At 45.5% G+C, this 68,230-nt stretch overlaps 2 protein-coding genes across 3 annotated transcripts; one reads left to right on the top strand and one right to left on the bottom strand.

The window, feature by feature from the left end:
• Nucleotides 1-10,307: 10,307 nt before the first annotated feature.
• Nucleotides 10,308-51,000, bottom strand: abch1 (ATP-binding cassette, sub-family H, member 1). Of its 2 annotated transcripts, none has more exons than XM_046335493.1 (20): nucleotides 50,692-51,000; nucleotides 42,296-42,447; nucleotides 40,769-40,928; nucleotides 40,235-40,389; nucleotides 35,865-35,972; nucleotides 34,264-34,357; nucleotides 31,990-32,064; nucleotides 26,771-26,951; nucleotides 25,448-25,544; nucleotides 25,109-25,277; nucleotides 24,670-24,770; nucleotides 23,480-23,550; nucleotides 22,597-22,646; nucleotides 22,409-22,465; nucleotides 22,035-22,105; nucleotides 21,263-21,351; nucleotides 14,516-14,619; nucleotides 14,015-14,174; nucleotides 13,050-13,154; nucleotides 10,308-11,203 (listed from the first exon to the last, which is right to left on the bottom strand). In XM_046335493.1, the coding sequence occupies exons 2-20, from the start codon at nucleotides 42,430-42,432 to the stop codon at nucleotides 11,097-11,099; spliced, it is 2,091 nt and encodes a 696-aa protein (XP_046191449.1). In that variant the 5' UTR covers nucleotides 42,433-42,447; nucleotides 50,692-51,000; the 3' UTR covers nucleotides 10,308-11,096. The 2 variants fall into 2 exon arrangements, with proteins under 2 accessions (XP_046191449.1, XP_046191450.1); XM_046335494.1 differs by lacking the exon at nucleotides 50,692-51,000 and adding an exon at nucleotides 41,913-42,060 and having other exon boundaries at nucleotides 42,296-42,438.
• Nucleotides 51,001-57,065: 6,065 nt separating this feature from the next.
• On the top strand, nucleotides 57,066-64,551 carry LOC124020088 (galectin-related protein-like). The gene is made up of 5 exons (XM_046335496.1): nucleotides 57,066-57,361; nucleotides 57,966-58,049; nucleotides 58,245-58,333; nucleotides 61,012-61,198; nucleotides 63,240-64,551. Exons 1-5 carry the CDS (start codon nucleotides 57,329-57,331, stop codon nucleotides 63,381-63,383), a joined length of 537 nt encoding a protein of 178 aa, XP_046191452.1. The 5' UTR covers nucleotides 57,066-57,328; the 3' UTR covers nucleotides 63,384-64,551.
• The last annotated feature ends 3,679 nt before the right edge of the window (nucleotides 64,552-68,230 follow it).

The following is a 68,230-nucleotide window of genomic DNA, read 5'->3' as shown; positions in this document are numbered from 1 at the left end:
GTATGATATGACAGATATGACAGTATAGTATGACAGTATAGTATGACAGTATAGTATGAAATGACAGTATAGTATGACAGTATAGTATGATATGACAGTATAGTATGATAGTACAGTATGATAGTATAGTATGAGATGATATGATAGTATAGTATGATAGTATCGTATGATATAATAGTATAGTATGAAAGTATATCATAGTATATCATATTATGATAGTATAGTATGACAGTATAGTATGATACGCCAGTATGATAGTACAGTATGTAATCTGTATAACTCAGTATGGTCTGACTCTTAAGCATAACTCACATAACTGACATAACATGAAAGACCATTACATATTAATAACATGTAAGACCAGTACATATTAATACCATGTAAGTCCATTACATATTAATAACATGTAAGAACATTACATATTAATAACATGTAAGTCCATTGCATATTAATACCATGTAAGTCCATTACTTATTAGCGGTATTAACATGCTCTGTCTTACTGCGGGGTGAAGTGGTGTTTTGACTTATCCTGGACACTCAGGACAACCTTTTCTGATTGAATACCCCACAGGGCAGTACGCACTACTGAGGTCAGTGTCATGGTGTAAGGTTAGCGTTAGGACTGGGTAAGGTTTACTCACATCTGTCCCTGTGGTACGGTCAAGTTGAGGTTACTCAGGACTTTGAGTTCACCGTACGACCGACACACTTCCCGACACCGGATCGCCGAACCCCCCAGCCCCGGGGAGGGGGGAGGAGCTTCCTCGTCTGCCTTCATCCTTCCCTCCGCCAACTGGAAGACGAAAAACAAATGTAAAAAAATCCATCACCCCCCTTCACAGCATTATGGCCCAGTGTTGTGAATAGGGTTTCTTTCCCAAAATTCCCAAGTTTTCCCGAAACCCCAGTTAGAAGATTCATGGAATCAGGAAGGAATAGGTAGGAAATCCCGGAATCCTCCAACCAGGGTTTCAGGAAAACCTGGGAATTTGGGGAAAGTTACCCGAATGTTGCAGCCCAAGTAGCAATTGAGGGAGAACAGCCGGGGCAGGACGTGAACCGGCGACTATGGTTACGGGCAAGTGTACTACCACCTATGGCATTAAGGGTCTCGTTGCAGAAACAGACGCAGTAGTACATACAGGGAAAACACACCAGGCTGCGTTACAAAGGGCACCACCACATTCCAGACGTAGTGCACTATCTTTGGCCAGAGCCCATATAGGACCCTGGTCAAAAGTAGTGCACTATCTTTGGCCAGAGCCCATATAGGACCCTAGTCAAAAGTAGTGCATTATCTTTGGCCAAAGCCCATATAGGACCCTGGTCAAAATATGGAAAATAGGTTGTCATTTGGGATGCAGACCAACTAAGGACTTGCTCATTACGGACAACAGAAAGTGAACTAAATGACATCTTCTCAGCAACTAGCTGCCATGAATCTGTGTCTGTGTCCTGTAGCAGACCTGTGTTGAAATATTATTTGAAAATAATTTCAAATGCTTTCTCTGTGCTTGATTGATCTTGCCTAGTTTAATGGGACCAATAGAATAGTCCCACAACTGTAAACCCTGCCCATCTGGCACTCCAGGCAGGCTAAAGCAAACGATCAAAGTATTTGAGAGAGTTCAAAACAGAATATGAACCCAGGTCTGGTGGTGGCGTGCCTGTAACTTGGCTTGCATTGAATCTAGGTCGTAGAGCAACCCAGACTGGCATCCTATTCCCTACGTAGTGCACAACTTTTCACCAAGGCCCATAGGGATATAGTGGTCTATATAGGGAATAGGGTACCATTTGGGACGCACCCTGGTTCAAAATCATCTTTAATCCCTGCCTCCTTTCCCTGGGTTCCCTTGTTTGTCTCCCTTTAACTGTGTTAGCTTCCCTGTTTGTCTCCCTTTCTCTGTGTTGGCTTCCCTTGTTTGTCTCCCTTTCTCTGTGTTGGCTTCCCCTGTTTGTCTCCCTTTCTCTGTGTTGGCTTCCCTTGTTTGTCTCCCTTTCTCTGTGTTGGCTTCCCTTGTTTGTCTCCCTTTCTCTGTGTTGGCTTCCCCTGTTTGTCTCCCTTTCTCTGTGTTGGCTTCCCTGTTTGTCTCCCTTTCTCTGTATTGGCTTCCCTTGTTTGTCTCCCTTCTCTGTGTTGGCTTCCCTTGTTTGTCTCCCCTTCTCTGTGTTGGCTTCCCTTGTTTGTCTCCCCTTCTCTGTGTTGGCTTCCCCGTTCTCCCTCACATAATCCAGCATCTTTCATTCCACTGTGACGAGATTAGAGGGAAACCACTCCGTAATCTGACTCATTCGATCAAGGTCACCTTCTTTGACACAATTCCACATGGCAGCATATGTACAGACCGGTACTATTGTTATAATAGTAATAGCCAGGACATTGTTGTGCTGTAATAACGTTGTAATATAGGATATTGATAAGTGAGACATTATAAAGCCCATCTACACAGACAGACGTATTCATTCACTGTAAGGGAATTTGTCCATGGTTCTATTCTTTCTGCTCGAAGTTCAACATTTTTATTAATCAAATTGCAGACCGCAAATGATCTGAAATACTTGATATTAACAGATTAAAGAGTCCAGTTCAAGTTTAAAGAAGAAGAAAATTGTAAAAAAGTAATTTGAGCCATCCAACAAGATGTTGAAGTAAACTACTGTGTTCACCAGATTACTTCAAATTAAGAAAATAAATTGGAAGCCAGGTAGGCTACATTTGATGCTAACGACGAGTGTCACACCGATTTGACGTTATTATATCAGATACCCACTGATACTGTACTATACGTTTAACCTACCTAATCTTTGAAAGAGGGACAATCACAAACTATATAAAAACACGAAAACACACGCTGAATGCTTAATTTAGCCAACTAGGAATAACAGCTTGTCCAACATTGTGACAGGGACTCACCTGAAATAGTCCTTCTCCCCAAGGAGACGTTTAGTAGCCTACTGGGGATGAAGAGCAACAATGTAGCCACCTGTACTGTAGTCTGTGTGTGTCTGCCTGGCCAACGGTGTAGGTAGGTTATATTGCAACGTGGTAGAGCAGGTTGGGTTTCGAGAAGGGAGAAGTCTCTCCCTGGAATACATGCACCTGTTATTCTACTACTAAATTACATTAACAAGAGAATTAGCGAGACAAATTATAAACTAGAAAAACAAACCACGACACTCCTACCACGACACCTTCCTATGATTTTCTTCAGTTTAGGTAGCCTATATATGGCCGCGGGACTCCATCGTAATAAACGGAGCAGTCATATATTCTGTTGTAACTGTAACAGCAAATTCATTTATAGGCGCAATAACATTCCAACTGGTGCCGGTTCGCTCTTTCGTGAATCAGCAGTGCATTTATCCAAAGCTAATTTAGCCTGTCTGCTATCATCACAATCCGATACAGAATATAGAACAGGCTTTCGCTCTCCAGTCATCTTGTAGACAAAAACTACCTTACAGAGAGCCGGCCAACTTCCGCTTCACAGCACGTCCAAAACGGAGCATGTCGGACTCTGTCGGTTCGCACAACTAGCGCAGTTATTCTACAATTGACCATGAATTCGGCAGCGAAAGCGTTATGCATGCATGACCTGTGATGCGTGTTGGTGCCTGGCTATTTTTATACATCGGTTGGCTACATGCCGGTATAGACAGCTGCTAGGTTTTCATGTCATTTCAAATCAATGCTTCTTTTACAAACGCCGCAGTGCACTTCCACTCTGCACCAGACATTCCATTTTTATGCCCACAGGAACGGAATTCAAACACGCGTCTCCTTTTATTCCATCACTATCTTTTCCCACATCCTAAGGATGTCCCTGTGTACTGGGCCTATGGTGCTTTTTTCTGAAATGCTAATTGTCTATGGAGTTATTTCAGCATATACATATCAGCGTTAGCCGTATTGCATTGTCAGATCTTCCATAAAACACCTCACTAAATAATGACCCCATGTATCCATCTTTGCCGGCTTACAAACGTCGCATACCTGCTCCTCCATCTCGGTGCATTCGAGCGGTCCTCCTGTCGTTGCAGCATCATCCGCGGCTGCTGCCTCAGAGGCCATGGTCGTCGGTTGGCGGGAGATGCATCCAGCCTCGGCTCCCCAGCAGATGGCCTCACTAAAATCAATAGGATACTATCTCCATCTACTGGCGGTGAAGGAAAGGGAACTAGGAAAGGTGTCTGAAAACAGACCAATACTATTTTTTATTAGCAAGCATCAAATGCAAACAATACAGGCAATCATACAAACATGTATAAACATGTTCAGTAACATCTGACCACACAAACAAGAGCCAATGCATTTACATAATATCAACAGAAAAGTGCCTTAGGCCAAATTAATTAAGATTATGTGTCTGAAAATTTCAGATGAGACAATACTTTTTCCAATGGGAGTAACAAAAAAAAAGTGTGCATCAACTATATCGTTTTTGGTCATGCCTGTCTAAACCGCCCCTCTGTGTGAGCATCAGAACCACTGAACCCAACTCTTACCTGACCCGCACAGCCTGCAGAGATGAGAGAGGCCACACACTCTAGATAGAGATAGAGAGAGAGGACACACACACACACACTTTGAAATTAAAATATGTCACTCTAAATAGCATCTGCTGAATGACAAAAAATGTAATGTGTAAATGTTATTGTGTGTTACTTAGCCTGCCCCTCCAACCTAACCTTCACAGGGCTACCCCTGCCCCTCCAACCTAGCCTTCACAGGGCTACCCCTGCCCCTCCGACCTAGCCTTCACAGCGCTACCCCTGCACCTCCAGCCTAGCCTTCACAGGGCTACAGCTGCCCTTGCAATTAGCCTTCACGTGGCTACCCCTATGCCCTCCAACAAAGCCTTCACAGTGCTACTGCCCCTCTAACCAAGCCTTCACAGGGCCTGTCTGCAGCTGTAAATCCAGGAGTGGCCTCCATTGCCACCAAAAGTCTCACAAGTAAAGGAAAAAAGGCACAATGGATTCCATAAGCAAGTAAATGTGTTTTTTCCATGTTAGATGCTGGATGCAGCTGTAGGGAGGGTTCCAGTCCTGCCTGAAAGTAGCAGGGAGAGCCAGTAGGAGGTGTAGAACAACTGACTGAGGCCCTCACACAACAGTCCACATAACTCCTCTCCAGTGAGAATGCTCCCATTCTGGGCTGCTCTGGTCTGGAGAGGCTGCCGCTCGGCTGCTCTGGTCTGGAGAGGCTCCCGCTCGGCTGCTCTGGTCTGGAGAGGCTCCCGCTCGGCTGCTCTGGTCTGGAGAGGCTCCCGCTCGGCTGCTCTGGTCTGGAGAGACTGCCGCTCGGCTGCTCTGGTCTGGAGAGGCTACCGCTCGGCTGCTCTGGTCTGGAGAGACTGCCGCTCGGCTGCTCTGGTCTGGAGAGGATACCGCCGGCTGCTCTGGTCTGGAGAGGCTCGGCTGCTCTGGTCTGGAGAGGCTCCCGCTCGGCTGCTCTGGTCTGGAGAGGCTTCCGCTCGCTGCTCTGTTCTGGGAGAGGCTCTGGTCTGGAGAGGCTCCCGCTCGGCTGCTCTGGTCTGGAGAGGCTACCGCTCGGCTGCTCTGGTCTGGAGAGGCTCCCGCTCGGCTGCTCTGGACTGGAGAGGCTCCCGCTCGGCTGCTCTGATCTGGGTATGCCCCTGTGTTTGAGGATATACTGCATCTCTGATTCACAACAGGTCCGAATGTAGAACCATATCTGTTCTGTATGTGTGTGTGTGTGTGTGTGTGTATGTCTGTTTACCTTAAGAGCAGCCTGATGAAGGCAGGATCTCTTGAAGCCACAGTGTCTTGTGTATGTTCCGTTGACCTCTCCCCCTTCCCGAACCAGCAACTCCACCATCTCTGTGTGTCCTGCGTCTACAGCTACACAGACCATCCAATAGCATTAGGTGTAAAACTTCTAAGAAGGTTGACGAAGTCCTTCTGTTGTGTGTGTGTTACCTGAGTACAGAGGACAGGACATAGAGATGCCGTCAGCTGGCTTGTTGGGGGTCAGCGTCTGTTTCAAGGAGGAGTTGGACCACATCCAGGTGTCCATTCTGAACAGCCATGTACCGCACCGACTGACCCGCATCTGTCACAGTGTTCACGTAGGCAAGGCAACCAAGGGAAGAGGTTGCTGCACCGAGCCAATGGAAAGAGGATCCTCTTTAGCCTATTGAGGTGCACTTTCAGGTGCCAAGTAGGCTCGGGCAGTGTACCGTATACCGGTGTATTTGGAAAAAGCCACGGGATGTTTAAAAAAAAAAAAAAAAAAATCCATCGTAACTATTTATTTGAAGTTTATTTTAAAACATTTGAATATTTGTATTTACTTTTTTAAGTAAATACCTGCAGTCCACTTGTGCAATACATTAGGAGATGAAGAAGATCAAGTTGTTCACTTCAACTGTCACAATGTTTCATTATGAAGCTTACCGGTCGTCCCCAGTCATATGCTGTTTGTTTACTCACTGTTGTGCAGCAGAGGCCAGCAGCATGTCACCCTGTGACCCTGTTGGACTAATTGTCATATTGATACAGCATGTCACCCTGTAGCTCACTGCTGTTTGCCTCTTAAGCAGGGTCAGTCCCTGGATGGGAGACCAGATGCTGCTGGAAGTGGTGTCGGAGGGCCAGTAGGAGGCACTCTTTCCTCTGGTCTAACAAATTGGTCAATAAAGATTCAATGGCATTAATTGTAAGAGCTCACTGCTGGGTGTTAACCCAGGTGTCCAGCTAAATTCCCCATCTGGCCCTCATACCATCATGGACACCTAATCATCCCCAGCTTCCAATGGGCTCATTCATCTTCCCTGTAACTATTGGGTGGAATGAGGCCAGCAGCATGTCACCCTGTAGCTCACTGCTGTTAGTTTACTCACTGTTGAGGCCAGCAGCATGTCACCCTGTAGCTTCACTGCCAAAAAAACTCACTGTTGTGCAGCTGCATGTCATTTATCCCACTGCTGTTAGTTTACTCACTGTTGTGCAGCAGACAATGTCACCCTTAGCCCACTGCTGTTAGTTTACTCACTGTTGTCCAGGCCAGCAGCATGTCACCCTGGCTCACTGCTGTTAGTTTACTCACTGTGATGGGAAATGTGTTCACTAGCTTTAGAGGCCAGCAGCATGTCACCCTGTAGCTCACTGCTGTTAGTTTACTCACTGTTGTGCTGCAGCATGTCACCCTGTACATGTGCAGCAGAGGCCAGCAGCATGTCACCCTGTAGCTCACTGCTGTTAGTGTGTTGTGCAGCAGAGGCCAGCAGCATGTCACCCTTAGCTCAACTTATCTCACTGCTGTTAGTTTACACTGTTGTGCATAGGCCAGCAGCATGTCACCCTGTAGCTCACTGCTGTTAGTTTACTCACTGTTGTGCAGCAGAGGCCAGCAGCATCCTGTAAAGTTTACTCACTGTTGTGCAGCAGAGGCCAGCAGCATGTCACCCTGTAGCCCACTACTGTTTGTTTACTCAGGTCACCCTGTAGCCCACTGCTGTTAGTTTACTCACTGCATTGTGCAGCAGCATGTCACCCTGTAGCCACTGCATTTGTTTACTCACTGCAGCAGAGGCCAGCAGCATGTCACCAACCTACACTAAACCACATAACATTACTAAGAACATTACTGTTATCTCCATGCTTCTCATATTCATTCATGTCACTTCTTCCCAGTTGCCAGGACAACAAACTGCTTATTTGTTGTCTGATCATGCCTCAGTTGTCATGTTTTAATTTTATTGTTGCAAAAAAATACCCTGTTGGACAATATAGAAAAACAAACAGAGAGACCAGACAACAGAGTAGGAGGCACTCTTTCCTCTGGTCTAAACATTGGTCAAACAGAGTACACAACAGAGTCATCTAAACATAACAAACAGAGTACACAACAGAGTATCTCCAAAAAAAACATGTGCAAACAGAGTCCAAACACAACATTTCTGAGTCCAATACACTAAAACATAACTAAAACATTAGTTATTCTCCAGTGCCAGGACAACAAACTGCTTATTTGTTGTCTGAGTAGTTGTCTTTTTAATTTTATTGTTAAAAAATACCAATATAGAAAAACAAACAGAGTACACAACAGATATCTAAACAAACAAACAGAGTACACAACAGAGTATCTAAACATAACAAACAAACAGAGTATCTAAACACAAACAACAGAGTATCTAAACATGGCAAACAGAGTACACAACAGAGTATCTAAACATGGCAAACAGAGTACACAACAGAGTATCTAAACATAACAAACAGAGTACACAACAGAGTATCTAAACATGTTCTTTATATATTTCAAACAGAGTACACAACAGAGTATCTAAACATGGCAAACAGAGTACACAACAGAGTATCTAAACATGGCAAACAACAGTCAGGGTAATGCAGCCCATACATTATGTCAACACCTTATCACTACATTCAACCTTTTGGTTGTTTTTGTTATCAGAAGAAGACATGTTCTTTATATATTGTTCAATTTCATTCCAAAAATAGTAAAGAGGTTTTTGTCATTACATTTATGAATATGGAATTGAGATAAAATACCAATGAGGTTGATTTAAGAAGAAAGACTTTGCTATACTTTTAAAACCAAATATCACATTTTCAAAGTAGAAGGGAAAATGTTTATGATCGAAAACAATCTCCAGATATCTTGTCACAGCTTCCTGGTAGAACAGCAATACCAAACTAATTGTGAAGCAGTCTCCAGTTGGTCATCATAGAAGGTAATGTTGGCCATTACAGAAGGTAATGTTGGTAATCACAGAAGGTAATGTTGATCATTACAGAAGGTAATGTTGATCATTACAGAAGGTAATGTTGATCATTACAGAAGGTAATGTTGATCATCACAGAATGTAATGTTGGTCATTACAGAAGGTAATGTTGGTAATTACAGAAGGCAATGTTGCTCATTACAGAAGGTAATGTTGGTCATTACAGAAGGTAATGTTGGCCATTACATAAGGTAATGTTTGGTAATGCTGTTCATTAAAGAAGGTAATGTTGGTCATTACAGAATGTGATGTTGGTAATCACAGAAGGTAATGTTGATCATTACAGAATGTAATGTTGGTCATTACAGAAGGTAATGTTGGTAATTACAGAAGGTAATGTTGGCCATTACATAAGGTAATAGAAGGTAATGTTGATCATTACAGAATGTAATGTTGGTCATTGCAGAAGGTAATGTTGGTCATTACAGAAGGTAATGTTGGCCATTACATAAGGTAATGTTTGGTAATGCTGTTCATTAAAGAAGGTAATGTTGGTCATTACAGAATGTGATGTTGGTAATCACATAAGGTAATGTTGATCATTACAGAAGGTAATGTTGATCATTACAGAAGGTAATGTTGGTCATTACAGAAGGTGATGTTGGTCATTACAGAAGGTAATGTTGGTCATTACAGAAGGTGATGTTGGTCATTACAGAAGGTGATGTTGGTCATTACAGAAGGTAATGTTGATCATCACAGAAGGTAATGTTGATCATCACAGAAGGTAATGTTGATCATTACAGAAGGTAATGTCAGTAATGTTGGTCATTACAGAAGGTAATGTCAGTAATGTTGGTAATTACAGAAGGTAATGGTGGTAATTACAGAAGGTAATGTCAGTAATGTTGGTAATTACAGAAGGTACAAGAAACATCAATGTATTTTAAAAAAACGTCAAGATCATGTTTAGTAGGGCAGTACTTGTGGATTAATTTATATGAAACCTCTTTAATATTAGTAGTTAAAAGAAACTTCTGAGAAAGAGACCAAACATTTTCCCAATGAATATTTCTTAAAAGGGCATTCGAGAAAGACATGACATATGGGCCAAAATCCTTTCTCTGGCCAAAAGCTACGCCATGCCCACGGACGCCATGCCCACGGACGCCATGCCCACGGACGCCATGCCCACGGACGCCATGCCCACGGACGCCATGCCCACGGACGCCATGCCCACGGACGCCATGCCCACGGACGCCATGCCCACGCCATGCCCACGGACGCCATGCCCACGGACGCCATGCCCATGCCCACGGACGCCATGCCCACGGACGCCATGCCCACGGACGCCATGCCCACGGACGCCATGCCCACGGACGCCATGCCCACGGACTCCATGCCCACGGACGCCATGCCCACGGACGCCATGCCCACGGACTCCATGCCCACGGACGCCATGCCCACGGGACGCCATGCCCACGGACGCCATGCCCCGGACGCCATGCCCACGGACGCCTCCATGCCCACGCCATGCCCACGGACGCCATGCCCACGGACGCCATGCCCACCACGGGACGCCATGCCCACGGACGCCATGCCCACGGACTCCATGCCCACGGACGCCATGCCCACGGACGCCATGCCCACGGACTCCATGCCCACGGACGCCATGCCCACGGACGCCATGCCCACGGACGTTAGTTCCTTCTCCGCAACGAAGTATGTAGCGAACATCGAGCAGCGGAATGATTCAGTTTGAGTTGCCAGGCAACCTAGTTGTGCGTTTGAAAGTCAGTCTAATGAGGCTTCGCATAACTCTGACCCCAACAGCTGCTTTGACAAAAAAGACCCTTCTTAACTTTTAACAATTCCCGCCTTGTGTTACCAGTACAACAAATCTCCTCCATAAAAACACCTGTGCAACCAATGCAATAATGGCAATTAACTATCAATAATATGCAAAGCTGTATCGGGAAAACACACGAACATTACAGACTTATAACGGCAGGACAGTAGAATCCTGCTGTAAACATATGACACCCATTCATGTTATCGTCCATAATAACAGTCCTCAGACGATGATCACTCTTCTGACGGTGATTATACTCGTAACACCTGAGTGGGCGGGTGCAGTGTCCAGACGCACATTTCAGGCATTTTGATTGGTTTGTGAGTGACACATAGATAGGTTGAGTAGCCAAACTAACGTGACTGAGGGGGAAAGTTACCCTATCTGCACTGACCCTACACACACACTCCCTAGACTATATACACACACCATATACACACTCACTTACACACCCCACGTTGACAGTCCCACACAAAACCCTCACACATTCACATACACTACATAGGCACACATCTTCCCTGGGTTGGAGTTTCACATCCTCAACTTGAGGATGACGATGGCCAGGATGACGAAGAAAGTGTTCCAGCCCAGGGTGACAACAAAGCCTCGCCACACTATCATCCTGGAGAGACCCCAGCCTGAGGGAGAGACAAGGTAAGATGGTGTCTTTCTCTGTGTGTGTGGGAGAGAGAGTTTGTGTGTGTTTGTACTGTGATATGAAGATGAGACAGACAGACAGACAGACAGACAGACAGACAGACAGACAGACAGACAGACAGACAGACAGACAGACAGACAGACAGACAGACAGACAGACAGACAGACAGACAGACAGACAGACAGACAGACAGACAGACAGACAGACAGACAGACAGACAGACAGACAGACAGACAGACAGACAGACAGACAGACAGACAGACAGAGAGAGCAGGATATCTTTCCTCCACTGTGAGCTCGGGACTATGTTGTGCATGTGTGTGTGTGTGTGTGTAAACTCAGCAAAAAAAGAAACGTTTCTTTTTCAGGACCTTGTCTTTCAAAGATAATTCGTAAAAATACAAATAACTTCACCGATTTTCATTGTAAAGGGTTTGAACACTTTCCCATGCTCGTCGGTCGCTAAGACACTAACAGCTTACGGACGGTAGGCAATTAAGGTCACAAAACTTAGGACACTAAAGAGGCCTTTCTACTGACTCTGAAAAACACCAAAGAAAGATGCCCAGGGTCCCTGCTCACCTGCGTGAATGTGCCTTAGGCATGCTGCAAGGAGGCATGAGGACTGCAGATGTGGCCAGGGCAATACATGGCAATGTCCGTACTGTGAGACGCCTAAGACAGCGCTACAGGGAGACAGGACGGACAGCTGATCGTCCTCGCAGTGGCAGCCCATGTGTAACAACACCTGCACAGGATCGGTACATCCGAACATCACCCATGCGGGAGAGGTACAGGATGGCAACAACAACTGCCCGAGTTACACCAGGAACGCACAATCCCTCCATCAGTGCTCAGACTGTCCGCAATGGGCTGAGAGAGGCTGGACTGAGGGCTTGTAGGCCTGTTGTAAGGCAGGTCCTCACCTCTCCTATGGGCACAAACCCACGTCGCTGGACCAGACAGGACTGGCAAAAAGTGTTCTTCACTGACGAGTCACGGTTTTGTCTCACCAGGGGTGATGGTCGGATTCGAGTTTATTATCGTTGAAGGAATGAGCGTTACACCGAGGCCTGCACTCTGGAGCGGGATCGATTTGGAGGTGGAGGATCCATCATGGTCTGGGATGGTGTGTCACAGCATCATCGGACTGAGCTTGTTGTCGTTGCAGGCAATCTCAACACTGTGCGTTACAGGGAAGACATCCTGCTCCCTCATGTGGTTCCCTTCCTGCAGGCTCATCCTGACATGACCCTGCAGCATGACAATGCTACTAGCTATACTGTTCGTTCTGTGTGATTTCCTGCAAGACAGGAATGTCAGTGTTCTGCCATGGCCATCGAAGAGCCCGGATCTGAATCCCATTGAGCACATCTGGGACCTGTTTGATCGGTGGGTGAGGGCTAGGGCCATTCCCCCCAGAAATGTCTGGGAACTTGCAGGTGCATTGGTGGAAGAGTGGGGTAACATCTCACAGCAAGAACTGGCAAATCTGGTGCAGTCTACAAGGAGGAGATGCACTGCAGTACTCAATGCAGCTGGTGGCCACAGCAGATACTGACTGTTACTTTTGATTTTGACCTTTGATCAGGTACACATTATTCAATTTCTGTTAGTCACATGTCTGTGGAACTTGTTCAGTTTATGTCTCAGTTGTTGAATATTGTTATGTTCATACACATATTTAAACATGTTAAATTTGCTGAAAATAAACGCAGTTGACAGTGAGAGGACTTTTTTTGTTGTTGCTGAGTTTAAGTACAGTATTTATATTTGTGTGTGTGTGTCTGTGTGTGTGAGTGTGTGTGTCTGTGTGTGTGTGTTACCTCTGTACATGATGCATCGTAGGGCTTCAGAAGCGTATGTCTGGGGCAGGGCCAGACTGATGTAACGTAGTGGATAGGGGATACATTCCACAGGCCAGATTATACCTGTAGAGAGAGGAGGAAAGAGACTGTCTTAGAGAAAGAGAGAGTGAGATGTGTGTGTGTGTGTGTGCTGTTCTTCTTTGTGAGGTTCAGAAGACAGAGACATGTCCTAAACTGATCTGCTTTGGCAACATGGATTTTCTTCCAAGAAAGTATTAATTTCAGAAAGAGTAATTGAACTGAACTGAATAGGATTTAATTCAACTTTATTGAATTGCCTCAGGACTACCTGACATGATGACTCCTTGCTGTCCCCAGTCCACCTGGCCGTGCTGCTGCTCCAGTTTCAACTGTTCTGCCTGCGGCTATGGAATCCTGACCTGTTCACCGGACGTGCTACCTGTCCCAGACCTATTATTTGACCATGCTGGTCATTTATGAATATTTGAACATCTTGGCCATGTTCTGTTATAATCTCCACCCGGCACAGCCAAAAGAGGACTGGCCACCCATCATAGCCTGGTTCCTCTCCAGGTTTCTTCATAGGTTTTGGGTTTCCTAGGGAGTTTTTCCTAGCCACCGTGCTTCTACACCTGCATTGCTTGCTGTTTGGGGTTTTAGGCTGGGTTTCTGTACAGCACTTTGAGATATCAGCTGATGTACGAAGGGCTATATAAATTGATTTGATTTGATATTGAGAGAACATGGAAGACACTATTGTAGTTTGGCATAGTTATGGAAATCAAACCCCCTAAAACATACTACTGACTATTGAGGTAAAAGACAGTGTGTGTCTCTGTGTGCTAGCGTGTGTATGTGCGTCCGTGTGTGTGTCACGTACCACTAACGATGAGGTTGAGGAAAAAGACAGTGTGTGTGTATGTGCGTCCGTGTGTGTGTGTGTGTGTGTGTGTGTCACCTACCACTAACGATGAGGTTGGGGTAGAAGATACCAAGGGCAGCTTGGGTGGCGTTCTGTTCGTCATCGATGGCGGATGAGATGACCAGACCAAAGGAAGTGCCTGTTATGCCCTGCAGCACGATCAGAGCTATAACCAACACCAGGCTCCCCTCATTAGGGATCTGGAGGGAGGGAGGGAGGCGGAGGAGGGGGAGAAAGAGGAGAAGGAAAGCGAGAGTTGGAGGAGGGGGAGAAGGAGAAGGACGGAGAGAGAGAGGACAGGGATTGGAGGAGGAGACAGTAAAAAGTGAGAAAGACAGAAAAGGAGGGAAGGTAACAAGAGAGAGGAAGGTGAAAGAGCATGTCATGTTATTCAATGATATAGTGTCTGTTACATTGTCACAATACAGAGACCTGTGTGTGTGTGTGTGTGTGTGTGTGTGTGTGTGTGTGTGTGTGTGTGTGTGTGTGTGTGCGTGCGTGCGTGCGTGCGTGCGTGCGTGCATGTGTGTGTGTGTGTTACCTTAAAGACAAGCAGCATTAAGATCAGTAGTAGAATTATCTGGACACTGATGATAATCAGCTGGGAGATGAGATACGCCAGCACGGTCTCCATTGAACTCACACCTTGGGGAGGGAGAGGGAGAGGGAGAGGGAGAGGGAGAGGGAGAGGGAGAGGGAGAGGGAGAGGGAGAGGGAGAGGGAGAGGGAGAGGGAGAGGGAGAGGGAGAGGGGGAGGGAGAGGGAGAGGGAGAGGGAGTACACTGTGGCTAAATATTTGACCATGGTTACTGATCAAAACCTTAGAAAAACCTTGACAAAGTACAGGCTCAGTGAACACAGCCTTGCCATTGAGAAGGGTAGACACAGGAAAACCTGGCTCCCTGTAGAGGACAGGCTGTGCAACCACTGCACCGCAGCAGAACCTGGCTCCCCGTAGAGGAAAGGCTGTGCAACCACTGCACCGCAGCAGAACCTGAGACGGAGCTGCATTTCCTGACAAAATGTCAAAAATATAAACAATTAGAGAGTGTCATTTCCCCAAATTTAAAAACCCTTATTCAAGAAACCGTTCCACTCACAGCAGAGGCTCCCTTGTCTAGAATAAGAGCTCAAAAGCCAATCATCTCCTCTTTAAGTTCTCGGTTTCAAAGACCTCTCTGATGAGACTAGGCTACCCGTCCTGTTGGGGGAGGACGCAGAGAGCTGTGGGTTGGCAGCGCACTACATTGCTGCCTGCCATAAGTTGAGGTACAGTGTCTGACAGACCAATCAACCTGCACATGTCCTCTACTGTATGCTTATTGTTATTGTTCAATGTGTTGGTTATTTTGACACTTGGTTATTGTTGTTACTGTTGTCCCGTTGACAATTTTGATTCTCATTTTAATTTTTTATATTGTAAATATCCAAAATAAGCTTTGGCAAAATGTACATAGTTACGTCATGGCAATAAAGCAAATTGAATTGAATTGAGAGACGGAGAGAGGGAGAATGAGGAAGAGAGAAAGAGGAATAGAGAGAAAGAGAGAGAGTAAGGAGAGAGAGAGAATAAGAAAGAGAGCGATAGAGAGAGAGAGGAGGAATAGAGAAAGAGAGAGGAGTAAGAAGGAGAGAGAAAAGAAGAGGGAGAGGTAGAGAGAGAGAGAGAGAGAGAGAGAGAGAGAGAGAGAGAGAGAGAGAGAGAGAGAGAGAGAGAGAGAGAGAGAGAGAGAGAGAGAGAGAGAATAGGAAGAACATAGAGAAAAAGGGAGAAGCAATGTATTTATTGTTTCATAATGTGGGGCCCATGGTGATTTAGCTAAATAGTCAATTATTGGACACGACCCTATCTGCATTGAGCCTTTCTGCACTGAGCCTTTCTGCACTGACCCTATCTGCACTGAGCCTATCTGCACTGACCCTATCTGCACTGACCCTATCTGCACTGAGCCTATCTGCACTGAGCCTATCTGCACTGAGCCTATCTGCACTGAGCCTATCTGCACTGAGCCTTTCTGCACTGAGCCTTTCTGCACTGAGCCTATCTGCACTGAGCCTTTCTGCACTGACCCTATCTGCACTGACCCTATCTGCACTGAGCCTATCTGCACTGAGCCTATCTGCACTGACCCTATCTGCACTGAGCCTATCAGCACTGAGCCTATCTGCACTGACCCTTTCTGCACTGAGCCTTTCTGCACTGAGCCTTTCTGCACTGAGCCTATCTGCACTGAGCCTTTCTGCACTGAGCCTATTTACACACACATTAGACACAACGCATACCGAAACAACACAAACACACATTCACATATAGTACCAGTCAAAAGTTTGTACACACCTATTCATTCAAGGTTGAAGCTTTAAATTTGTACTATTTTTACTCTATTTTTTTGAAGACATCAAAACTATGAAATAACACATGGAATCATGTAGTAACCAGAAAAGTGTTACACAAATCAAAATATATTTTATATTTGAGATTCTTCAAAGTAGCCCTCCTCTGCCAAATACTCTACAGAAAATGACCATGGTGATGAATCAACTAGTTTTAGGCACTGTTATCATGTAGACACTTGGCTGTTGTCAGAATAATTCATGCTGTCGTCTTCCAAGCATTGTAGTCAACTGTAAACCTCTATAGTGCACTATGGGCTCAGATCATCATCCGTGTACTGACCAGTATTGACCACTAGGGGGAGATGGTGGATCATTCTGATTAAAATCTTTTATTTATTTTTATTTGTCACATGCGCTGGTGTACACTATTGTGAAATGCTAGTTTATGAGCCATTCCCAACAATATATGCAGAGTTAAAAAATAATCATACAAATACAAAATAGAATGAAATATATTGAACAAAAAATATAAACTCAATATGCTAAAAATGTATACGATTTTACTGAGTTACAGTTCATATAAGGAAATCAGTCAATTTAAATAAATTCATTAGGCCCTAATCTATGGATTTCATATCACTGGGCAGAGGCACAGCCATGGGTGGGCCTGGGAAGGCATGGGCCCACCCACTGGGAATCCAGGCCCAGCAAATCGGAATGATTTCTCCCCCACTAAAGAGCTTTATTACAGACAGAAATACCCCTCAATTTCATCAGCAGGTGGCTGGTCTCAGACACAGGTGAAGAAGCAGAATGTGGAGGTTCTGGGTTGGCATGGTTACACGTGGTCTACGGTTGTGAGGCCAGTTAGAGATTAACGTTAAATTCTCTGGCAACAGCTCTGGTGGACATTCCTGCAGAACTTGAGACATCTGTGGCATTGTGATGTGTGACAAAACTGCACATTTGAGTGGCCTTTTATTGTCCCCAGCACAAGGTGCACCTGTGTCATGATCGTGCTGTTTAATCAGCTTCTTGATATGCCACACCTGTCAGGTGGATGAATTATCTTGGCAAAGGAGAAATGCTCACTAACAGGGACGTGAACAAATTTGTGCACAACATTTGAGAGCGATAAACTTTTTGTGCGTATGGAACATTTCTGGGATATTTTATTTCATGAAACATGTTGCTTTTATGTTTTTGTTCAGTATAGTTGTGTGTACGTTTTAAGCTAAGGATCTAATCTCCTGCTTTCAGACATTTCACCACCTAGATTACGAGGGTTAGATTTGCATCCAAAAATGTCATGTCAGCACAAAGCATGTACAACATCTAGTATAATGATTAGCTTCATATACATAGTCTACAGCTGAACAGTATGTCAACAGTGTGTGAGTTAAGCTTCTGCAGCATAATGTCAAGGGCTGCATTGCAAATGCCCATAAGACTAATGCCATCATGCTATTGGCCAGTGGTTCCCAACTCCGGTCCTCGAGTACTCCCTCCCAACAGTACAGTTTTATTGTAACTGTGGACAAACACCTGATTCAACTTGTCAACTAATCATCAGGCCCTCTGAGTTGAATCAGGTTTGTTTGTCCGGGGCTACAACAATGTGTGCTGTTGGGGGAACTGGAGGACTGGATTTGGGCTGTTGTGGGAACTGGAGGGTTGGAGTTGGGGGAACTGGAGGGTTGGAGTTGGGCTGTTGTGGGGAACTGGAGGGTTGGAGTTGGGCTGTTGTGGGGAACTGGAGGGTTGGGCTGTTGTGGGGAACTGGAGGGTTGGAGTTGGGCTGTTGTGGGGAACTGAAGGACTGGAGTTGGGCTGTTGTGGGGAACTGAAGGACTGGAGTTGGGCTGTTGTGGGGAACTGAAGGACTGGAGTTGGGCTGTTGTGGGGAACTGGAGGACTGGAGTTGGGCTGTTGTGGGGAACTGGAGGACTGGAGTTGGGCTGTTGTGGGGAACTGGAGTTGGGCTGTTGTGGGGAACTGGAGGACTGGAGTTGGGCTGTTGTGGGGAACTGGAGGACTGGAGTTGGGCTGTTTTGGGGAACTGGAGGACTGGAGTTGGGCTGTTTTGGGGAACTGGAGGACTGGAGTTGGGCTGTTGTGGGGAACTGGAGGACTGGAGTTGGGCTGTTGTGGGGAACTGGAGGACTGGAGTTGGGCTGTTGTGGGGAACTGGAGGGTTGGAGTTGGGCTGTTGTGGGGAACTGGAGGGTTGGAGTTGGGCTGTTGTGGGGAACTGGAGGGTTGGAGTTGGGCTGTTGTGGGGAACTGGAGGGTTGGAGTTGGGCTGTTTTGGGGAACTGGAGGGTTGGAGTTGGGCTGTTTTGGGGAACTGGAGGGTTGGAGTTGGGCTGTTTTGGGGAACTGGAGGGTTGGAGTTGGGCTGTTTTGGGGAACTGGAGGGTTGGAGTTGGGCTGTTTTGGGGAACTGGAGGGTTGGAGTTGGGCTGTTGTGGGGAACTGGAGGACTGGAGTTGGGCTGTTGTGGGGAACTGGAGGACTGGAGTTGGGCTGTTGGGGGAACTAGAGGACTGGAGTTGGGGGAACTGGAGGGTTGGAGTTGTGCTGTTGTGGGGAACTGGAGGACTGGAGTTGGGGGAACTGGAGGGTTGGAGTTGGGGGAACTGGAGGGTTGGAGTTGGGGGAACTGGAGGGTTGGAGTTGGGGAAATGGAGGGTTGGAGTTGGGCTGTTGTGGGGAACTGAAGGACTGGAGTTGGGCTGTTGTGGGGAACTGAAGGACTGGAGTTGGGCTGTTGTGGGGAACTGAAGGACTGGAGTTGGGCTGTTGTGGGGAACTGAAGGACTGGAGTTGGGCTGTTGTGGGGAACTGGAGTTGGGCTGTTGTGGGGAACTGGAGGACTGGAGTTGGGCTGTTGTGGGGAACTGGAGTTGGGCTGTTGTGGGGAACTGGAGGACTGGAGTTGGGCTGTTGTGGGGAACTGGAGTCGGGCTGTTGTGGGGAACTGGAGGACTGGAGTTGGGCTGTTGTGGGGAACTGGAGTTGGGCTGTTGTGGGGAACTGGAGGACTGGAGTTGGGCTGTTGTGGGGAACTGGAGGACTGGAGTTGGGAACCACTGCTATAGGCCTGTGGCTGCATTGGTGCTGCATGCCATTATCAGCTGCAAAATGGGTTCACATGGCCGATATCCTGAAAAAATAGTGACAATCAAATAAAACTAATTGGAGAGGTAAATGTTCAAATGAGAATAGAACACAGAAACAGACAAATTAGAGACAGATTCCTCTTTATTGCAGGATTGTGATTAATCAACATAACACTAGTTCATCTTGAATAATAGTTACATTAACACTTAACTGCACAAATCAACACTGTCAAAGTGTAAGCTAACTCCTAGGTAAAAGGTTAGACATTTTAGTAACACGTATGTTGTTATTACTAAAACAATTTCAGGTGAACAAAAACATGTCAATACCAGAGGTGTCCAACATCACTGATCTACTGGGGGAACAGACTTCTGTTAGGTTTGACACATTGAATCAGGTGTGTTAGTGCATGGCTGGAGCAGAAGCCTGCACACCCAGTACGGTTGGCCTGCTCCAGTTGTAATGTGTTTATACATAGTGTTACTTTTAAACTGTATTTTTCTTCACAAAAATGTACTAATATATAATCCATGGTATATTCTCTTGGGACATTAATTAGGACCTCTTCATCTGCAGACAGGGTTTCACAGCACTCTGTATCTGAGGACAGACATCGAAAAGAAACAGGCTGCATTATACTCAAGTTAGACAGCCCTGAATATTATGTTACTCTATATCTCTGTCCTCAGTATCTCACTAGGGGACTGGAACTAGAGAATAGTTTCATAATGTCCTCCCACAAAGGTACCTCCCCTATCTAGAGTAGCCTGCTCTCTGTCCTCAGTATCTCACTAGGGACTGGAACTAGAGAATAGTTTCATAATGTCCTCCCACAAAGGTACCTGCCCTCTCTAGAGTAGCCTGCTCTCTGTCCTCAGTATCTCACTAGGGACTGGAACTAGAGAATAGTTTCATAATGTCCTCCCACAAAGGTACCTGCCCTCTCTAGAGTAGCCTGCTCTCTGTCCTCAGTATCTCACTAGGGACTGGAACTAGAGAATAGTTTCATAATGTCCTCCCACAAAGGTACCTGCCCTATCTAGAGTAGCCTGCTCTCTGTCCTCAGTATCTCACTAGGGACTGGAACTAGAGAATAGTTTCATAATGTCCTCCCACAAAGATACCTGCCCTCTCTAGAGTAGCCTGCTCTCTGTCCTCAGTATCTCAATAGGGACTGGAACTAGAGAATAGTTTCATAATGTCCTCCCACAAAGGTACCTCCCCTATCTAGAGTAGCCTGCTCTCTGTTCTCTGACAGCTGGAACTGAAAGCTAATCCTTTCACCCTCTTCCATGGCTGTTAGCTAGCTAACTAGCTACAAAAGCATTTGGAGTTACAACGATAAATACATCAAGATAACTAACTAGCTAATATGAAGCTAGCAAACTGGTGATATTTAATTCACCTAGCTAGATACAGTATACAGTATGTAAAGTTTGTTAACCAGCGAACATTACGTTAGCAGCTAATTTGAGTTAGCCTGCACACTAAGTTTCTGTAGCAAGCAAGCTAATAATACATAGTTTTTTGATATTTACTTACTTGAATAGGTTCTCCCACTGACTCCATTTCCTGGGTCCTTAGAAATAATGGGAAATCTTCCAGAAGTTTCCGATGGTAACAAAACGCAGTCAGCCATATGGAGGATTGGAGGACTTCATCAGACTTGAGTTGGTCTTCCAACATGGGGGTTGCTAGGTGATTTGTGACGTCCTTGCAAGCCCTCTATAGGTGCTGTTTGGGATGCCTAGCCCAGGCCAAAATGTAAGCACTAAATAGGGAATATGGTGCCATTTTGTTACCCACTGTGTGAACTTTGACCTCTTACCTGAGACCCAGCACCTTTCCATTAGCCCTTCCTTCCTCTCTATCACGAAGGAGAGGGCCGTCAAGCCCACTGCGAGATAGAAAGTGATGCTGTGTAGAGAGAGAAGAAGGGGAGGGAGAGAATGAGGGGGAGTGAGAAGGAGGGAGAAGGGAGGGGGAGAGAGAAGGAGGGAGGGGGTAGAATGAGGGAGAAGGGAGGGGGGGGAGAGAGAAGGAGGGAGGGGGTAGAATGAGGGAGAAGTGAAGGAGAGAGGGTAGAGTGAGGGGAGAAGGGAGGGGGAGAGAGAAGGAAGGAGGGGGTAGAATGAGGAAGAAGGGAGGGGAGAGAAGGAGGGAGGGGGTAGAATGAGGGAGAAGGGGGGGGAGAGAGAAGGAGGGAGGGGGTTGAATGAGGGAGAAGGAAGGGGGAGAGAGAAGGAGGGAGGGGGTTGAATGAGGGAGAAGTGAGGGAGAGAGAGAAGGAGAGAGATTAGAATGAGAGAGAAGGGAGGGAGAAAAGGGGCAAAAGAGGATAAATCGAGAGAATAAAAAGAGGAAACATGAGGAAGTTATATGGAGTAGAGAGAGAGAGAGGAGCGAGAGAGACAGGAGAGAGACAGAGAGAGACAGGAGAAACATAGGGAGAGAGAGGGAGATACATGGAGAGAGAGAGAAAGAGAGAGCGACAGGGAGAGATTAAGAGGAGGGAAACCATAAGGCATACAGTATTTTAACAGATTATCATCTTCGTCTCAGTAAAGCTGACTAGGTTCAGACGTGGACTGAATCTCTACCTCAGAACGGCTCCTGGCGTCACAAACGTGGTGAAGTCTGAGTTCATGCTGCCATAGATGGGCTCCTCAAACTGGAAAGAGAAACGGGACAAAGAGAAATAGTCAGTTGAATACACTGAGTACACTGTGTATTCATCAGGAATGGATCAAACATTTGTATACATTCAACAACACGGGTTACATTGTGGTCTTGGGAAGACAACAGCTTGTCTCTATCAGACACTAGCAAGGCTAGTAGATGTGGATGGCAGAATACTATCAACACAGGGCCTGCTTCCCAAATGACACCCTATTCCCTACATAGGACACTACTTTTGACCACGGCCCTATGGACCATTTGTGACTTAACCAGGGTTTTAAGGGGATTTTCATACCTTGACAGGAAGAGAGAGCAGGTAAGACCTGCTACTCATCTTATACTGGATAAAACCCTGAAGAGGGAACAGAGAGGCAGAAGCCATATGAATAATAACACTAACACTCTCAAAAGTCAAAGAACACTTCCAAAACAGAATCATTCGCCACCTAATGACAAGACAAAGAAAAGGGAACTCTGGTGTACCTCAAAGGCATCTTTAATTTTTTTCTGAAGCATTAAGGCGATTTGTCGATCTGGAGAAAATACATTAAAAGGTTAAAACAATGTCACCATAAGTTTGACAAACATCACTTGAAAAATGTTTGATCTATTTCAATGATTTGAACGTTTACAGTATTTTGGAATAAAACTAATCAATCATTTACTTTGAAAAGCATCCAAAATCCATTTCCATTACTTGGGAGATGAGCCATCATTCAGAAGACCCCCACAGTATTGTAAAACAGTTACACTAACACCTAGAGGTCAATTTCACAGCCAAACTATCTATGCTATTCTATTGGCATTCTATTATATTCTAACAGTGTTCTATTCTATTCAGAACTATTCTATTCCAACAGTGTTCTATTCTATTCTATCGACATTCTATTCTAATCTAACAGTGTTCTATTCTATTCAGATCTATTCTATTCTAACAGTGTTATATTCTATTCAGATCTATTCTATTTTATCGGCATTCTATTCTAACAGTGTTCTATTTTATTCAGATCTATTCTATTCTATTCAGATCAACTATATTCTATCAGTATTCTATTCCAACAGTGTTCTATTCTATGCAGATCTATTCTATTGGCATTGTATTATATTCTAACAGTGTTCTATTCTATTCAGATCTATTCTATTGGCATTCTATTCTAACAGTGTTCTATTCAGATCTATTCTATGGCATTCTATTCTAACAGTGTTATATTCTATTCAGATCTATTCTATCGGCATTATATTATATTCTAACAGTGTTCTATTCTATTCAGATCTATTCTATTCTAGCAGTATTGTATTCTACTCTATTTGAAGGTACATTCTGGAACACTGTCACATGCCAACAGACTGCGGAGTGAAAGCTTACTGGTCAGGTCCAACCAGACGTGCACCGACCCTCCATCCACCACCTCCTTAGAGACCTGCCTCTGGATCATCCTGCATAATACAACACAGAACAAACATGATACTGTGTGTGTGCATGATACAGTAAGGATCCTGTATAACACAACACACACCACAGAGACATGATACTGTGTGTGTGCATGCAGTAAGCTACCTGGTTGGCCCAGGTGTGTGTGACCCTGATCGACAGGCAAGACCAGACTTTCCACTTCACGGCTGATCTCACACGCACACGCGCACACACGCACGCACACACACACACACACACACACACACACACACACACACACACACACACACACACACACACACACACACACACACACACACACACACACACACACACACACACACACACACACACACACACACACACACACACACACACACACACACACACACACACACACACACACACACACACGAGGAGGAGTCCATGCAGATACACACTGTCACAGACAGACATACTGGTGACTGGTGTACCCTTCCTCACCACAGAGTCATCATCACGTTAGATGCCTTGTTGACCTCACTGTGTGTGTGTATGTGTGTGTGTCTGTCCGTGTGTATCTGTCTATCTGTCTGTGTGTGGGTGTGTGTAAGACAGTGGAATGCTTTGTCACATTGGCAGCTGGAAGGTGCACAGGTTTCCATTACGCTGTAGGGAAGAATCTTGACACTGGTGGCCTTAAAGTTCAACAGCATTGCAAGTCATGGACAGTGATTTCACTTGCTTTGGCAATGTTAACACATGATTCCCATGCCAATAAAGCCCTTGAATTGAATTGAATTAAGAGAAGAGATAGAAGAGGCAAGAAGAGAGTAGAGTAGAGTAGAGTAGAGTAGAGTAGAGTAGAGTAGAGTAGAGTAGATTAGATTAGAGTAGAGTAGAGTAGAGTAGAGTAGAGTAGATTAGATTAGATTAGAGTAGAGTAGAGTAGAGTAGAGTAGAGTAGATTAGATTAGAGTAGAGTAGAGAGTAGAGTAGAGTAGAGTAGAGTAGAGTAGGTAGGGGAGGGGAGAGGAGGGGAGAGGAGAGGAGAGGAGAGGAAAAGAAGATAACAGAACAGAACAGAAGAGAAGAGAGAAGAACAGAAGAACAAGGGAAGAAGATGAGACTAGACTAGAGACAGGTCCAGAGGTAGGTCTCACCTCTTGGTCAGGTAGCTGGTAAAATTCTTTCCAAACCCGATGACGGCCCAGTACTCTCCGTTATAGGCCCCTGCAAAAGCCTCAGCATGGGACAGGTTCACCTAGGGCAGGGAGGGGCAGGGTACACCATCAGTGACTATAGCTAGGTCTTAAATTACACACTATTCCTCCATCAAGTGGACTAAGTCTGACCAGGAGGACAATGTTACACCCTATTCCTCCATCTAGTGGACTAAGTCTGACCAGGAGGACAGTGTTACACCCTATTCCTCCATCTAGTGGACTAAGTCTGACCAGGAGGACAGTATTACACCCTATTCCTCCATCTAGTGGACTAAGTCCGACCAGCAGGACAGTGTTACACCCTATTCCTCCATCTAGTGGACTAAGTCTGACCAGCAGGACAGTGTGGGAGATAGAAAACCGATTGGTCCAGTACCTGTTGCACGCTGGAGTTGTCCAGGAAGGAGAGCAGGGATTGGCTGAAGGAACTGGAGGAGGTCTCATTGTTGACCACAGCCACCTGTATTCCTTTGGGGTCTCCTCCGATACACAGACACATCAGAGAGATCTGCATGACTGGTAGAAGGAACTGGAAAAACAGGGACCTGGACAGATACAATGCAATCAGACTGGGGTTGCAGAACAACTTTCCCAGAATTCCCAGGTATTCCAGACATTTTGGTTGGAAGATTTAAGGGATCATCATCTTCATCATTATCGTGTCTGCCTTCCTCCAGCTCGTTCTACTCCTTTAATTCATCCTCATCCTCCTCACCCTGGCATTCTCTTCATCCGCACCGTGGTCTTGATAATCAGAGCTGCGATGTTCCTCCACTTTGGCATCACATGCCTGACTCGTACCTTCCAGTCCGCTACACACACACACACACACACACACACACACACACACACACACACACACACACACACACACACACACACACACACACACACACACACACACACACACACACACACACACACACACACACACACACACACACACACGTTTGTTTTACTATCCTTGTGGGGACCAAACAATTGATTTTCCATTCAAAATTGTATTTTTCCTAACCCTAACACTTAACCTAAACCTTACCTTAACCCCTAACCTAACCCTAACTCCTAATCATAACTGCTAACCCTAGTTCTAACCCTAATTGTAAACCTAAACCTAACCCCTAAGCCTAAAATGTCCCCACTTCTCTGAATTTTCCTTGTTTTACTATCCTCGTGAGGACTTCTGGTCCCGACTAGGAGAGTAAAACCCAACCCAACACACACACACACAGTATTAAATATCTTAGGAAATTCAATTCAAGACAATTTTGTAACCCAACATCTGAGTATATACAGTGTAGTGTCCATACAACCCTACATTTACCTGAGTATATACAGTGTAGTGTCCATACAACCCTACATTTACCTGAGTATATACAGTATAGTGTCCATACAACCCTACATTTACCTGAGTATAAACAGTGTAGTGTCCATACAACCCTACATTTACCTGAGTATATACAGTGTAGTGTCCATACAACCCTACATTTACCTGAGTATATACAGTGTAGTGTCCATACAACCCTACATTTACCTGAGTATATACAGTGTAGTGTCCATACAACCCTACATTTACCTGAGTATAAACAGTGTAGTGTCCATACAACCCTACATTTACCTGAGTATAAACAGTATAGTGTCCATACAACCCTACATTTACCTGAGTATATACAGTGTAGTGTCCATACAACCCTACATTTACCTGAGTATATACAGTATAGTGTCCATACAACCCTACATTTACCTGAGTATAAACAGTGTAGTGTCCATACAACCCTACATTTACCTGAGTATATACAGTGTAGTGTCCATACAACCCTACATTTACCTGAGTATATACAGTGTAGTGTCCATACAACCCTACATTTACCTGAGTATATACAGTGTAGTGTCCATACAACCCTACATTTACCTGAGTATATACAGTGTAGTGTCCATACAACCCTACATTTACCTGAGTATATACAGTGTAGTGTCCATACAACCCTACATTTACCTGAGTATATACAGTATAGTGTCCATACAACCCTACATTTACCTGAGTATTTGGGCAGCTCTTCAACTGGTCCCGGCCCGACTCCCAGGATTGGTTGAATCTCTTCCCGGCCGCTTTCGAGTGATTGGCCGCTCTCTAGTACCCCACCCTGAGGGTAGTTGCTGTGTTTGGAGCCCACCTGGTCTGAGGTCTCACACAGCTGCAGGAAGGCTTTCTCCAGGGTCTGCAGTGGGTGGATGGGGCAGTAGAGGAGATAGACAAAACAGTCAATTGAACACACAGATAACACAGTCAAGGGTTTATATGATCAGTGGTCAACACAGAACCAACTAAGCACAGACCGACGCAGGCGTCTTTTGGACTTGTGCTGTCCAGCCCGGGCCTTGATTTCAACGTCCACAGACATTCATTTTTTTCTCAGGTTCAGACCGGACCAAATCTGAGCCAATCATAGACATCTATTTTTAACAAGTTTGGATAGCACAGCACAGCACAGTAGAACACAGCAGAGTACACTACTGTACAGTAGAGCACACTACATTACAGTACAGTAGAGCACAGCATAGTTCATTACAGTACAGTAGAGCACACTACATTACAGTACAGTAGAACACAGCAGAGTACATTACAGTACAGTAGAGCACAGTACAGTACAGTAGAACACAGCATAGTTCATTACAGTACAGTGCTGTTTCGGTTTTTGTTACTTTTATTGTTTTGTAGTGTTTTGTGTTAATTCGTGTTTACGTTTGTTGATTAAACAAACATGGTCTCTCCTATCATTGCTATGCAGACGACACACAATTAATCTTCTCCTTTCCCCCTTCTGATGACCAGGTGGCGAATCGCATCTCTGCATGTCTGGCAGACATATCAGTGTGGATGACGGATCACCACCTCAAGCTGAACCTCGGCAAGACGGAGCTGCTCTTCCTCCCGGGGAAGGACTGCCCGTTCCATGATCTCGCCATCACGGTTGACAACTCCATTGTGTCCTCCTCCCAGAGCGCTAAGAACCTTGGCGTGATCCTGGACAACACCCTGTCGTTCTCAACCAACATCAAGGCGGTGGCCCGTTCCTGTAGGTTCATGCTCTACAACATCCGCAGAGTACGACCCTGCCTCACACAGGAAGCGGCGCAGGTCCTAATCCAGGCACTTGTCATCTCCCGTCTGGATTACTGCAACTCGCTGTTGGCTGGGCTCCCTGCCTGTGCCATTAAACCCCTTCAACTCATCCAGAACGCCGCAGCCCGTCTGGTGTTCAACCTTCCCATGTTCTCTCACGTCACCCCGCTCCTCCGTTCTCTCCACTGGCTTCCAGTTGAAGCTCGCATCCGCTACAAGACCATGGTGCTTGCCTACGGAGCTGTGAGGGGAACGGCACCTCAGTACCTCCAGGCTCTGATCAGGCCCTACACCCAAACAAGGGCACTGCGTTCATCCACCTCTGGCCTGCTCGCCTCCCTACCACTGAGGAAGTACAGCTCCCGCTCAGCCCAGTCAAAACTGTTCGCTGCTCTGGCCCCCCAATGGTGGAACAAACTCCCTCACGACGCCAGGACAGCGGAGTCAATCACCACCTTCCGGAGACACTTGAAACCCCACCTCTTTAAGGAATACCTAGGATAGGATAAGTATCCCTCTCACCCCCCCCCCCCTTTAAGATTTAGATGCACTATTGTAAAGTGACTGTTCCACTCGATGTCATAAGGTGAATGCACCAATTTGTAAGTCGCTCTGGATAAGAGCATCTGCTAAATGACTTAAATGTAAATGTAAATGTAAACATGGATTGCAATCTACACGCTGCATTTTGGTCCGACTCTCCTTCACACCAAGAGAACCGTTACAGAATCACCCACCACAAACGGACCAAGCAGCGTGTCAACAGGCAGGAGCCACAGGAGAGGCAACAGAGGCAGCAGGAGCAGCAGCAGCTGCAGTGGGAGAGGCTGCACCACCTGGCGAAATGGACATGGGAGGACGAACTGGATGGTAAAGGACCCTGGGCTCAGCCTGGAGAATATCGCCGCCCCAAGGAAGAACTGGAGGCGGAGAAAGCTGAGAGGCGCAGGTATGAGGAGGCAGCACGGCGTAGCGGATAGAAGCCCGAGAGTCAGCCCCAAAAATTTATTGGGGGGAGGCTCACAGGGAGTAGGGCTACGCTAGGTAGGAGACCTACGCTAACTTCCTGTGGTTACCGGGGGGCTAGAGAGACCGGGCAGGCACCGTGTTATGCAGTGGTGCGCACTGTGTCCCCTGTGCGGGTGCATAGCCCGGTGCGGTATATTCCAGCTCCGTGTATCGGCCGGGTTAGATTGAGCGTCGAGCCAAATGCCATGAAGCCGGCTCTACGCATCTGGTCCCCAGTGCGTCTCATTGGGCCGGCTTACATGGCACCAGCCTTGCGCTCGGTGTCTCCGGTTCGCCTGCATAGCCCAGTGCTATGGGCTATTCCAGGGCTATTCCACCTCGCCGCACTGGCAGGGCGACCGAGAGTATTCAACCAGGTAAGGTTGGGCAGGCTCGGTGCTCAAGAGCTCCAGTGCGCCTGCACGGTCCGGTCTATCCAGTACCACTTCCACACCCCAGCCCTCCGGTAGCAGCTCCCCGCACCAGGCTTCCTGTGCGTGTCCTCGGTTCAGTACCACCAGTGCCAGCACCACGCATCAGGCCTACAGTGCGCCTCGCCTCTCCTGCGCTGTCGGAGTGTCCCGCCTCTCCAGCGCTGTCAGAGTCTCCCGCCTGTTCAGCGCAGCCAGAGCTGCCAGTCTACATGGAGCAGCCAGAGCTGTCAGTCTGCATTGAGCAGCCAGAGCTGTCAGTCTGCAAGGTACTGCCAGCCTGCATGGAGCAGCCAGAGCTGCCAGTCTGCATGGAGCAGTCAGAGCTGTCAGTCTGCATGGAGCAGTCAGAGCTGTCAGTCTGCATGGAGCAGTCAGAGCTGTCAGTCTGCATGGAGCCGTCAGAGCTGTCAGTCTGCATGATGCCGTCAGAGCTGTCAGTCTGCATGAAGCAGCCAGAACTGTCAGTCTGCAAGGAGCTGCCAGTCTGCAAGGAGCTGCCAGTCTGCAAGGAGCTGCCAGTCTGCAAGGAGCTGTCAGTCTGCAAGGAGCTGCCAGTCTGTATGGAGTTGTCAGTCTGCAAGGAGCTGCCAGTCTGCACGGAGCCGCCAGAGCTGCTAGTCTGTAAGAGGCCGCCAGAGCTCAAGTCAACCAGAATCTTCCAGATCTGCCAGTCAAACAGAATCTTCCAGATCTGCCAGAACTGCCAGTCGGCCAGGATCTGCCAGTCGGCCAGGATCCGCCAGTCAGCCAGGATCTGCCAGTCAGCCAGGATCTGCTGAGACCACCAGCCAGCCAGGAACTGGTAGATCTATCTACCTGCCTGAGCTTCCTCTCACTCCTGAGCTTCCTCTCACTCTTGAGCTTCCTCTCACTCCTGAGCTTCCTCTCACTCCTGAGCTTCCTTTCACTCCTGAGCTTTCTCTCACTCCCGAGCTTTCTCTCACTCCCGAGCTTCCCCTCAGTCCCGAGCTGCCTCAGTCCCGAGCTGTCCTTCAGTCCCGATCTGCTCCTCAGTCCAGTGAGGTTCTGGGTGAGGACTACTAGGCCATGGTCGGCGGCGAGGGTGGACTATCCAGGGACGCGAGGAGAGGGGACTAAGACATTGACTGAGTGGGGTCCACGTCCCGCGCCGGAGCAGCCACCATGGACAGATGCCCACCCGGACCCTCCCTATTGTTTTGAGGTGCGTTTAGGCAGCCATATTCTTTGAGTTGGTGGTGGGTGATTGTCCTTAGTGTCTTTGTTCCTGTCGCTGTGTTAGTTGACAAGTATAGGCTGTTTCGGTTTTCGTTACGTTTATTGTTTTGTAGTGTTTTGTGTTAATTCGTGTTTACGTTTGTTGATTAAACATGGATTGCAATCTACACGCTGCATTTTGGTCCGACTCTCCTTCACACCAAGAGAACCGTTACACAGACGCTCTTGTCCAGAGTAACATCCAGTCAGTGCATTCAACTAAGGTTGATAAGCAACAACATCTCAAAGTCATAGCAAGAAAAAAACATTTCTGTAACCGTTACTGAGAATGTTCTTGTCGTTGAACTGGTTAGTTGGTTTATTCCATTTGTTGGATCACTTTGGATGTCATTGCTGCCCGTTTTAAAGCCTTTCAAACAGCTTTACATAAGTGACTGACAGATTGGAGCAATAAGAAATATGATATGATGTAATCTTCACTTGGCTCCTCTTTCTTATATTAAATGGATTTTAAAAGTATTATTCTGATATAACACAAACTTCATTGAGAATGTACAGTATGTAAAGTTTAAATCAATGACCAAAATGATGTCTCTTCAACTCATTCAGAATTGTCCAGAAAATACACATTTTCAACGTCTGGATAATATGTATTATCCACTTTCCTTTAGAACTGAAAATGAACCCCAATTCCACGTCTGGATAATACGACTTTTCAACATCCGGAAAATACAGTACCGGTCTAAAGTTTGGACACACCTCCTCATCCACCCGTTGCAGACTCTGGAGAAAGCGTTCCTACAGCTGTGGGAGATGTCTGACTGTTGACTGCTTTCCCAGGAGGCACAATTATATTGAAAAGACGTCTAAAAAAACATATTTTCCAGATGTTCATTTTAGGTTCTGAATGAAAGATTAAAATACATCCAGTACCAGTCAAAAGTTCCATATGTGTTATTTCATAGTTGTAATGTCTTCACTATTATTCTACAATGTAGAAAATCGTAAAAAATAAAGAAAAACCCTTGAATGAGTAGGCATCTCCAAACTTTTGACTGGTACTGTGTGTATTTTCACCTTTCATTCAGAACCTAAAATGAACATCTGGAAAATATGTTTTTTTTAGACGTCTTTTCAATATAATTTTGATTACTGGGAAGGCAGTCAGACACCAACAGTCAGACGTCAACAGTCAGACATCTCACATAACTGTAGGAAAGCTTTTTCCAAAGTCTGCAGTGATTGGATGGTAGGAGGCAATAGGGTCAATGTAGGGCTACGGCCTGCAGAACATTGTTGTCTAGCGGTAACACTCCTGGCATCAGTCACATTAAATATACTCTAATATAAACCGCCATTCAATCCCTGCTTCTACTATACTCCCGCTTGCCTGTCCACCTGTCTCCCCCTTCAGTTTCCAACTGTCTGAATACAGTGTGAAATGTACAAAATATTCTTCTAAGTAAATTGTATACACTGTTGTTGGCTACTCACCGCAGCACTGTTCTGTTTCATCAAGGTTTCTGGTTCCCCCTCTGCCAACATTCGGCCATTCCTCATCAGACCCACCTGGAGAGATAGAAAACAGCAGTCATTCCAAATAGAGTTTTGAGGAACGAGGCGAGGAGAGAGGATGCGAGGAATCAAGGAAAGATGAATTAAGAAAGAGCCTTAGTCATAAAATATTTGTACTGGTAAGACTTGTTTTAGTATGACAGGTGAGGACAGGTTTAGTATGACAGGTGAGGACAGGTTTAGTATGACAGGTGAGGACAGGTTTATTGTGACAGGTGAGGACAGGTTTCGTAGGACAGGTTTAGTAGGACAGTTGAGGACAGGTGCAGACAGGTTTAGTAGGACAGGTGCAGACAGGTTTAGTAGGACAGGTGCGGACAGGTTTAGTAGGACAGGTGCGGACAGGTTTAGTGTGACAGGTGAGGAAAGGTTTATTGTGACAGGTGAGGACAGGTTTAGTGTGACAGATGAGGACAGGCTTATTGTGACAGTACAGAGACTGTTATAGAGTATAGAGACAGTATAGAGACTGTTATAGAGTATAGAAACAGTATAGAGACTGTTATAGAGTATAGAGACAGTACAGAGACTGTTATAGAGTATAGAGACAGTACAGAGACTGTTATAGAGTATAGAGACAGTATAGAGACTGTTATAATGCATAGAGGCAGTATAGAGACTGTTATAGAGTATAGAGACTTATAGAGTATAGAGACAGAATAGAAACTGTTATAGAGTATAGAGACAGTATAGAGACTGTTATAATGCATAGAGGCAGTATAGAGACTGTTAAAGAGTATAGAGACTGTTATAGAGTATAGAGACAGAATAGAGACTGTTATAGAGAATAGAGACAGTATAGAGACTGTTATAGAAAATATAAACAGTATAGAGACCGTTATAGAGTATAGAGACAGTATAGAGACGGATATAGTGCATAGAGACAGTATAGTGTCTCAGCCTCCAGTATTTATGCTGCAGTAGTTTGTGTCGGGGGGCTAGGGTAAGTTTGTTATATCTGGAGTACTTCTCCTGTCCTATTCGGTGTCCTGTGTGAATCTAAGTGTGCGTTCTCTAATTCTCTCCTTCTTTCTTTCTCTCTCTCGGAGGACCTGAGCCCTAGGACCATGCCCCAGGACTACCTGACATGATGACTCCTTGCTGTCCCCAGTCCACCTGGCCATGCTGCTGCTCCAGTTTCAACTGACCTGAGCCCTAGGACCATGCCCCAGGACTACCTGACATGAAGACTCCTTGCTGTCCCCAGTCAACCTGGCCATGCTGCTGCTCCAGTTTCAACTGTTCTGCCTTACTATTATTTGACCATGCTGGTCATTTATGAACATTTGAACATCTTGGCCATGTTCTGTTATAATCTCCACCCGGCATAGCCAGAAGAGGACTGGCCACCCCACATAGCCTGGTTCCTCTCTAGGTTTCTTCCTAGGTTTTGGCCTTTCTAGGGAGTTTTTCCTAGCCACCGTGCTTCTACACCGGCATTGCTTGCTGTTTGGGGTTTTAGGCTGGGTTTCTGTACAGCACTTTGAGATATCAGCTGATGTACGAAGGACTATATAAATAAAATTTGATTTGATTTGATTTAGAGACTGTTATAGAGTATAGAGACAGTATATAAACTGTTATAGAGTATAGAGACATTATAGAGACTGTTATAGAGTATAGAGACAGTATATAAACTGTTATAGAGTATAGAGACTTTATAGAGTATGTTATAAAGTGTAGAGACAGTATATAGACAGTATAGAGAATGTTATAGAGTATAGAGACAGTATATAAACTGTTAAGCTGTTATAGAGTATAGAGACAGTATAGGGTATATTATAAAGTGTAAAGACAGTATAGAGACAGTATAGAGACTGTTATAGATTATAGAGACATTATAGAGACTGTTATAGAGTATAGAGACTGCTACAGAGTATAGAGGCAGAATAGAGACTGTTACAGAGTATAGAGACAGTATAGAGACTGTTATAGAGTATAGAGACAGTATAGGGTATATTATAAAGTGTAGAGACAGTATAGAGATTGTTATAGATTATAGAGTATAGAGACTGCTACAGAGTATAGAGACAGTATAGAGACTGTTATAGAGTATAGAGACGGTATAGAGACTGTTATATCAGTAGGTAGTTATCATGTATATAGACTGTATCTTACCACGTTGGCTTGCCTGGCCTCCTCTATGTAGTGTCTATCAGTAGGTAGTTATCATGTATATAGACTGTATCTTACCACGTTGGCTTGCCTGGCCTCCTCTATGTAGTGTGTGGTGATGACGACTGATACTTTTCCAGTTTTCACAATCTCTACTAGATGCTGCCAGATCCTACAGGGACACATAACACAACTCAGATTAAGGGCACATCCTATGGTCCCAAATGGCACCCTATTCTCTATAAAGTGCACTTTTATAACCAGGGCTCTGGTCCAAAATATTGCCCTATTCAGGACATGGGGTGCTGTTTGGGATAATGTTGTACTTTACCTCGAGCAGTAGAGATACAGAGAAAGAGTGTGCAAATGAGATCATCTGCGCACCAAAACACAACGTGTCCCGTTGAGCTAAAGCCTAGGCATTAGCGTGGGGAGCTAACGCAGGACTTGAGGTCTCAGGCAAGGTTACTCATCACATGAGTGCAGTTCAGAGAACCACCTTTCAGCGTCACACAACGAATAAACTAACTTTGTGCAGATATGATTTGATTACCACCATACAGATGTCTTAATCTATGCCCCAAAAGGCACCGTCTGGGCCCCCAAAAGGCACCCTCTGGGCCACCAAAAGGCACCCTATGGGCCCCCAAAAGGCACCCTCTGGGCCCCCAAAAGGCACCCTCTGGGCCCCCAAAAGGCACCCTCTGGGCCCCCAAAAGGCACCCTCTGGGCCCCCAAAAGGCACCCTCTGGGCCCCCAAAAGGCACCCTCTGGGCCCCCAAAAGGCATCATCTGGGCCCCCAAAAGGCACCCTATGGGCCACCAAAAGGCATCCTATGGGCCCCCAAAAGGCACACTCTGGGCCACCAAAAGGCACCCTTTGGGCCCCAAAAAGGCACACTCTGGGCCCCCAAAAGGCACCCTATGGGCCCCCAAAAGGCACCCTCTGGGCCCCCAAAAGGCATCATCTGGGCCCCCAAAAGCACCCTATGGGCCCCCAAAAGGCACCCTATGGGCCCCCAAAAGGCACCCTATGGGCCCCCAAAACCCTCTGGGCACCCTCTGTAGTTCACCACATAGGGAATAGGGAGCGAATAAACTAACTTTGTGCAGATATGATTTGATTACCACCATACAGATGGCCCCAAAAGGCACAAAAGGCACCCTCTGGGCCCCAAAAATGGGCAGGCACCCTCTGGGCCCCCAAAAGGCACCCTCTGGGCCCCCAAAAGGCACCCTCTGGGCCCCCAAAAGGCACCCTATGGGCATCCTATGGGCCCCAAAAAGGTACCCTCTGGGCCCGCAAAAGGCACCCTCTGGGCCCCCAAAAGGCACCCTCTGGGCCCCCAAAAGGCACCCTCTGGGCCCTGGTCTAAAGTAGTTCACCACATAGGGAATAGGGAGCCATCTGGGATGCAGTCTTAGCCTGATGACCTGCCTGGGTTACCTGGGAAACACTGACTTTGTTGGGTTTTCTTTATCCACTAAACATCTCAGAGTGCTGATCTGGGATCAGTTTAGCCTTTTAAATCATAATAAATAAGAGGGGGGATCTGATCCTAGATCAGCACTCAAAGGTGTGAGAATGGTCTTTGAAGGCATGAGGTTGGGTACAATATTTAGGTTTTCAGTTTGGTTTTGGTTGAATGTGAGTGTCCGTGTGTGTGTCCAGTACATACTTGGCTCTCAGCACAGGGTCCACCCCGACTGTGGGTTCATCCAGAATCAATAACTGGGGGTTTTGAAGTAAGGCTGCTCCTAGAGACACCCTCCGTTTCTGCCCTCCGCTGTAAACACACACACACACACACACACACACACACACACACACACACACACACACACACACACACACACACACACACACACACACACACACACACACACACACACACACACACACACACACACACACACACACACCAGACACAGTTACTATACCACAGTTACACACACAGTTATTATACCAGATTATTATACAGATCAGTTATTATCCCAGATCTAATACCAGTTATTATACCAGATCTAAGAGTTATTATACCAGATCTAAGAGTTATTATACCAGATCTAAGATCTAGTTATTATACCAGATCTAAGAGTTATTATACCAGTTATTATACCAGATCTAAGAGTTATTATACCAGATCTAAGAGTTATTATACCAGATCTAAGAGTTATTATACCAGATCTAAGAGTTATTATACCAGATCTAAGAGTTATTATACCAGATCTAAGAGTTATTATACCAGATCTAAGAGTTATTATACCAGATCTAAGAGTTATTATACCAGATCTAAGAGTTATTATTATACCAGATCTAAGAGTTATTATACCAGATACCAGATCTAAGAGTTATTATACCAGATCTAAGAGTTATCTACCAGATCTAAGAGTTATTATACCAGATCTAAGAGTTATTATACCAGATCTAAGAGTTATTATACCAGATCTAAGAGTTATTATACCAGATCTAAGAGTTATTATACCAGATCTAAGAGTTATTATACCAGATCTAAGAGTTATTATCCAAGAGTAATCTTCCATCTTTATTCAGATTCCCATGAGCTGATGCCATGGCGATAGCTACACAGCAGTTTAACACTGTTCCAGTGTCTATACGGGTCCACACTTCAGTGTAAAATTAACACACTATTTAGTGTTAAGACTTATTTTAATATTTCCCAGGTTGCCTTTCAACTAAATTGTAGAGTTACCACCCATGACTGTATTTGATAGTGACAAAGGGTATGGTTGTTGCATTAACTCATTTTTTAGTCCTGTGGCCTTCACCAAGTGAAATCCTAAGCCAGTGATGGGCAACTTCTGAACTAATCATGAGCTCATTTCCTGCAATTTTACACATTTTGCCATTGATTACTACAAGTTTAAATAGCCGGCCGCTAGACTAACTTACCAATCTAAAATGGTTAGCTAACATGGGCAAATTGAGTGACAATCAGAGCCTGACATAACAAGTGGAACCCTGACCTGTTCCCCGGACGTGCTACCTGTCCCAGACCTGCTGTTTTCAACTCTCTAGAGACAGCAGGAGCGGTAGAGATACTCTGAATGACCGGATATGAAGATCCAACTGACATTTACTTCTGAGGTGCTGACCTGTTGCACCCTCTACAACCACTGTGATTATTATTATTTGACCCTGCTGGTCATCTATGAACATTTGAACATCTTGGCCATGTTCTGTTATAATCTCCACCCGGCACAGCCAGAAGAGGACTGGTCACCCCACATAGCCTGGTTTCTTCTTAGGTTCTGGCCTTTCTAGGGAGTTTCTCCTAGCCACCTTGCTTCTACACCTGCATTGCTTGCTGTTTGGGGTTTTAGGCTGGGTTTCTGTACAGCACTTTGTGACATCAGCTGAAGTAAGAAGGGCTTTATAAATACTTTGATTGATTGATTGATTGATTGATTGATTGATTGATTGATTGATGTGAAGAACTGTTAATCCACATGGGCCGCCAGTTGCCCATCCCTGTCCTAAGTGAATATGCTGTCATTAAATACAAATGATTTAAAGGGATACTTAGGGATTTTGGCAATGCTAGTAGATTCCCATAGAATTCCAGTCATTGTGCTAATGCTAGTGGCTCGCGAAACTACCTCTAACTTCCTTCATACTGGACACAGAGACATAAAAACGTAAAAGGCCTCTGCCAAAATCCTGAAGTATCCCTTTAATTTCTTAATGCCTTATTTTGAAGGACTAATTTTACCCTGATACAGTGGCCTACAACTCATGGTTTACAGGCCACATCAAGTTCTGCAAGTCACATTATGCTGGCTTACAAAGTGATGTGCCATTCCTATTGATATCCAGCCAGAGCAGCAGATATCCAAAATGTAGAATTTTTATTCACCTGCAACTGCCAGAGTTGGGAAGACTAAAATATCAGACTTCCTAAAGCAATAAACTGGAACAACCATTTCAGCAACTCTGGTTATTAACACCAACACTGGGGTTATTAACACCAACACTGGGGTTATTTAACACCAACACTGGGGTTATTAACACCAACACTGGGGTTATTAACACCAACACTGGGGTTATTAACACCAACACTGGGGTTATTAACACCAACACTGGGGTTATTAACACCAACACTGGGGTTATTAACACCAACACTGGGGTTATTAACACCAACACTGGGGTTATTAACACCAACACTGGGGTTATTAACACCAACACTGGGGTTATTAACACCAACACTGGGGTTATTAACACCAACACTGGGGTTATTAACACCAACACTGGGGTTATTAACACCACCACTGGGGTTATTAACACCAACACTGGGGTTATTAACACCAACACTGGGGTTATTAACACCAACACTGGGGTTATTAACACCAACACGGGGGTTATTTAACACCAACACTGGGGTTATTAACACCAACACTGGGGTTATTTAACACCAACACTGGGGTTATTTAACACCAACACTGGGGTTATTTAACACCAACACTGGGGTTATTAACACCAACACTGGGGTTATTAACACCAACACTGGGGTTATTAACACCAACACTGGGGTTATTAACACCAACACTGGGGTTATTAAGACCAACGAGTGTTAATTTAACTCCTGAATCAACACTAGAAATGTTACCCTGAATAATCAACGCCAGGTAATACTGGCCAGTTTGCTGTGTACTCTTACTGTTACATCTAAGAGTAATAAGCAATCATTGAGGAGTTGTTTTGATGGAAGTGAGGGAGCCTTCTTTTTGGCATTGACATCTTGGCAAATGTCTGTTGCATAACACCTACTTAGTTTCAGACAGGGCGGGCTGACTCCACAGCATTTTTACATGACAGAAGCCCGTGACAAACAAACATAAACCTCCGCAGGGGGAAACAGTTTCCTTCTCTTTCTATCTCTCTTGGTTGTAGTCTACTTTTCCACCAGATCAAAATGAGATATACTGAGTCCCAAACGGCACCCTATTTCATATATAGTGCACTACTGGTCAAAAGTAGTGCACTACTGGTCAAAAGTAGTGCACTACTGGTCAAAAGTAGTGCACTATACTGGGGATATGGTACCATTTGGGACTAGTCTAGACACAGCCATAGTCTAGACACAGGGGAAGGTGATTGAAACCCCCTATAGACCAACTGGAGAGCCCAAAATGTTTGAAATGTCCCTTTCCACCTCTTTCTCCAAATCATTAACTACAGGACAGTATCAAAAGACGTGCATAAGTACCAAGTGCTGCTTATTTTTGGGACAGGTGTAGTTTGTAATTTATTTATCATTTAAAATGGAATATCATAATTTTTGGGGCATTAGTGGGAATAGTTTCCCATTCACAATTAGCGATGGTCACCCCAAAGTCTTGTTGCCATGCCGTTTCCCACCACAGAACACCAGAACATGGATAAAAAGAGAAGAAACAGCTCACCTGTTTTTACTCTGTGATTTGACTTTTAGATGTTCAATGATTATTTAAAAAATAAAAAGTTCCACCATATTAAAAGAGGTTAGTTCACGTAACAAGGTGGACCTTAAAATGAGGGACAGGAAGTAAATGAATCACTAATAACAATAAATAAATAATCATCTTCAGAAATGACAGTCAAAACAACAACATAACTTTACAATGATGGTGAAACTTGGAGAAATGTTGGGGTTAAGTGTGTCCACATCTTCCTAGGGACGACGGAGGGACATGTCACAATGCAGAATTTTGGCACATTAGTTTGCCTTTATTCACATTAAAAATGAATGTGGTCTATATTAAAGGACACTTGATTTGATATCACAGGCTTTTAAAACTCACTATTGGTGCACAACTTCTACTTAAAATCTACATATCAAAGGGCCGTAAAACACACGTATTGAGTGGTACCAGACTTGGTGTATGTGCAGCGTTGTTGCTTTTTAAAGGAGCTAGCATGGAGTATTATTGATTCCAGCTCGTAAATAAAATGGCATCGAGTTAACAATGCTCCGAAAGCTGGAAGGAAAGGTTTCTGGAAATCCTGGGAACTTTGGGAAAGATACTGGTATTTTGCAACCCAAATGACCTGAGTTTTCCAACCAGGCTGCTGTTGTGAGGTAGGTCCAGGAAGTCCACCAGGAAGTCCATGCGTGCCTGGGTGTCCGTAGATGACAGGCCGTGGATCCTTCCGAAGAACGTCAGGGTGTCACTGATGGTAAACTCATTGTACAACGCCAGGTCCTGAAGGAGAAACACAATGTTATGTCATGGTGTGTGTTGTGTTTTGGTGTGTTGTGTTAATCAAGTGTTCGGCTGTGAGCTGTGAGTTGAAATCTTGTAAATAGAACCAGACATAGCCTGGTTCCTCTTCAGGTTTTTTCCTAGGTTTTGGCCTTTCTAGGGAGTTTTTCCTAGCCACCGTGCTTCTACACCTGCATTGCTTGCTGTTTTGGGTTTCAGGCTGGGTTTCTGTACAGCAAGCACTTTGATATATCAGCTGATGTAAGAAGTGCTATATAAATACATTTGAATTGATAACAGTGTAACTGTGGCATGTTGTGTACCTATAAGTTAACAGTGTACCTGTGGTATGTTGTGTACCTATAAGTTAACAGTTTACCTGTGGCATGTACCCCACCATCCTCCCAGGGACCTGGTGACCAGGAAATGCGGGCGGCTTCCCCAACACGCTGATGTGCCCTCGGGAGATCTTCAGGGTTCCCAGAATGCATTTCAACAGCGTGGTCTTCCCACATCCACTCGGACCCAGCAGGCCGTAGCTGCAAGGTAAGAGAGAACAGAATTTTGTGTTAAAAACATTGACATGAGAGCTAAATCATAGATATCTACTATAGCCCTCAAACTCAACTCTGGACCTCCAGCCAGTTCCACTGCATTATTCCCCTCTAGTCAGTGACTGGCTTAGACCTGGGACAACAGGTGGGTGATTCCCCTCTAGTCAGTGACTGACTTAGACCTGGGACAACAGGTGGGTGATTCCCCTCTAGTCAGGGACTGGCTTAGACCTGGGACAACAGGTGGGTGATTCCCCTCTAGTCAGTGACTGACTTAGACCTGGGACAACAGGTGGGTGATTCCCCTCTAGTCAGTGACTGACTTAGACCTGGGACAACAGGTGGGTGATTCCCCTCTAGTCAGTGACTGGCTTAGACCTGGGACAACAGGTGGGTGATTCCCCTCTAGTCAGTGACTGACTTAGACCTGGGACAACAGGTGGGTGATTCCCCTCTAGTCAGTGACTGACTTAGACCTGGGACAACAGGTGGGTGATTCCCCTCTAGTCAGTGACTGGCTTAGACCTGGGACAACAGGTGGGTGATTCCCCTCTAGTCAGTGACTGACTTAGACCTGGGACAACAGGTGGGTGATTCCCCTCTAGTCAGTGACTGATTTAGACCTGGGACACCAGGTGGGTGATTCCCCTCTAGTCAGTGACTGATTTAGACCTGGGACAACAGGTGGGTGATTCCCCTCTAATCAGTGACTGATTTAGACCTGGGACACCAGGTGGGTGATTCCCCTCTAGTCAGTGACTGGCTTAGACCTGGGACAACAGGTGGGTGATTCCCCTCTAATCAGTGACTGACTTAGACCTGGGACAACAGGTGGGTGATTCCCCTCTAGTCAGTGCCTAAATTTTACCATAAGCAAGAATGCAATTATGTTGTTTTCGTGTTAAAGGTATAGATTATCATTAGGCTTTAAAGGGATAGTTTAAAAAAATGACATATTGGTTTCCTCACCAGGGCCGGACTACTGCATTTGGGTTCCTGGAAAACAGCTAACTTCCTGCATTTCAACACATTTTGTGCCCTCCAGAGATGGCCCACAACCCCCCCCTGGGGCACCTGCCCTGCGTGCCCGTTCAGGAATCAGGCCCTGTTCCTTACCCTGTAAGGGCATCATAGCAATCCATGCTTTAGTTTTGTTTACTTGGCCATTGTTTCAAATGTGGCACAAATCCAATGCAAGTCAAAGGTACCAACAGTATAAACTAGTCTTTTCACACTTCATGTCCAAACCATCATAAAGTATCTAAAACTTAATAGTGTCACTCAATTAACTTACTTATATAAGATTTGGACATGAAGCCTGATTTTGTTGTATGGTCAGTGTGGTTACTAACATGTGTCCCTGTGGTACGGTCAAGTTGAGGTTACTCAGGACTTTGAGTTTCCCGTACGACCGACACACTTCCCGACACCGGATCGCCAAATCCTCCAATCCGGGGGAGGGGGGAGGAGCTTCCTGGTCCGCCTTCATCCTTCCTTCCGTCAACTGGAGGAAGAAAAACAAACAAATGTAAAATAATAATAATAATAATAATAATAATATAAATATATATATTTCCCCCCATAATTATCACTTTATTAACATTTACATTTACATTTAAGTCATTTAGCAGACGCTCTTATCCAGAGCGACTTACAAATTGGTGCATTCACCTTATGACATCCAGTGGAACAGTCACTTTACAATAGTGCATCTAAATCTTAAAGGGGGGGGGGATACTTATCCTATCCTAGGTATTCCTTAAAGAGGTGGGGTTTCAGTAGTGAACAACAGGGGGATAAAGATGCAGAATAGCAGTGGGGTCCAGATTGGTACCGTGCTGGTACCAACAGTGTGTATATATAGCAGCCACTGTTACCCATGCTGGGGGGGTGTATATATATAGGAGCCACTGTTACCCATGCTGGGGGGTGGTGTATATATAGCAGCCACTGTTACCCATGCTGGGGTGGTGGTGTATATATAGGAGCCACTGTTACCCATGCTGGGGTGGTGTATATATAGGAGCCACTGTTACCCATGCTGGGGTGGTGTATATATAGGAGCCACTGTTACACATGCTGGGGTGGTGTATATATAGGAGCCACTGTTACCCATGCTGGGGTGGTGTATATATAGGAGCCACTGTTACCCATGCTGGGGTGGTGTATATATAGGAGCCACTGTTACCCATGCTGGGGGGGTGGTGTATATATAGGAGCCACTGTTACCCATGCTGGGGGGGTGGTGTATATATAGGAGCCACTGTTACCCATGCTGGGGGGGTGGTGTATATATAGGAGCCACTGTTACCCATGCTGGGGGGGTGGTGTATATATAGGAGCCACTGTTACCCATGCTGGGGTGGTGTATATATAGCAGCCACTGTTACCCATGCTGGGGTGGTGTATATATAGCAGCCACTGTTACCCATGCTGGGGTGGTGTATATATATCAGCCACTGTTACCCATGCTGGGGTGGTGTATATATATCAGCTACTGTTACCCATGCTGGGGTGGTGTATATATATCAGCTATTGTTACCCATGCTAGGGTGGTGTATATATATCAGCTACTGTTACCCATGCTGGGGTGGTGTATATATAGCAGCCACTGTTACCCATGCTGGGGTGGTGTATATATAGCAGACACTGTTACCCATGCTGGGGGGGTGTATATATAGCAGCCACTGTTACCCATGCTGGGGGGGTGTATATATAGCAGACACTGTTACCCATGCTGGGGGGGTGGTGTGTATATAGGAGCCACTGTTACCCATGCTGGGGTGGTGTATATATAGCAGACACTGTTACCCATGCTGGGGTGGTGTATATATAGCAGCCACTGTTACCCATGCTGGGGGGGGGGGTGTATATATATCAGCTACTGTTACCCATGCTGGGGTGGTGTATATATAGGAGTCACTGTTAACCTCTACACCAGCCTTGAGATTCTGGCGCAGGTTGACGTTTATTGTCACAAATTGTTTCCCTGGTAGAAGAACTAAGCGATGTCCACTAGATAGTCTAGCTGCCAAGACAAAATTGTCTGTCATAAAAATCCATTTAAAAAAAGCATTTTGTTCTTAAGTTAAGGTTAGGTTTAGGCATTAGGGCTAACAGTGTGGTTAAGGTTAGGGTTAGGCATTAGGGCTAACAGTGTGGTTAAGGTTAGGGTTAGACATTAGGGCTAACAGTGTGGTTAAGGTTAGGGTTAGACATTAGGGCTAACAGTGTGGTTAAGGTTAGGGTTAGATATTAGGGCTAACAGTGTGGTTAAGGTTAGGGTTAGGCATTAGGGCTAACAGTGTGGTTAAGGTTTAAAATTCAATTTTTTGACTTTGTTGCTGTGACAGCTAGTGACCATTCTTCAAAGCTGCCTCCAGGGAAAGACTCGTGACAATAAATGACAATCTGCCCATCTGGCACTCGAGGCAGGCTAGAATAAACACTTAAAGTATTCCCCCCGGGATTTCAAATAGAATGTAAACCCAGGTCTGGTGGTGCAGTGTGTAGCCTGCATCGAAGGTTGTAGAGCAACCCTAACTTGGGTTGTGCTCTGGGGTAGATCTTTGTGGGCTATACTCGGTCTTGTCTCAGGATGGTAAGTCGGTGGTTGAAGATATCCCTCTAGTGGTGTGGGGGCTGTGCTTTGGCAAAGTGGGTGGGGTTATATCCTTCCTGTTTGGCCCTGTCTGGGGGTATCATCGGATGGGGCCACAGTGTCTCCTGACCCCTCCTGTCTCAGCCTCCAGTATATATGTTGCAGTAGTTTATGTGTCGGGGGGCTAGGGTCAGTTTGTTATATCTGGAGTACTTCTGTCTTATCCGTTGTCCTGTGTGAATTCAACTATGCTCTCTCTAATTCTCTCTTTCTCTCTGAGGACCTAAGCCCTAGGACCATGCCTCAGGACTGCCTGGCCTGATGACTCCTTGCTGTCCCCAGTCCACCTGACCGTGCTGCTGCTCCAGTTTCAACTGTTCTGCCTGCGGCTTTGGAATCCTGACCTGTTCACTGGACGTGCTACCTGTCCCAGACCTACTGTTTTCAACTCTCTAGAGACAGCAGGAGCGGTAGAGATACTCTTAATGATCGGATATGAAAAGCCAACTGACATTTACTCCTGAGGTGCTGACTTGCTGCACCCTCGACAACTACTGTGATTATTATTATTTGACCATGCTGGTAATTTATGAACATTTGAACATCTTGGCCATGTTCTGTTATAATCTCAACCCGACATAAAAATAATGGGGTGCAAAGGAGCAAAATAAATAAATAAATTAAATACAGTTGGGAAAGAGGTAGTTGTTTGGGCTAAATTATAGGTGGGCTATGTGCAGGTGCAGTAATCTGTAAGATGCTCTGACAGTTGGTGCTTAAAGCTAGTGAGGGAGATAAGTGTTTCCAGTTTCAGAGATTTTTGGTTGTTCCAGTCACTGGCAGCAGAGAACTGGAAGGATGCGGCCAAAGAAAGAATTGGTTTTGGGGGTGACCAGAGAGATTACCCATGCTGGGGTGTGCTACAGGTGGGAGATGCTACTGTGACCAGCTGGGGTGGTGTATATATAGGAGCCACTGAGATGCTGGAGCTGAGATAAGGGGGACTTTACCCATGCAGGGTCTTGTAGATGACATGGAGCCAGTGGGTTTGGCGACGAGTATGAAGCGAGGGCCAGCCAACGAGAGCGTTACCCATGCTGCAATGGTGGGTAGTATATGGGGCTTTGGTGACAAAACAGATTGCACTGTGATAGACTGCATCCAATTTGTTGAGTAGGGTATTGGAGGCTATTTTGTAAATGACATCGCCAAAGTCGAGGATTGGTAGGATGGTCAGTTTTACAAGGGTATGTTTGCAGCAGCATGAGTGAAGGATGCTTTGTTGCGAAATAGGAAGCCAATTCTAGATTTAACTTTGGATTGGAGATGTTTGATATGGGTCTGGAAGGAGAGTTTACAGTCTAACCAGACACCTAAGTATTTGTAGTTGTCCACGTATTCTAAGTCAGAGCCTGTTACCCAGAGTAGTGATGTTGGACAGGCGGGTAGGTGCAGGTAGCGATCGGTTGAAGAGCATGCATTTAGTTTTACTTGTATTTAAGAGCAATTGGAGGCCACGGAAGGAGAGTTGTATGGCATTGACCCTTGCCTGGAGGGTTGTTAACACAGTGTCCAAAGAAGGGCCGGAAGTATGCAGAATGGTTCCCTGCTAGAGGTGGATCAGGGACTCACCAGCAGCAAGAGTTACCTCATTGATGTATACAGAGAAGCCAGAGTCGGTCCAAGAATTGAACCCTGTTGGCACCCCCATAGAGATTGCCAGAGGTCCGGACAGCAGACCCTCCGATTTGACACACTGAACTCTATCAGAGAAGTACTGTGAACCATGCGGGCAATCATTTGAGAAACCAAGGCTGTTACTGCCATGAGGATGTGGTGGTTGACAGAATAGAAAGCCTTGGCCAGATCAATGAATACGGCTGCACAGTAATGTTTCTTATCGATGGGGGTTAAGATATCGTTTAGGACCACTGTTACCCATGCTGGGGTGGTGCACCCATGACCAGCTCTGAAACCCATGCTGGGGTGGTGTATATATAGCAGAGAAGGTATGGTTAGATTCTAAATGGTCGGTAATCTGTTTGTTGACTTGGCTTTATAAGACCTTAGAAAGGCATGGTAGGATAGATATAGGTCTGTAGCAGTTTGGGTCATAGAGTGTCCCCCATTTGAAGAGGGGGATGACCGCAGCTGCTTTCCAATCTTTGGGAATCTCAGACGACACGAAAGAGAGGTTGAACAGGCTAGTGATGGGGTGGCAACAATTTCAGCAGATAATTTTAGAAAGAAAGGGTCCAGATTGTCTAGCCCGGCTGATTTGTAGGGGTCCAGATTTTTCAGCTCTTTCAGAACATCAGCTGAATGGATTTGGGAGAAGGAGAAATGGGGAAGGCTTGGGCGAGTTGCTGTACCCATGGGGGGTGCAGTGCTGTTGACCGGGGTAGGAGTAGCCAGGTGGAAAGCATGGCCAGCCGTAGAAAAATGCTTATTGAAATTCTCAATTATGGTGGATTTATCAGTGGTGACAGTGTTTCCTATCTTCAGTGCAGTGGGCAGCTGGGAGGAGGTGTTCTTATTCTCCATGGACTTTACAGTGTCCCAGAACTTTTTGAGTTAGTGTTGCAGGAAGCAAATTTCTGCTTGAAAAAGCTAGCCTTGGCTTTTCTAACTGCCTGTGTATAATGGTTTCTAGCTTCCCTGAATAGCTGCATATCACTGGGGCTGTTCGATGCTAATGCAGAACGCCATAGGATGTTTTTGTGTTGGTTAAGGGCAGTCAGGTCTGGGGAGAACCAAGGGCTATATCTGTTCCTGGTTCTAAATTTCTTGAATGGGGCATGTTTATTTAAGATGGTTAGGAAGGCATTTTTTAAAAATATCCAGGCATCCTCTACTGACGGGATGAGATCAATATCCTTCCAGGATACCCCGGCCAGGTCGATTAGAAAGGCCTGCTCGCTGAAGTGTTTCAGGGAGCGTTTTACAGTGATGAGTGGAGGTCGTTTGACCGCTGACCCATTACGGATGCAAGCAATGAGGCAGTGATCGCTGAGATCTTGGTTGAAGACAGCAGAGGTGTATTTAGAGGGGAAGTTGGTTAGGATGATATCTATGAGGGTGCCCGTGTTTAAGGCTTTGGGGGGGTACCTGGTAGGTTCATTGATAATTTGAGTGAGATAGAGGGCATCAAGTTTAGATTGTAGGATGGCTGGGGTGTTAAGCATGTTCCAGTTTAGGTCGCCTAGCAGCACGAGCTCTGAAGATAGATGGGGGGCAATCAGTTCACATATGGTGTCCAGAGCACAGCTGGGGGCAGAGGGTGGTCTATAGCAGGCAGCAACGGTGAGAGACTTGTTTTTAGAGAGGTGGATTTTTAGAAGTAGAAGTTCAAATTGTTTGGGTACAGACCTGGATAGTAGGATAGAACTCTGCAGGCTATCTTTGCAGTAGATTGCAACACTGCCCCTTTGGCAGTTCTATCTTGTCTGAAAATGTTGTAATTTGGAATTAAAATTTCAGAATTTTTGGTGGTCTTCCTAAGCCAGGATTCAGACACAGCCACTTCCCCTGGTGGTTATATATCTCCCCTAGAACATCCGGGTTGGCAGAGTGTGCTAAAGCAGTGAATAGAACAAACTTAGGGAGGAGGCTTCTAATGTTAACGTTGTTAATGTTAATGTTTCTCTGTGTTGGCTTCCCCGTTCTCCCTCACATAATCCAGCATCTTTCATTCCACCGTGATGAGATTAGAGGGAAACCACTCCGTAATCTGACTCCATTGATCAAGATCACCTTCTTTAACACAATGCCACATGTCGTCTGTGTACCAGTCTGTTTAGATAACATTCCACTCCTTTCACTCTGTGTTAGGTGCCAAAGAATGTTTGGCAATGAAATGGAGTGCAAGGAATAGAATGCTAGCTAAACCAACTGGTACCCAAACTATGACACATGGCAGCATATGTACAGAAAGGAACCATTGTTGGACTGTAATAACATTGTAATATAGGATATAGTTTAGTGAGACATTATAGGACTATAGCCTTTCTACACAGACAAAGAGCATTAATTCACTGCAAAATCATTTCGGTCATGGGTTCTTATCTTATCTTGTTCTTGTGAAGAATAAATTCAAGTTCAACGTTTTTATTAATCAAATTGCAGACAACAAACACTCTCTGAAATACCTGATTAACAGATTAAAAGACTCCATCTCCAGTTAAAGAAGCTCCATAAAACAAGTAATAGTCAAATAGGACAATAATAATCATTTGAGTCATATAACAAACAGATGTTACAATATTTAGTAAAGCATCCAGTTCAGGGGTGTGAAACATTGAGACAATGCCAGTCCGGCCCTTGAGACAATTCAATCCGGCCCGCTGGTGGTTTGAGAAAAATATATATATATTACCTGCCTTGTACCCCTGCACATTGGCTCGGTACTGGTACTCCCCGTATATAGCCTTGTTATTGTTATTCATTGTAAGTAGGAATTTGTTCTTAACTGACTTGCCAAGTTCAATAATAGTTCAATTTTTTTTTAATCATGAACAAAATCACAAGCTCCAAAGAAAATGTGCAAATGTCTTATTTTTTAACTCTGCATTGTTGGTTAGGGCTTGTCAGTAAGCATTTCACAGTAAAGTCTACACCTGTTGGTTAGGGCTTGTCAGTAAGCATTTCACAGTAAAGTCTACACCTGTTGGTTAGGGCTTGTCAGTAAGCATTTCAAGTAAAGTCTACACACTGTTGGTTAAGGGCTTGTCAGTAAGCATTTCACAGTAAAGTCTACACCTGTTGGTTAGGGCTTGTCAGTAAGCATTTCACAGTAAAGTCTACAACTGTTGGTTAGGGCTTGTCAGTAAGCATTTCACAGTAAAGTCTACACCTGTTGGTTAGGGCTTGTCAGTAAGCATTTCACAGTAAAGTCTACACCTGTTGGTTAAGGGCTTGTCAGTAAGCATTTCACAGTAAAGTCTACACCTGTTGGTTAGGGCTTGTCAGTAAGCATTTCACAGTAAAGTCTACACCTGTTGGTTAAGGGCTTGTCAGTAAGCATTTCACAGTAAAGTCTACACCTGTTGGTTAGGGCTTGTCAGTAAGCATTTCACAGTAAAGTCTACACCTGTTGGTTAGGGCTTGTCAGTAAGCATTTCACAGTAAAGTCTACACCTGTTGGTTAGGGCTTGTCAGTAAGCATTTCACAGTAAAGTCTACACCTGTTGGTTAGGGCTTGTAAGTAAGCATTTCACAGTAAAGTCTACACCTGTTGGTTAGGGCTTGTCAGTAAGCATTTCACAGTAAAGTCTACACCTGTTGGTTAGGGATTGTCAGTAAGCATTTCACAGTAAAGTCTACACCTGTTGGTTAGGGCTTGTCAGTAAGCATTTCACAGTAAAGTCTACACCTGTTGGTTAGGGCTTGTCAGTAAGCATTTCACAGTAAAGTCTACACCTGTTGGTTAGGGCTTGTCAGTAAGCATTTCACAGTAAAGTCTACACCTGTTGGTTAGGGCTTGTCAGTAAGCATTTCACAGTAAAGTCTACACCTGTTGGTTAGGGCTTGTAAGTAAGCATTTCACAGTAAAGTCTACACCTGTTGGTTAAGGGCTTGTAAGTAAGCATTTCACAGTAAAGTCTACACCTGTTGGTTAGGGCTTGTAAGTAAGCATTTCACAGTAAAGTCTACACCTGTTGGTTAAGGGCTTGTAAGTAAGCATTTCACAGTAAAGTCTACACCTGTTGTATTCGGCGCATGTAACCGATTCAATTTGATTGGATTTAAATTTCTAACACCAAAATCTAAACTGTGTAGAAATGAGAATAGACCTACATTTATAATCCAGTTTACTAACAGTCATCAAAACAGTCAGGGAGCAGAGAAAACTCCAATAGCAATGGATAGAGGAATATTTGTTTTGTACATTTTGACAGTGAGGAAATACAACCAATTTCAGGTGCAGCCCTTTGGACCACCATTGAAAACAGTTGAAAGAGCCAGACTACACTTGATGAGTCTGATAAGTGACAAATCCATTCATCGTTATCATTTCAGATATGCTCCGATACGGTACCATACCGTTAGCTAATCTTTGAAAGAACCACAGATAAGCAAATACAAAAACACCAGCTGTAATTTAGCCAACTAGGAAAACACTGGTCCTAAAATACAACAGGGACTCACCTGAAAAGGTTCCCTTACACAACAAGGAGCTGAAGTCTAGAAGATGGAGAGCAACAACATAGCCTATAGTACTGTAGCAATGAGTGTGTGCGCTTAGCCTGCTGTGTGATAACATGAATCAACAGAAGTAAACATTGTGTGAAGATCAGCTGACAGTTCCTTGTCATCAGGGTGTAGTTGGTCTATAGCCTATTTCAAAGTGGTAGAACAGGTCGGTTCTTGAGAAGGGAGAAGAGGCATTATTCAGACTGAATGCATGCAGGCCTCTTGCTCCGGAATCAACGCACCTGTTAACGTACTACTAAATGACAGAAAAGTAGCTACAGATGTAAGAGCTTAAATTGATCACTTTTGTTGCAGAGAATTTTCCTGCACAGCAGGAGATGGAAACTTGTAGTGTATTCAAGGTACAAAAAGGCTTCAAAAAATGTAGCAACCCTTACAAAAATAAAAACAACAATAGACACATCAAATGTTATTTGTCACATACACATGGTGAGCAGATTTTTAATGCGAGTGTAGCGAAATGCTTGTGCTTCTAGTTCCGACCATGCAGTAATATCTAACAAGTAATCTAACAATTTGTCACGTTCGTCGTAAGGATCGGACCAAGGCGCAGCGTGAGTAGTGTTCCACATCATTTTAATAAATCGAAACTCACTGAACAAAACAAACAACCAAACGAAACGCTACTGCTGTGCACTAAGGCAACTATTCATAGACAAGATCCCACAACACAAAGGAAGAAAATGGCTACCTAAATATTATCCCCAATCAGAGACAACGATAAACAGCTGTCTCTGATTGGGAACCATATCAGGCCAACATAGACATACAAAAACCTCTAGACATACAAAAATTAGAGTACCCACCCTAGTCACACCCTGACCAAACCAAAATATAGACCCCTCTGACTAGGAACCGTCGCCGGAGGTTCCGGACTGTGGACCGTGGCCGGAGGTTCCGGACTGTGGACCGTCGCCGGAGGTTCCGGACTGTGGACCGTCGCCGGAGGTTCCGGACTGTGGACCGTCGCCGGAGGTTCCGGACTGTGGACCGTCGCCGGAGGTTCCGGACTGTGGACCGTCGTTGGAGGTTCCGGACTGTGTACCGTCGTTGGAGGTTCCGGACTGTGGACCGTCGTTGGAGGTTCCGGACTGTGGAGGCGCACTGGAGGCCTGATGTGTGGGACCGGTACAGGTGGCACAGGGCTGAAGACACGCACCTCAGGGCGAGTGCGGGGAGGAGGCACAGGACACACTGGATTGTGGAGGCCCACTGGAGGTCTGATGGGTGGTGCCGGCACTGGTCGTACCGGGCTGGTGATACGGATCTCAGGGAGAGGAAGAGGCACAGGACGTACTGGACTGTGAAGGCGCACTGGAGGCCTGGAGCGTAGAGCTGGCACAATGCGTCCTGGCTGGATGCAAATGCGGGGAGCTGGAATAGAGCGCACCAGGCTATGAATGCCACTGGAGACACCATGCGCATCACTGCATAACACGGTGCCTTGACCAGTCACACGCTGCCCACGGTGAGCTGGCTCAGGTCTAAGCCCTACCTCCGGCCAATGTCCCCGTCCCCCCCTTTTGTGCTTCCCTCGTTGCCCTGACTCCTCGTATCGTCGCCGTTCCTCTGACTCCTCGTATCGTCCCCTGCCATTACCAACTCCCAGGTCCAGGATGCCCTCCACTCACTTTTCTCCCAGGCCCAGGATCCCTGCTCCTCTTGAACACGCTGCTTGGTCCGTTGGTGGTGGGATCTTCTGTCACGTTTGTCGTAAGGATCGGACCAAGGAGCAGCGTGAGTAGAGTTCCACATAATTTTAATAAATCAAAACTCACTGAACAAAACAACAAACAACCAAACGAAACGTGACGCTACTGATGTGCACTAAGGCAACTATACATAGACAAGGTCCCACAACACAAATGAGGAAAATGGCTACCTAAATATGATCCCCATTCAGAGACAACAATAAACAGCTGTCTCTGATTGGGAACCATATCAGGCCAACATAGAGATACAAAAACCCCATGACATACAAAGGCCCTAGACATACAAAAACTAGAGTACCCACCCGAGTCACACCCTGACCTAACCAACATATATAGAAAAACAGATATCTAAGGTCAGGGCGTGACAATTTCACAACAACTACCTTATACACACAAGTGTAAAGTAATGAACATGAAAATGTACATAAATATATGGATGAGCGATGGCCGTGTGGCATAGACAGGATGCAAAAGATGCTATATACAGTATATACATATGAGATAAGTAATGTAGGGTATGTAAACATTATATTAAGTTGCATTGTTTAAAGTGAATAGTGATACATGTATTACATAAAGATGGTAAGATGCAGTAGATGGTATAGAATACAGTATATACATATGAGATGAGTAATGTAGGGTATGTAAACATTATATAAAGTGGCATTGTTTAAAGTGGCTAGTGATACATTTATTACTTCCAATTATTAAATATTAAAGTGGCTAGAGATTGAGTTAGTATGTTGGCAACAGCCACTCAATGTTAGTGATGGCTGTTTAACAGTCTGAAGGCCTTGAGATAGAAGCAGTTTTTCAATCCCATCTTTGTTGCACCTGTACTGACCTCTCCTTCTGGATGATAGCGGGGTGAACAGGTAGTGGCTCGGGTGGTTGTTGTCCTTGATGATCTTTTTGGCCTTCCTGTGACATCGGGTGTTGTAGGTGTCCTGGAGGGCAGGTAGTTTGCCCCTCGGTGATGCGTTGTGCAGACCTCACTACCCTCTGGAGAGCCTTGCGGTTGTGGGCGGAGCAGTTTCCGTACCAGGCGGTACTATCTTGGCTTTTTGCATTAGTTTCCCTAGTTTAGGTCTATGTGTGGCTGCATTAGTTTCCCTAGTTTAGGTCTATGTGTGGCTGCATTAGTTTCCATAGTTTAGGTCTATGTGTGGCTGCATTAGTTTCCCTAGTTTAGGTCTATGTGTGGCTGCATTAGTTTCTGTAGTTTAGGTCTATGTGTGGCTGCATTATTTTAAGTAGTTTAGGTCTATGTGTGGCAGCATTATTTTAAGTAGTTTAGGTCTATGTGTGGCTGCATTAGTTTCTGTAGTTTAGGTCTATGTGTGGCTGCATTATTTTAAGTAGTTTAGGTCTATGTGTGGCAGCAGGATGCCGTCTTAGCATAATAAACAGAGCAGTCTTCAATATAACCTATATTGTTTCTAAAACAATCTAAAACAACCCCCCCCCCTCCAGAAAAATGGATCGGCCCTATACTGCTGCAGTTACAGCGAGGGACGCCATTTTCTTTGGAGCTTGTGTTGATACGTTCCCAGGTTTTCAAGACACCCTGGTTGGAGGATTCCTATATTTCCTGTGTATTCCCTCGTGATTTTAGGAATCTTCCACACCGGAATTTCTGGAAAACCTGGGAATTTTGGGAAAGTTAGAGGAATTTTCCAACCCTAGGATATACACTATTCCATAGAATTATTCCAAATGTACCTCTCTTACCTTCCTAAGGAAACCTCTGGTGTATGGGATTGTCCTCTTAAGCAATAAGGACCGAGGTGGTGTGGTATATGGCCAATATAACACGGCTAAGGGCTGTTCTTAGGCAAGACGCAACGCGGAGTGCCTGGATACAGTCCTTAGCCGTGGTGGGAGCTGGTTCAGGTCCCCGATAGGTTGCTGGTTCGCGTCCCAGTTTTGACTTGGTGGGAGATCTGTCAACGTGTGTGTGTTTGGGGGGGGTTGAGAAGATGGAAAGAAGCGAACGAGAGAGATGAAGAGAATAGACAGACCAGGGAAGAGAGGAGGATGGTAGGAGATATGTCCTGGGATAGTCCCCATTACTTGAAGAGAGGAGGATGAGAGACGATATGTCCTGGGATAGTCCCCATTACTTGAAGAGAGGAGGATGATAGGAAATACGTCCTGGGATAGTCCCCATTACTTGAAGAGAGGAGGATGATAGGAAATACGTCCTTGGATAGTCCCCATTACTTGAAGAGAGGAGGATGAGAGACGATATGTCCTGGGATAGTCCCCATTACTTGAAGAGAGGAGGATGAGAGACGATATGTCCTGGGATAGTCCCCATTACTTGAAGAGAGGAGGATGGTAGGAGATATGTCCTGGGATAGTCCCCATTACTTGAAGAGAGGAGGATGAGAGACGATATGTCCTGGGATAGTCCCCCTTGGGATAGGAGTCCCCCATTACTTGAAGAGAGGAGGATGGTAGGAGATATGTCCTGGGATAGTCCCCATTACTTGAAGAGAGGAGGATGGTAGGAGATATGGGATAGTCCTTGAAGAGAGGAGGATGGTAGGAGATATGTCCTGGGATAGTCCCCATTACTTGAAGAGAGGAGGATGGTAGGAGATATGTCCTGGGATAGTCCCCATTACTTGAAGAGAGGATGGTAGGGATATGTCCCCCATTACTTGAAGAGAGGAGGATGGTAGGAGATATGTCCTGGGATAGTCCCCATTACTTGAAGAGAGGAGGATGGTAGGAGATATGTCCTGGGATAGTCCCCATTACTTGAAGAGAGGAGGATGGTAGGAGATATGTCCTGGGATAGTCCCAATGACTTGAAGAGAAGAGGATGGTAGGAGATATGTCCTGGGATAGTCCCCATTACTTGAAGAGAGGAGGATGGTAGGAGATATGTCCTGGGATAGTCCCAATGACTTGAAGAGAGGAGGATGGTAGGAGATATGTCCTGGGATAGTCCCAATGACTTGAAGAGAGGAGGATGGTAGGAGATATGTCCTGGGATAGTCCCCATTACTTGAAGAGAGGAGGATGGTAGGAGATATGTCCTGGGATAGTCCCCATTACTTGAAGAGAGGATGGTAGGAGATATTGTTATGGGTGTAAGATGGCACAGTGATGCCATCTGGTGGTAAATGTTAATTACTGCAACTCCAGCGTTTACCGGTGTGCTTTGAGATAACTGGATGTATTGTAATGTACTGAACAAGACTGGTTACTCGCATCAATGCCTCGGTCTCGTCATTTAACATTTAAACAGATATGTCCTAGGCTAGCCAGCATAACTTCAGAGACAGATGCTGCAATGGACAGAATGTCAGAGATGTGCATTTCTGTCTTTTGAGAGTCACCCTGTGTTACAGAATAAGTGCCTTGCTCAAGGGCATAACGTTAGTAGGTCCAGGTCTCCAGGTCGCAGTTGTAAATGAGAACTTGTTCAACTAGCCTACCTGATTAAATAAAGGTGAAATAAAATAAATAAAAGTAGACACCAGCAGCTCTTCAGTAGCCAATTCAGTCCCAACCTTTTCATCTCCTCTATACCCTCCTGCAGGGCTACACACAGCCCCAACACACAGCCCCTATTATCCAATCATGTAGGCTGCTCTGACTGAGGAAGTCACTAACAGGGCGAGAAGACAGAAGGCTTGAGACCCACAAAGCTTCTTGTCATCCAATCTCTGTCTACAGCATGTTGGTTACACTCTTATAAGAAATGGTTCTATACAGAACCAATAGGTTCTACATAGAACCCCAATGAGACCTTGTTTCTGGATGATGGAACTGCAGAATAGAGCAGGCCAAGAGTAGAGGATTTGTATTTGTAGTACCGTGAACTGCCACAGAAGGACGCCCTCTGACAATTTAAACATGCCCTCCTGATTTGCATAGGCAAATAATGTTCTATATATTTATTGAGAGGAAAGATGCTATTTATAGATCAACGGTGTCCAACAAAATAGGATATTTATCAATGAACTTAGTATTTAGAATCAAGTGGCGAAACGGAGCAGCGGTCTAAGGCACTGCATCTCAGTGCTTAAGGCGTCACTACAGACACCCTGGTTTGAATCCAGGCTGTATCACAACCGGCCGTGATTGGGAGTCCCATGGGGCGGCGCACAATTGGCCCAGTGTCGTCCGGGTTTAGCCGGTGTAGGCCATAATTGTAAATAAGAATTTGTTCTTCAACTGGCTTGCCTAGTTAAATAAAGGTTACATTTTCAAGAACATAAGTAGCTCTACTCTTATAGCCTAGATGTATATATCAAATCGTTTGTTTCTTTAGCGCCACATTTTGTTCACTATCATTATCATGCCAAAATGGTTAAATTTTCTATCCTAGGCTCCTACTACATACCAGGCCTCTTTAATTAGTCTAGGAACGAAGCTATACAAAATATCTCCACTCAAGATTAGAATCGAATGAGAGAAGTGCCCCCACTTTATGGGGGTACAGTTTAATTAGGTGAAGGTTCTTTGTAGGAAATTTAAAATCTGATTAGCCTTGCTCGTTCTCGTTCACGAACAGACGGGGATTATCAAAGCCCCTCTTACTATTGTAAAGCATACGTCAGCAAATTAAAAAGACTATCCACCCATTTCTAGAGCGGATAAATACAGCCCAGACACAACACCTCACCCAGGCTACACCAGACGTATCCTCGTCCTAAATGTGAATACCGCAGGTAATTCCACGTATTGTTTACGATTCCTCTCCGCTGCATGTGGAGTGTGAGTGTGGACACCTAGAAATATGTTGACTGAGTCACTGCTGCCACGACGCTGACACATTCCAGGAGAGGAGGACTGTCCGGGCTGCCTCTCTTCTGATAAGCATCCTATGGTATTCTGTCAAGATGGCGGTGTCGGCAACGGAAAGGGACGCAATAGTGAGTATTACAATTTTCAGGAAAACAGCGGTTTGCTTGGAATTGGTTGTTTTCTGTGTCTGCACGTAAAGCTGTTAAGCGTGTCATTTGTGGAGAGCTATACTTTTATGTCATCATGAAGTTTCTATGATTGTGGGGAGTAATATGGCAATAGGCTGTCCGTGCATTCCCAAACACAGCCGGAGTCGACCTCTGATGTGGGCGCGGAACAAATTCACTATGATTCTGCATGATAATATGTATCTGTGTGGTGCTCACCTTGATACAGCAGCGGTGCATTACTTCTCGTTATCACTGTACAATGTGGGCTGTCTATGTGCGAGTTGGTGGTAATGACCGACGTTCTCACAGGTCTTACTCGCTCTAGTCTACAACATGACAGATGTTTTGACAGCCGTGGGTTTCCCCACCTTTTCATTGTTGAATAGCGGCATGAGGACCATTCCGTCGGCTTTTTCAACTGCAGAGAAGACATCTAGAGCAATAAGCAGCCTTTTAAAACGCTAGGCTACTCCGCCCATTGAGTAGGCTACTTTCATTTAGGCTTGTACCTGATCAATACGTTGTGTTTTTTCTTCCCCTTTTGTCTCTGGTGGTTTTGAAGAATACTGAAGATGACCATCACAACGATTCGTTCGGGAACCCCGGGCTTATCTCGCCGGATAGGGAGGACATTGCACGGCTTCTGGTGGGACTATTCATCCTGAAACACCCACATTAATCAATATATAGGCCTGTGTTAATAATCCGTTAAAAATAATTACCACATCTCCTACCCTGGAGGATGGAGGGGGGCTACAACCTTTTTATTTGTCTACATTATGTGTTGTGATGATGATTTAAATGTGATGATTGAAAATAAAACGTTGGCTTTCATTCGTAGAAGGTGCCATTCAGCGGCCGCATCAGAGGAGGTATGAGGCCGGGGAAGAAGGTCATTGTCATGGGCATTGTTGATCTGGAGCCAGACAGGTAGGCTAAGACTATTAACTCCACTCATTAGGTCTTAGCTCTGGTCCAGGGAGATATAACCTCCACTCATTAGGTCTTAGCTCTGGTCCAGGGGGATATAACCACCACTCATTAGGTCTTAGCTCTCCAGGGGTCATTAGGTCAGGGTCCAGATATAACCTCCACTCATTAGGTCTTAGCTCTGGTCCAGGGAGATATAACCTCCACTCATTAGGTCTTAGCTCTGGTCCAGGGGGATATAACCACCACTCATTAGGTCTTAGCTCTGGTCCAGGGGGATATAACCTCCACTCATTAGGTCTTAGCTCTGGTCCAGGGAGATATAACCACCACTCATTAGGTCTTAGCTCTGGTCCAGGGGGATATAACCACCACTCATTAGGTCTTAGCTCTGGTCCAGGGGGATATAACCTCCACTCATTAGGTCTTAGCTCTGGTCCAGGGGGATATAACCTCCACTCATTAGGTCTTAGCTCTGGTCCAGGGGGATATAACCTCCACTCATTAGGTCTTAGCTCTGGTCCAGGGGGATATAACCTCCACTCATTAGGTCTAGCTCTGGTCCAGGGAGATATAACCTTAGCTCTGGTCCAGGGACATATAACCTCCACTCATTAGGTCTTAGCTCTGGTCCAGGGGATATAACCTCCACTCATTAGGTCTTAGCTCTGGTCCAGGGGATATAACCTCCACTCATTAGGTCTTATCCAGGGGATATAACCTCCACTCATTAGGTCTTAGCTCTGGTCCAGGGGGATATAACCACCACTCATTAGGTCTTAGCTCTGGTCCAGGGGGATATAACCTCCACTCATTAGGTCTTAGCTCTGGTCCAGGGGGATATATCCTCCACTCATTAGGTCTTAGCTCTGGTCCAGGGGGATATAACCACCACTCATTAGGTCTTAGCTCTGGTCCAGGGGGATATAACCTCCACTCATTAGGTCTTAGCTCTGGTCCAGGGGGATATAACCTCCACTCATTAGGTCTTAGCTCTGGTCCATGTCGTTACGTGCAGCTGGCTGATGCAGAGCCTTCAACTTATTCTTGAAGAAGAGAAGTTGCCCTGGACGAGAGCGAACTAGGTCTATTTTTCAACTGCACCCTGGCTTATCTGAATGTCATTACCAACTTCTTATCTTTCATATAGTGCTTTTTCATTAGATTCTAAGTCCCATTCCATTTTAGGTGGAGTTGTGATTCTGTAAGACTGTAGCCTATAGAATTAATTGTTATAGGCCTGTGTATTACATGTTTATTGGTGAAATGCTGTGTTTTCGATGTTATGTCTGCTGAAAAATGTGAATTTAGCCTAATAAGGAGAGAACATGTATTGTAAAAGACAGAATCGAACACAGGCTCAGAAAGGAAAAAGATCAAAAGAATAGTTTATTATTAGCAGCATGGCAGAAGGCAACAAAACGGCCTGGGGAGATGAAGAGGAGACATGGAGAACTGTGTGGGTGGGTGGGTGTGTTGAGAAAGGATGGCTTTTTCATAATGCAAGGCAGGGTGTTCACCTCCACAGTCAGGCCAGGCTGAGGCAGAGCTGGGGTGTCTCCCAAATGGCACCCTATTCCCTATGTAGGCCACTAGGGCTACATTGGCCCTCATCAAACGTAGTGTACTACAAAGGGGATAGTGTTCCAGTTGGGACACGGTACGTGTTGAGACATTTTAGGGTGTGTCCTTTATAGGCCTCAATAGAAACTAATGGTCAGTTTAAAAACACATTTAGTGACATCATTTTTAAATGCCTGTTCTAAAGTTCATGGAGATGTCAACATGCTGCTCCTCCAGATGCTGAACACAATGACAACAGTTATGTGGTGTTTCTCCTACAGACACCACGTCCCTATAGGCCCTCTACTATGTCCCCTACAGACACCACGTCCCTATAGGCCCTCTACTATGTCCCCTACAGACACTACGTCCCTATAGGCCCTCTACTATCTCCCCTACAGACACTACGTCCCTATAGGCCCTCTACTATGTCCCCTACAGACACCATGTCCCTATAGGCCCTCTACTATGTCTCCTACAGACACCACGTCCCTATAGGCCCTCCACTATGTCCCCTGTCCTCTACAGCACCACGTCCCTATAGGCCCTCTATGTCCCCTACAGGGTGGTCCTTCTGTAGCTCAGTTGGTAGAGCATGGCGCTTGTAACGCCAGGGTAGTGGGTTTGATTCCCGGGACCACCCATACGTAGAATGTATGCACACATGACTGTAAGTCGCTTTGGATAAAAGCGTCCGCTAAATGGCATATTTAGTTTTAGTTTTTATATTTAGACACCACGTCCCTATAGGCCCTCCACTATGTCCCCTACAGCACCACATCCCTATAGGCCCTCCACTATGTCCCCTACCCAATCAGGTCCCTATAGGACCTCCTCTGTCCCCTACAGCATCATGTCCCTATAGGCCGTCCTCTCTGCCCCCTACGGCTCCATTACCATTGTCCCCATAGGCCGTCCTCTCTGTCTCTTACGGCTCCATTACCATTGTCCCCATAGGGACAGGTTACCTAGGGCTCCCACTAAGGGACCAGGTTACCTAGGGCTCCCACTAAGGGACAGGTTACCTAGTGAACTAGGGTAAAAAGGGATATTGTTTAACCAGCACAGTGACACCTATTTCTTTTTCTTCTTCTCTACGTTTCTTTCTGTCTCAGCTTTGACGTCAGCCTGACTTGCGGCCGCGGCACAGAGAAGGAGGAGCCACAGCCGGATGTGGCCCTGAAACTCAGCGCTCGATTCGCTGAGCGCCAGTTTCTGCGTAACTCCCGCGTCTCGGGAAAATGGAGCGAGGAGGAGAAGTCTATCGACTACTTCCCCTTCATCCCTGACCAGCCCTTCAGGGTACCTGTTACTCTGATCCTAACACCTAACCTGACCAGCCCTTCAGGGTACCTGTTACACTGATCCTAACACTTAACCTGACCAGCCCTTCAGGGTACCTGTTACACTGATCCTAACCTGACCAGCCCTTCAGGGTACCTGTTACTCTGATCCTAACACCTAACCTGACCAGCCCTTCAGGGTACCTGTTACACTGATCCTAACACTTAACCTGACCAGCCCTTCAGGGTACCTGTTACACTTATCCTAACACCTAACCTGACCAGCCCTTCAGGGTACCTGTTACACTGATCCTAACACTTAACCTGACCAGCCCTTCAGGGTACCTGTTACACTGATCCTAACACTTAACCTGACCAGCCCTTCAGGGTACCTGTTACACTTATCCTAACACCTAACCTGACCAGCCCTTCAGGGTACCTGTTACACTTATCCTAACACCTAACCTGACCAGCCCTTCAGGGTACCTGTTACACTGATCCTAACACTTAACCTGACCAGCCCTTCAGGGTACCTGTTACACTGATCCTAACACTTAACCTGACCAGCCCTTCAGGGTACCTGTTACACTGATCCTAACACTTAACCTGACCAGCCCTTCAGGGTACCTGTTACACTGATCCTAACACTTAACCTGACCAGCCCTTCAGGGTACCTGTTACACTGATCCTAACACTTAACCTGACCAGCCCTTCAGGGTACCTGTTACACTGATCCTAACCTGACCAGCCCTTCAGGGTACCTGTTACACTGATCCTAACCTGACCAGCCCTTCAGGGTACCTGTTACACTGATCCTAACCTGACCAGCCCTTCAGGGTACCTGTTACACTGATCCTAACACCTAACCTGACCAGCCCTTCAGGGTACCTGTTACACTGATCCTAACCTGACCAGCCCTTCAGGGTACCTGTTACACTGATCCTAACACTTAACCTGACCAGCCCTTCAGGGTACCTGTTACACTGATCCTAACCTGACCAGCCCTTCAGGGTACCTGTTACACTGATCCTAACACCTAACCTGACCAGCCCTTCAGGGTACCTGTTACACTGATCCTAACACCTAACCTGACCAGCCCTTCAGGGTACCTGTTACACTGATCCTAACACCTAACCTGACCAGCCCTTCAGGGTACCTGTTACACTGATCCTAACCTGACCAGCCCTTCAGGGTACCTGTTACACTTATCCTAACCTGACCAGCTCTTCAGGGTACCTGTTACACTGATCCTAACCTCTAATTCTAAACTCTAATCCTAACCTCTAATTCTAAACTCTAATCCTAACCCCTAACCCTTAATCCATAACCCTAACTGGACCAGGCCTTACATTTACATTACATTTAAGTCATTTAGCAGACGCTCTTATCCAGGCCTTCAAGATACCATAACAATCCACTCTCTTTTTAAATTCTAACCCCGAACCCGACCATCCCTTCAGGGTACCAAGAACACTTCACGTTCTTATCCAACTTGTCCCAAATGGCACCGCATCCCCTTTCTAGTAGACTTCCTTTGACCAGAGCCCTATGGGACCACAGTTAACTAGGGTCTTAACTTCATGATAATTGGCCTTCCACCCTTATCTCTATCTCATACACTCCCCCTCTCTAGCACTCTCTGACTTCTCTTTAGTTGCTGTGATATGATTCAGTACAGACGTTATGTAAAGATATAGCCCAGTGATAAGGAACACACACTGTTCCTTGTTGTGGTTTATTGTAAAGCAGGTTGCTCCAGTCACACATTTGTCAGAGGATGTGGTTTAGAAATGTGATAAGTTATGCAAAACTAACAAGCTCTCTTTCATTTGGAGAAAGAACCACATGGTCACATAATGTGACTTTGTTTAGAAATGGGGTGTTTTATTCTGTTCTCTGTCTCTGTCTCGCTCTCTCCCTCTCTACCTCCTCGCTCTCTCCCTCTCTACCTCCTCTCTCTCTTCTCTACCTCCTCTCTCTCTCTCTCTCTCTCTCTCTCTCTCTCTCTCTCTCTCTCTCTCTCTCTCTCTCTCTCTCTCTCTCTCTCTCTCTCTCTCCAGATTGAGATCCACTGCGAACACACGCGCTTCCGGATATTTGTGGACGGAAACCCGCTCTTTGACTTTTTTCACAAAGTGAAATCTTTGCCGTCCATCGATACAGTGAGGATAGAAGGGGGTCTACAGATCACCAAGCTCGGTTAACCAACCCAGCTGCTATGCCAGTGTGTGACACAACAAGAACTCAATACAGGTGAACACACACACCTGTTACTACAATACCCACAATGCAACACGGCAGCGACAGTGGGCCTAGCGCTTTGGAAAGGCCTCGCCCATCCCGGTTTGGTTCTGATGTCACTCCTCTTCTTCTTTCCCCTTTATCTTGTCACGTCTCAACCAAGATCTGACGTTATTGTGACCTTCCTAATTGTTGGTTGAATGGTTGCAATGCAACGCAGCTCTGTGTGTCTTTGTTCTGCAAGAATTCCTTTGTTTTCTTCCTCAGTTCTGTGTGTGTCAGGGATCTCACAATATAAACGCCTTCTCATGGTTACCAAGCATCCTATGGGGATTTTGCTGAGAGAGGGGGCCCCATTCCAAATGTATTAGTGCACTGCTTTTGGGGCACTATTGGTGCTATTTGGGACACAACTGTAGAGCACTCAAAAATATTTGCTTTCATGTGGAGAAATCCTACAATTCTCAGGAGGTTTCTCAGGAATCAACACTATTTATCACGTATAACATCATCACTGTAAATGAGGGTTATTTCGTGGGGTTGACAAGCTCAATATTATGGGAGCTTCCATTTTTACACTCCCTCCCTGTTCTTGAATTGGGTTTAATTAATTGGTTGGTTGGTTGTCATGGTTATTGGCATCCTAACTCAATGACCTACATACAGAGGTTGCATTCTAAATTGCATTCTATTCCCTATATAGTGCACTACTTTGATCAGGGCCTATTGGGCTCTGGCCAAAACTATTGCACTACTTAGGGAATAGGGTGCCATTTGGAAAGGGAAATGAGGATTATATTGTGGAGTCTCAGCAAGATGTACCGTAGCAGCTTATTGATTGAAATGTCTTGTAACTGTATGCAATGTATTAATGGTGGTTCTTACTCACAGTTTCAGTTCATTGCAACCATTCTCCTCCTGTAGATATAGATATTGCACTGACATAGAGCTATGTGGTAGTGAATACAATGTATTGTTCATTTGGAGCTTCGTTTACATTGCTTATTCAACAGTGATGAATGATTGGTTCGTTTTAAAGGGTTAGTTCACCACAAAATCCAAGTTTATCAGATGTGTTTTATACCTCAACTGTTCTGTGTGGAGCTAATAAACTGGAATTAGAGGTGCCAATCTTTCCTATTCATTTGGGTTCTAGATGAGATCTGTAGGTTTCTCCAATGGCTCACTGCAGAGTCTAGACAACACGTGGTGTGGAATATGGACTCAGGTGGTATTTCTAGGCTTGAAAAATTTGCTAGGATGTTTATCTTGGAGTGAACTATCCCTTTAAGGAGTTTGCTTCACTGGACTCTGACTTGTAAATGAAGAAAAAGCCCATAGTGAAAACACACCCAGCGATGGCCAGCCTCAACAACCATTCAGTCAAACCTCACTATCACAGACCAGGTTATTACTGTATATGCAAATGGTGGATTCTCTTCCACACTTGAGCATTTTTTAAACCAGGGTCGTATTCATTAGGGAACACCGACGTTAAATGTTTTGCCCAAAATAAATAACAGTTGACCCGAAACTGTAATCGGTACCTCTTGAAGTTTACAGACTGTTCCGTTAGCTAGCGGTTAGCGGTTATCGATGAGCGGTTGATTGTTGTGAAGAATAGGAAGGCTGAATGGTGTTATGAATGTACAGCAGACATGTGTTTCTATGGTAGCATACCAGCTGGGCACAGATGTCAGTTCAACATCTAGTTTTGATTTAAATTTGGTTGAGTTGTCAACTAACGTGAATTCAACGTGAAATCAACAAAGAATTCCACCATGTCATTTGATTTAGGTTAAACGTTGGGTGAAAAGAAGATCCTTTTGTTGATGACTTTTTGCAAATCCAATCAGTTTTCCACATTGATTCAACGTCATCACAAATACTTTTTTGGTTGTTGAAATGACGTGGAAACAACATTGATTCAACCAATTTCCGCATCTGAAATGGCACCTTAGCACCTTTTTATTCTAGGAGTGTATCTACCTGGAACCAGAATGGGTGTTAACCTGGAACCAGAATGGGCGTTACCCGGAACCAGAATGGGTGTTAACCTGGAACCAGAATGGGTGAATGGGTGTTAACCTGGAACCGGAATGGGTGTTAACCTGGAACCGGAATGGGTGTTAACCCGGAACCGGAATGGGTGTTAACCTGGAACCAGAATGGGTTCTTCTATGGGGACAGCAGAAGAACCCTTTTGGGTGTTACCTGGAACCAGAATGGGTGTTACCTGGAACCAGAATGGGTGTTACCCTGGAACCAGAATGGGTGTTACCTGGAACCAGAATGGGTGTTACCTGGAACCAGAATGGGTGTTACCTGGAACCAGAATGGGTGTTACCTGGAACCAGAATGGGTTCTCCTATGGGGACAGCAGAAGAGCCCTTTTGGATTGCTTTTTGCTAAGAGTGTATTACCTATTTAGTGCACTACTTTGGACCAGTGCCCACCACTTCATCAACACACAGAGCTACTACTGTTCACCAATAACTGTATATGGCTCTTTGGTTTAGTGGAGCATCATATGACTCAGTGGTTTAGTGGAGCATCAGTGGTTTAGTGGAGCATCATATGACTCTGTGGTTTAGTGGAGCATCAGTGGTTTAGTGGAGCATCATATGACTCTGTGGTTTAGTGGAGCATCAGTGGTTTAGTGGAGCATCATATGACTCTGTGGTTTAGTGGAGCATCAGTGGTTTAGTGGAGCATCAGTGGTTTAGTGGAGCATCAGTGGTTTAGTGGAGCATCATATGACTCTGTGGTTTAGTGGAGCATCATATGACTCTGTGGTTTAGTGGAGCATCATATGACTCTGTGGTTTAGTGGAGCATCATATGACTCTGTGGTTTAGTGGAGCATCATATGACTCTGTGGTTTAGTGGAGCATCATATGACTCTGTGGTTTAGTGGAGCATCATATGACTCTGTGGTTTAGTGGAGCATCATATGACTCTGTGGTTTAGTGGAGCATCATATGACTCTGTGGTTTAGTGGAGCATTATATGACTCTGTGGTTTAGTGGAGCATCATATGACTCTGTGGTTTAGTGGAGCATCATGATGCAGCTACACACCTTTTGTATTAGTGGAGCATTTCACCTATTGAAAAATGCTTTGAAAATATATACAGGTTTAGGGATGGAGTTCATCATTTGTTAATTACCACTACATTTATGTAACAACACACTGCCCCATGTCTATGGCCCACTGCATCTCTCTGTCTCTCTTCTATGGACCCACTGCATATGACTCTGTGGTTTATGGACCCACTCATCGCTCTGTGGTTCTATGGACCCACTCATATGGACTGCTCTGTCTTCTATGGACCCATCAGCATCTCTATGACTCTGTGACCCACTGTTTCTCTCTATGGACCCACTGCATGACTCAGTGGTTCTATGGACCCATCATATGGACCCACTGCTCTCTCTCTCTCTATGCTGCATCGCTCTCTCTCTCTCTCTATGGACCCATCATATGGACCCACTGTGGTTTCTCTCTCTATGGACCCACTGCATCGACTCTCTGGTTTATGGACCCATCATATGACTCTCTCTTTATGGACCCACTCATATGACTCTGGTTTAGTGGAGCATCATATGACTCTGTGGTTCTAGTGGACCCACTCATATGACTCTGTCTCTTCTATGGACCCACTGCATCGACTCTGTGGTTTAGTGGACCCATCATATGACTCTCTGTGGTTTAGTGGAGCATCATATGACTCTGTGGTCTATGGACCCACTGCATATGACTCTCTATGGTTCTCTATGGACCCACTCATCGCTCTCTCTCTCTCTATGGACCCACTGCATCGCTCTCTCTCTCTCTATGGACCACTGGTTTATGGACCCACTCATATCTCTGGTTCTATGGACCCACTGACTCTGTGGTTTATGGTGAGCATCATATGACTCTCTGGTTTATGGACCCATGACTCTATGGTGTCTCTATGGAGCATCATGGACCCACTGCATCGCTCTCTCTCTCTCTCTCTTAGTGGACATCATATGACTCTGTGGTTTAGTGGCATCATATGACTCTGTGGTTCTATGGACCCACTGCATCGCTCTCTCTATGGACCCACTGCATCGCTCTCTCTATGGACCCACTGCATCGCTCTCTCTATGGACCCACTGCATCTCTCTATGGACCCACTGCATCGCTTCTAGTGGACCCACTGCATGACTCTGTGGTCTATGGACCCACTCATATGACTCTCTCTCTCTCTATGGACCCACTGCATCGCTCTCTCTCTCTCTCTCTCTCTATGGACCCACTGCACTCTCTCTTATGGACCCACTGCATCTCTCTCTCTCTGGTTTCTCTCTCTCTCTCTGTGTCTCTCTCTCTGTCTCTCTCTGTCTCTCTCTCTAAATTCAAGGGCTTTATTGGCATGGGAAACATGTGTTAACATTGCCAAAGCAAGTGAGGTAGATAATATATAAATCGCTCTATCTATCTCTCGAAACCGAGCAAGAATGGGGCACACGGACATCACATGGTGCCAAGAGGAGCTATTGTGCTCCATCAAAGCGCTCTATTGTCTCTTACTGGGCTTAGTTGTTGGATCTCTCCTTCTCTATATTGTCTCTTACTGGGCTTAGTTGTTGGATTACCTACCTATTGCTGTCTCTTACTGGGCTTAGTTGAAAATATGTCTCTTACTGGGCTTAGTTGTTGGACTCTCCTTCTCATATTGTCTCTTACTGGGCTTAGTTGTTGGATCTCTCTTCTCTATATTGTCTCTTACTGCTTAGTTGTTGGATCTCCTTCTCTATATTGTCTCTTACTGGGCTTAGTTG

This window comes from Oncorhynchus gorbuscha, unplaced genomic scaffold (assembly GCF_021184085.1).
Source record: "Oncorhynchus gorbuscha isolate QuinsamMale2020 ecotype Even-year unplaced genomic scaffold, OgorEven_v1.0 Un_scaffold_761, whole genome shotgun sequence".
Taxonomy (NCBI): domain Eukaryota; kingdom Metazoa; phylum Chordata; class Actinopteri; order Salmoniformes; family Salmonidae; genus Oncorhynchus; species Oncorhynchus gorbuscha.
The sequence above is the reverse complement of the archived record's forward strand: the minus strand, read 5'-3'. Positions and strand labels throughout refer to the sequence as shown.

What these genes read in the sequence shown, in the direction of transcription:
- abch1 (XM_046335493.1), bottom strand. Translation starts at nt 42,432, where the DNA reads ATGAAGGCGGACCAGGAAGCTCCTCCCCCCTCCCCCGGATTGGAGGAT. An exon ending in CGGATGAAGAGAATGCCAGG is followed by an intron (nt 25,278 to 25,447) that starts GTGAGGAGGATG and finishes GTATCTGTCCAG; the next exon opens with GTCCCTGTTTTTCCAGTTCC. An exon ending in ACGCCAGGAGCCGTTCTGAG is followed by an intron (nt 21,352 to 22,034) that starts GTAGAGATTCAG and finishes CTCTCTACACAG; the next exon opens with CATCACTTTCTATCTCGCAG.
- LOC124020088 (XM_046335496.1), top strand. Translation starts at nt 57,329, where the DNA reads ATGGCGGTGTCGGCAACGGAAAGGGACGCAATA. An exon ending in CAACGGAAAGGGACGCAATA is followed by an intron (nt 57,362 to 57,965) that starts GTGAGTATTACA and finishes GTGGTTTTGAAG; the next exon opens with AATACTGAAGATGACCATCA. An exon ending in GTTGATCTGGAGCCAGACAG is followed by an intron (nt 58,334 to 61,011) that starts GTAGGCTAAGAC and finishes TTTCTGTCTCAG; the next exon opens with CTTTGACGTCAGCCTGACTT.